This window comes from Lolium perenne, chromosome 5 (genome assembly GCF_019359855.2).
Source record: "Lolium perenne isolate Kyuss_39 chromosome 5, Kyuss_2.0, whole genome shotgun sequence".
Taxonomy (NCBI): Eukaryota; Viridiplantae; Streptophyta; class Magnoliopsida; order Poales; family Poaceae; genus Lolium; species Lolium perenne.
Window position 1 is genome coordinate 13,720,197 of NC_067248.2, and position 72,089 is coordinate 13,792,285.

Genomic DNA, 72,089 nt, shown 5'->3' on the forward strand with positions numbered 1-72,089 from the left:
AAGACAGAGTCGGCAAAGCGCGGTCATAACCACGTGAAGAGGCCGCGAAAGTCGATGTAGAGCGACATGCCGACGCAGACGGAGTCGACGAAGCGCAACCATAACCGCGGGAAGAAGCCGCGAAAGTCGATGTAGAGCGGCAGGCCAATATAGAGGAAGTCGGCGAAGCGCGGGCAGAGCCGCGTGAAGAGGCCGCAAAAGTCGATGTAGAGCGGCAGGCCGACATAGACGAAGTCGACGAAGCGCGGGCAGAGCCGCGTGAAGAGGCCGCAAAAGTCGATGTAGAGCGGCAGGCCGAGGGAGACAAAATCAGCGAAGCACGGCGAGAGCCGTGGGAAGAGGCCGCGAAAGTCGGTGAAGAGCGGCGAGCCGACGTAGACGGAGTCGGTGAAGTGCGGGCAGAGCCGCGTGAAGAGGCCGCAGAAGTCGATGTAGAGCGGCAGGCCGACATAGACGAAGTCGGCGAAGCGCGGGCAGAGCCGCGTGAAGAGGCCGCAAAAGGCGACGAAGAATAGCTAGCAGTCATGCACGGAGGCAGCGGACAAATACCAAGTACCGAAGGTGGGCCCAAAGAAGGGGCGGGATCAGCGGAAGACATAGCTCTCTTTCTTTTTTTGCTTTTTTTTTTTGCTTTTTTTTTTGCTTTTTGCTTTTTTTTCAGATTAAGTCAACTGCAGAGAAAACAGATCGGAGAAATCGGGCCAGAGAACACGGCACGATCGGCGGCCACACGCGGGGAGAGAAAACGAATGGGAGGGAGAGATCCGGCCAGGGAGCACGGCCACGAGCGGGATCGGGCCAGGGAGATCACGAGCACGGCCACGAGCGGCAGCCACACGCACGGGAGCAGGGGAATCGAGGCGGGAGCGGAGCGGGCGACCCAGAGCGGGGCGGGCGACCTCGCGCGGGGAATCTGAGGCGGGCGACCGGGAATCGAGGCGGGCTGGCAGGAGAATCAGCGGGAGAGACGGCCGGAGGAGAACCAGCGGGAGAGACGGCCGGCGGCCAAGGAGAGATAGCGGCGGCGGAACAAGCTGACACGCACGAACTAGAAGAAAAATAGGACCAAAATTTGCTCTGATACCATGTTAGAGGAATATGCGTGTTGTATTACCAGGGGGCCAAAGGCCACAATATATAGTACATGTACAGGTGCAAATATGCAGAAAACCCCCTAACATATGGGGAAACTACAATATACAGATATATACTCTAACATGGAAAAGCTCCCGCTTCCTAATCCACGCTCTAGATTCGAGAGACTGCTCCGTTCCTCCCGTCGGGCAGGATGAGGAAGGCAGCACCGCTCGCTGAAGATCGATGCATGGGTCCTGGGTGGCCCGGGATTGGGAAGACCCTCAGACGTGTCCTTACTCTGGCGGCCGCACCGCCGAGGCTGATTGTGTCGTCGTTCCTGTGGGCCTCCGGACCTAGCAACGGTCCGGTGAGCCTCCGCGAAACAGCAGGCAAACGACGATATTGATGTGTTACACTGGTGGAAAAAGGGGCTTTGGTCGCGGTTCGCAACTGCCATTAGTCGCGGTTGCGCAACCGCGACCAAAGTAGCGCGACTAAAGGCCCCCCCTTTAGTCGCGGTTCCTTACGAACCGCGACTAAAGGCCCGTCCACGTGGGCCGCAGGCGAGCGCCAGGGCGGAGGACCTTTAGTCGCGGTTCTTCTGGCCAACCGCGACTAAAGGCCTCCGCAGGGTTTAGGGTTTAGCCCCCCTCCCCCTAAATCTGGTTTCTTTTTAATTTGTATTGTTTTATTTCTTTTGGGTTTTAATTTTGAAGGAGTTTCACATATTGTACGGTACTGTATACATACATGCATATGAATGTACAATTTCAAACAAATTTGAAATTAGAACCAAAAAGAATTCAAGAGGAATATACAATATATATTCAATATCGGATGACCATATACAATATATATTCAATATCGGATGACCATATACAATTTTGAACAAGTTAGTTACAAATTCTGGTGCATATAAAGTTCTACGTCATCGTAATAGTGTTCTCCTCTAGGATCGATGACTTCCCTCGCCAACCATCCAGCTAGTTCCTCTTGAAGTGGTCGGAAGCGAGCTTCTGGACTAAGCGTCTTCCGGAGGTTATTCCTCAGGATGTTGTTCTCACACGTCTGGTCCCGCTCATTGCAGTATCTCCGGATCCTCTCACAAACATAGTATCCACATAGATTGGTCCCCGGTGGCTGAATATCCCCGATCGTCCGCACTGCCATTTTAAAATGTAGCTCTTTTTGAATTCACCGACCTTGGTATCTACGAACCGTCTCCAAACCCTACGAGGCAAAGAAAATTAAATAAACAAGAGAGTTATTAATTAGTTACTTGATATTAGGAAATGATGAACGAAATAGGCCGATCGATATAGAGCGCAAATGAATGAAAATAATTACTTTTGCATCATTTTTCTCATGTCGGCCCAAAGCGCCGGATCCATATTCAGAGAGTCGTGGACGAGAACCGAGGAGGTCTGATCTTGAATTACCATAAGAATCCAGTGGAACCTGCGGACACGATACATGCACGATCATGCATAACTCATCGATTAGCCACATACCATGCATGGAGTAAACAAAAGAGAATGTGCTCAAGACAGAAACACTCACCCAAAATGGTAAGGAAATAGAATATCACTTTTCTGTTGCTGTTTTCTAATAAACCGCCACAGTCATCCTCCACGTCGGCGGGGTGGTGTTCTAACACATGTGAATTAACGATGTGTGGGTCAATGAACCCAACATCATGGATGTTCCTTATTCGCATTTCCCGCTTCTTCATTCTCGCATAATAGCGTACACAACAAGATAGTTAGGACGGTGCAGGCAATGAACGAGATGGGGTAGAAATTAATAAATCACTTACGTAACGTAGCAGCGATGATAGATTTGTCGAGGTCGCGCAGATTGAACAGCCTGGAACAATTCACTCAGATGAATTTGTACCCAGTAATGTTTGAAGTGATGCTCATATCTAACTTCCGCATAGATATACTCTTTGGCGTTTTTATGTTTTATGTAACCCTTGTACCAATTTAGCAGACCTAGCATTTGTCGAGGTAGATCCCCTTCCTGCGCAGGCTCGACGAGAGGGCCATTCTTCACATATGTAAATACTACGTCCTTCATTGGCGCCTCATCAAGGCCTAGCGATTGCACGAAGAGTGATACCTAACTCGGCCGCTTGTTCTACGGCACTCGTTACGGTCAATCCATGTCTTTGCCGCAGCTGCTATGATATCGGGGCATCCGGATCGGCGGCTTGCACTATGAGCGGGGCGATCGATTGTTTACTTTGTTCCCGAGCTGGGCAACTTCTTTCCCCCTTTCTAATTTTGACTCGGCCTCATCCTTCAAGGCTTTCTTCTCCGCCAACTCTTTCCTGTTCTTGAACGCGAGTGCTTGCCTACGAAGTTCACGTAAATAGTCGTAACGCAGATTCTTCGCGGCTTGGGACGGTGTGTTCAAAAATGACTTAGCCCACTGCTTTTCCTTGTCAGAATATACTGGCTTGGGCTCGCCCTCTATTTTCTTCTTGACGCTCGCCTTCCATTTCTCTAAATCAGCAGCCGCGCCCGCCTCGACTTCCTCGGCACTACTTTCCCAAGGCCTCGTGGGGAGAGGCTTGATGATACCTCCGGTACCTTTGTTTTCTTAGGTACGTAAGGGTCCGGGTTAATAACCCAGGACTGCTTCGCTTCTTCGCCGGAGGTGGATTGGGGGCGGTACCGGTGTACTGATCACCCGCCGGACGAGGATCGGGGCGGCGGCGTCGGCGACGTGAATGAGGTGTATTAGGTGAAGCACCACCGCCACCGTCACCGCCACCGCCACCGTCACCGCCACCGCCACCGCCACCGTCACCGCCACCGCCACCACCACCACCGTACGGGGGTGGACTTGTTGGCGCCTCGCACAGAAACTTGATAAATTTCTTCTGCCATAGAATGAACTGGCGCTTGACATCTCCAAGTCTTTTCACCCCTTCAGGTGTAGCAATGTCAATGTCCAGGTTTTCAAACCCTTGGACTATCTCCTCCACCGTGACACGAGCATAGCCATCTTGAATGGGGTTGTTGTGGTGGAGTGCTCCAGGTGGCAAAGCACTGCCGATGGCTACCTTCATGGACATGTTCCCGATAGGATAATACAGATGACATGCTTTCATCTCCTTTATATCGTCCACGGGGTAGCGAGGAGGCTCCGGTGCAGTAATTTGGACCACCGGAGGCTCCGGTGCAGTAATTTCTATCGTCGGTGCACCAGCCGGTGAGGCCTCCGTGGAAGCCACGCTGCTTCTTCTCCGCTGCTGGCTTCCGAGATCCATTGGATGATCTTCGACATCTTTGCGCCCGAGCTGCATCTCTTTCGGCTACTAGTACACTCACGGTTTCCTTCAGCACATCCATTTCCGTTACCAACTTCGCCACAACATCTGCATCCCGATCCATCTTTCTCTTACGGCTTCTGTAACCGTACGGGTCATCGTTCTGGGGGAACCCTACTTTCCACGGAATGGGCCCCATGCCTCGTATACGTCCTCCGTGTTCAGGATTCCCGAGGGCTTTTGTCAGGGCGTCGTTCTCTCTGTTGAACCTGATCCTCCCTCTTGAGCCTCCCTCATTGCCTCAATAAGCTTTTTGGTGGGTGTAATTATTTTGCCCTGGTAAACACACTCCCCTGTCTCCGGGTTCAGCGATCCCCCATGCCCGTACCACCAGCTTTTGGCCCTTGGGTCCCATCCCTCCGTACCTGGACGGATTCCTCGCGCCCTCAGCTCGTTCTCCATCTTCTCCCACTTAGGCTGCCAAAAGCGATACCCTCCTGGCCCCATTTTATGATTGTACTCCTTCTTGGCCGCATTTTCCTTATTTTTTTTCGATAGTTCAAGGAACTGCTCCGATTTCTTTTGCTTCACAAATTCTGGCCAATCATGTTGCGCTTTCTCATATTGTCCTTTGAAATCCGGAGTCTTGCCCTGGTTGACAAAGTCATGGGCTAGATTTTGCTTGTATTTCCGGAATGCGTTGGCCATCCTAGAAAGAGCGAACTGTTTGACTAGCTTGCGCCTCTCCTTGTTTTCCGCAATCTTGTTACCCTCCTCATCGTATTTGCGGTATTCCGGAGGTAGAACGAAATGTTCCATAAGCTTGTTGAAGCAATCTTTTTTTTCTCTCTTATCGACAAAAGTGAAACCAACACGTGCCTTCTTTGGCTCATTCCACTCCTGGCGGGTGATCGAGACGTTGTCTCTAACAACGGCTCCGCATTGGCTGACAAACTTGGTGGCGTTCTTCTTTGGGCTCCAGCGGCCTGCCGGTTGCTTCGTCGACAACATCGATGGTGCATGTTTCTCCTGGTTTCATCGTCTTGGTTGCGCCACGCTTTGACGACGTACTCGATTTTTTCGACGATCCGGCCGAGGGCTAAAATAAGAAAGAGAGTCGCGCGCGTTAGTACACACACATTTATTCAAATCAGTTAGTTTGTATCACCAGACGCTCAATATGTATATATATATACCTCGGCGCCGGAGGTGGTTGCTACTTCCAATTGAAGATCGTCGTTTATCGACGTTTCTTCGGCATCATCTGCTTGCTGACGGCGCCCTTCATCTTCACACTCAAGGTTCAGATAAGAAGAGATATCATCTTCTTCTTCTCCGGTCGGCACATATGGAATATCGCCTTTTATGATGCCGAACATATGGTCTTCAGCGTCCGGATCATAGTTGTCCAGAATCGGGTCAGCTCTATCGTCCGCCATATGTCAGTCCTGAAAACATGTAGTCAAAACAAATTAATTAAGTGAAGAAGGGGGGCGGTGGCGGTGGCGAAAGGGCGGTGCCAAAAGGAGGGGGCGAGGAAAGGGTGGGAGAGGGTGTCGCGGTATATGCGGGGTCGCGGTGGCGAAAGGGGGGCGGCGGAAGGTAGGCGCGCGGTGGCGGTGGCGAAAGGGCGGCGGTGGCAAAAGCGCAGTGGCGGTGCCGTGTGTTCTCCTGTCCCCATTACCCCATCCCTGTTTCTTTGTGGCTGTGCGGTGGTGGGATTGGCCGACTAGTCCGTCGTTAGCTTATATATGCATGATGCAACCCACCGGACTTCTTTCGTGTCATGGGATTGCCCGTCTCCTCTAACATGTAATTCGTTTTTTGTTGGTTCATCAAACATGTTTATTTGGTTCACCCACTTTAGTTACATATTGTGATGAAACAACAAGTTCCATATTGTGATGAAACAACAAGTTTATTTGGTTCACCGGCCCACTTTAGTCAAATTTTAGTTTTTTAGTCAAATTTTAGTTTACAATTTTAATTAACAACAAGTTTATTTGGTTCACCGGCCCACTTTAGTCAAATTTTAGTTTTTTAGTCAAATTTTAGTTTACAATTTTAATTAACAACAAGTTTATTTGGTTCACAGTCCGGCCCACTTTATTCAAATTTTAGTTTTTTAGTCAAATTTTATTTTACAATTTTAATTAACAACAAGTTTATTTGGTTCACCGGCCCACTTTAGTCAAATTTTAGTTTTTTAGTCAAATTTTAGTTTACAATTTTAATTAACAACAAGTTAATTCGTTTAAGTCAATTTTTAGTTTTTTTTCCAAAATCTTTTGAAGTCAAATTTTAGTTTACAATTTTAGTTAGCAAAAACAAAAAAAAACAAAAAAAAATGAGATCGGGCCGGGCGCCGTACGTGTGTACTGGCGCGCCCCGCGCGCCTCTCTCTCTCCGCGCGGCGGTGGGCGCGCGGTTCGAGAGGCGGCGACGTGCAGAGGGTAATCTGCGAGCGGAGTGTCTGCGCGGCGGCGCGTGTGTGCAGCGCGCGTGTGCGGCCGAGAGAGTTCGCGCGGCGCGGCGAGTCGACGACGTACGTACGGGGGCGCCGGGCCGGGGGCAGCGAGGTCGCTCGAGGGCGGCGGCGGCTGCGGCCGTTGATGGCGGCGGGCCGGCGAGGGCGGCGACGTGCGCAGAGGGCGCGGGGGCAGCTCGACGGCGTCAGCCGAGCAGGCGAAGCGAGGGCGGCGACGTGCGAGAAGCTTCACGGATCGACGGAGAAGACGAAGATCGAACCGCCGTCCCGCGGAGCGCGGTATTTATACCGTCGGGGCTTTAGTCGCGGTTGGGGTTACCAACCGCGACTAAAGGGTACCCTTTAGTCGCGGTTGGTAACCCCAACCGCGACTAAAGCCTTTTTTCGCACCTTTTGCGGTTCCCGCGGAAACTGACCTTTAGTCGCGGTTGGCCTGGCCAACCGCGACTAAAGGCTTTTTTCGAAATTATTTCGTTTCAAAAATGTTGAGAGTACATATAATATATCAAAAAATTCATAAAAATAAAACTAATTCAATTCAAAATGTTAAAAATACAAATTATATATCAAAAAATTAAGAAAAATAAAACTAATTCATTTCAAAAATGTTTAGAATACATATAATATATCAAAAAATTCATAAAAATAAAACTAATTCAATTCAAAATTTTAAAAATACAAATAATACATCAATAAATTCAGAAAAATAAAACTAATTCAATTCAAAATGTTAAAAATACAAATTATATATCAAAAAATTAAGAAAAATAAAACTAATTCATTTCAAAAATGTTTACAATACATATAATATATCAAAAAATTCATAAAAATAAAACTAATTCAATTCAAAATTTTAAAAATACAAATAATACATCAATAAATTCAGAAAAATAAAACTAATTCAATTCAAAATGTTAAAAATACAAATTATACATCAAAAAATCAAAAAGTAAAACTAATTCAATTCAAATTCTTAAAAATACAAATAATATATCAAAAAATTAAGAAAAATAAAACTAATTCATTTCAAAAATGTTTACAATACATATAATATATCAAAAAATTCATAAAAATAAAACTAATTCAATTCAAAATTTTAAAAATACAAATAATACATCAATAAATTCAGAAAAATAAAACTAATTCAATTCAAAATTTTAAAAATACAAATAATACATCAATAAATTTAGAAAAATAAAACTAATTCAATTCAAAATGTTAAAAATACAAATTATATATCAAAAAATCAAAAAGTAAAACTAATTCAATTCAAATTCTTAAAAATACAAATAATATATCAAAAAAATCAGAAAAATTCTTCCCGCCACTTTCTTCCCGCCACTTTCTTCCCGCCTCTTTCTTCCCGCCACTTTCTTCCCGCCACTTTCTTTCCGCCTCTTTCTTCCCGCCACTTTCTTCCCGCCACTTTCTTCCCGCCTCCTGTCTTCCCGCTCCCATTTTTCCCGCCATTTGTCACTACATATAGGTAGCCCGGCTTGGCCAGCATTATCACATCTCTACAATCTCTCATCACTCTCTCATGGCTTCCACCGCACCCACTCTAACCTACCAGCAGGTGGAGGAGCTTTGCGCCTCGAACTACCCTTGCCCACCGGGCTACCGCGTCCCTTCCGGCTGGAGCCTAAGCGCCGGCGGCGTGCCGGTCCCTCCCGTCCCTCAGGGTACTGCGCGTCGGGCGGCCATCACGAACCACTACTACCTCGACCTCACGCCGGAGCAGCGGATGAATCCCCGCTGGCATCCCGATAACCAGCATACTTGGGACGCCTTCTTCATCAATCGGCGTGAGAGGGCGCTCGCCGAGTATGAGGAGGACGGTCTGCCTCCGGAAACTTCCACGAGGCCGGCCGTCGGCTATGGTGGTACGGCCGGACTCTGCAGAGCGTCATGGACTACATCACGGCCGGCGATATCCCCGCCTGCGCTACCCTCGATTCGAGCCACGAGCGCCGCCCGACGACAGCGACGACAAGCGGCGACGACGCCGGCAACTTAGAAGGCGACGACTACCAGTACAACGGCGGCGGCTATGAAGACTACGAGTATGCATATTATACGCCTAGGCAGGAGTATGACTAAATCACTCCAAATTTCATGTATGCAGGAGTATGACTTAGTCACTCCAAATTTCTTGTATGCAGGAGTATGACTTAGTCACTCCAAATTTCATGTATCATCAGTGCTATCTCGAGTCAATTGAATCATTCGAAAATGGACACCAAACACATCACGGGTAATATAATTCACATGATCCATTCAACAAAGTTTGGTACAATAAATTATTACACATCATTTCTTTCCTTGTGTCCCTGCTTGCTTACGATTGTGCCGTATCCATGGAGCATCCTCATCATTTAACTTAATGCTTGGGTCGGTGTTCACTTTGAAGGGCGGAATTTCAGCAAACATATTATAATCTTCTGACATGTCTGTCTTCTCCTCCACTCCCACGATGTTTCTTTTCCCTGAAAGAACAATGTGGCGCTTTGGATCATCGCATGATGTACTGATCGTTTTCTTATCTTTCCGTTTCCTCGGTTTGCTACTCATGTCCTTCACATAGAAAACCTGAGCGACATCTTTCGCTAGGACGAATGGTTCGTCAAGGTAACCAAGATTGTTGAAATCCACCATTGTCATTCCGTATTGCTGGTCCACCTTTACCCCACCTCCTGTTAGCTTGAACCATTTGCACCGGAACAAAGGGACCCTAAAGGAGGGTCCATAGTCAAGTTCCCATATCTCCTCTATGTAACCATAATATGTGACCTTTTGCCCATTCTCGGTTGCTTTGCATCAAAGCGGACACCACTGTTTTGGTTGGTGCTCTTTTTATCTTGGGCGATCGTGTAAAATGTATTCCCATTTATCTCGTACCCTTGGAAAGTCGTTATAGTCGAAGATGGTGTCTTGGCCAACATGTACAGCTGATCTACAACCTTATTGTCACTCATTAAATGTTTTCTCAACCAACTGCCGAAAGTCTCCATGTGGGCCTTCCTAATCCAGGATTCAGGCTTCCCAGGGTTGTCCGAGCGTAAAATATTCTTGTGTTTCTCAAAGTACGGAGCCACCAAGCTGGAATTGGTCAGAACTGTGTGGTGTGCTTCAGTCAGAGAATGGCCGTCCATACATATCATTGATTTCCTTCCGATCGTGCCTTTTCCACTTAGTCTCCCCTCGTGCCGCGATCGAGGAAGACCAATCGGCTTAAGGTCAGGAACAAAGTCAACACAAAACTCAATTACCTCCTCATTTCCATAGCCCTTGGCGATGCTTCCTTCCTGCCTAGCACGGTTACGAACATATTTCTTTAATACTCCCATGAACCTCTCGAAGGGGAACATATTGTGTAGAAATACAGACCGAGAATGGAAATCTCATCGACTAGGTGAACCAGGAGGTGCGTCATAATATTGAAGAAGGATGGCGGGAACACCAACTCGAAACCGACAAGACATTGGATCACATCGTTACGTAACCGTGGTAGAACTTCTGGATTGATTACCTTCTCGAGAGATTGCATTGAGGAATGCACATAGCTTCACAATGGCTACTCGAACATTTTCCGGCAGGAGCCCCCTCAAAGCAATCGGAAGCAATTGCGTCATAATCACGTGGCAGTCGTGAGACTTCAGGTTTTGGAACTTTTTCTCCGCCATGTTGATTATTCCCTTTATATTGGACGAGAATCCTGACGGGACCTTCATCCTGCTCAGGCATTCAAAAAAGATGACCTTCTCTTCTTTGGTCAGAGCGTAGCTGGCACGACCTTGAAACCGTTCCGGATGCCGGTCATCGTGGTCTTTCAAACTTTGCTGGTCCTGCCGTGCTTCCTTTGTATCATTTGACTTCCCATACACGCCCAAGAAGCTTAGGATGTTCACGCAAATATTCTTCGTAACGTGCATCACGTCGATTGCAGAGCGGACTTCTAGGACTTTCCAATATTCTAGCTCCCGGAATATAGATTTCTTCTTCCACATGGCTACGTGCCCGTCGGCTCCTTCGGAACTGATTGTCCGCCAGACCCTTTCCAAAGATGACTTTCAAACCCTTGACCATATCAAATACCTCAGCACCGGTGTGTTGCGAGGCTTCGGCCGGTGATCTGCCTTGCCGTTGTAATGCTTGCCTTTCTTTCTTCTTGGATGACCTTTCGGAAGAAATCGACGATGCCCAAGGTACACGTTCTTCTTACAATTTGGCAAATGTACACTTTCAGTCTCATGTAAGCGGTGCGTGCATGCATTGTATCCCTTATTTGACAGTCCCGAAAGGTTACTAAGAGCAGGCCAATCGTTGATGGTTACGAAAAGCAACGCTCGTAGGTCAAATTCCTCTTCTTTGTGCTCATCCCACACACGGACACCAGGTCTGCCCCACAGCTGTAAAAGTTCATCAACTAATGGCCTTAGGTACACATCGATGTCGTTGCCGGGTTGCTTCGGACCTTGGATGAGCACAGGCATCATAATGAACTTCCGCTTCATGCACAACCAAGGAGGAAGGTTGTAGATGCATAGAGTCACGGGCCAGGTACTATGGCTGGAGCTCTGCTCGACAAAAGGATTCATGCCATCCGTACTTAGACCAGAACTTATGTTCCTTGCGTCGGTACAAAATCTTTGAACTCTCTGTCGATCTTTCTCCATTGCGTTCCATCTGCGGGGTGTCTCAACTCCCCGTCCGACTTACGGTCCTCTTTGTGCCATCGCAACAACTTGGCATGCTCTTTGTTCCTGAACAGACGTTTCAACCGTGGTATTATAGGAGCATACCACATCACCTTGGCGGGAACCCTCTTCCTAGGTTTCTGGCCCTCAACATCGTCACCAGGGTCATCGCCTCTGATCTTATAACGCAATGCAGTGCATACCGGGCATTCATTCAAATTCTCGTATTCACCGCGGTAGAGGATGCAGTCGTTGATGCATGCATGTATCTTCAGAACCTCTAAACCTAGAGGGCAGACAACCTTCTTTGCTTCGTACGTAGTGGCGGGCAACTCGTTATTCTTTGGAAACATATTCTTCAACATTTTCAGCAAGTTTTCAAATGCCGAGTCAGCTACACCTGCCTGTGCCTTCCATCTCAGCAAATCCGATTGTGCAGCCCAGCTTTTTCAGACCATCATCGCATCCGGGGTACAGCGCCTTCCTGTGATCCTCTAACATGCGATCCAAATTCTCCCTCTCTTTTTCAGTTTCGCAGCGTCTCCGTGCATCAGCAATGGTCCGACCAAGATCATCAACGGGATCATCACGTGCCTCTTCTTCACCTTCCCCTTCACCTTCCCCTTCACCTTCAGCATCCTCCATGAAAGTATCACCGAAATGAGCAAGATAGCTTTCATCGATGAAATCATCCCCTTCTTCATCTTCTTCCATTATAACCCCTCTTTCTCCATGCTTGGTCCAACAATTATAGCTTGGCATGAAACCGTGCCGAAGCAGGTGCATGTGAACATCTCTTGAGGAAGAGTAACCATTCTGATTCTTACATTTAACAGATGGACAGATAACAAAACCCCCCTGCTTGTTCGCATTAGCCACTACGAGGAAATCTTTCAAACCCGCACTGAACTCGCCGGAGAGTCGGTTACCGTACATCCATTGTCGATTCATCTGCATTATTATAATATAAAATATATAATTAACCATCATATGCATTTGTTAAACTAACTAGCTACAAACAATATAAATTAAACAATGAACTACACACACATGCACATTTTATCAACGACACATCAAAGGTTCAAGTTGCTAACCGCGATCGAGGAGGAAAAAATAAATGAGAAAGCTCAAGTGTGGCTCCAACACTTCATATCATGTTTGTTTCATGCTCTTGGGGCATTTCATCAAACACCTTATGTGCATAAGAGGAACCAAAAGCAAACCTAACACCCACTTGTGAAGCTTGTGAAGAGAATGGCACCAAATGGCTAAGTGTTGGCTGCTGGGTGGGTATATATAGGGGAGGGGCTTTAGTCCCGGTTGGCCTGGCCAACCGCGACTAAAGGCCTTCGGGCACCTTTAGTCGCGGTTGGCCTGGCCAACCGCGACTAAAGACCCCCCACGTGCACCGGCTGGCCACCGAGCGCCCTGGGCCCAGGCCTTTGGTCGCGGTTCGCCACACGAACCGCGACTAAAGACCCCATTAGTCGCGGTTCCTTCACCGTCGCGACTTATGGGGCTTCCCGGAAGCCTGTTTTTCCACCAGTGTTAGTGTATTCAATTTCTTACGGAACCAACCTTCATTGTGCTATTATGGAAGTGGGGTTACACTTGTGCTTACTACGCCACACTAAAACAGTTGAACCTTGGGTTTACCTCCTTCACTTCTATTTACATTTTCCGAACCAATTTTTGCTACTTTTACAATGAAATTGTAACCGGGCACATCAAGTAATTAATAAATGATTTTTATTCTTGGATCGTCTTTCTTACAAGGTATAATTGTCCAAAAAAAAGGTGAAGAAATACTCGATGGAGGGGATGGATCTATTTAATTTGGTGAAACTCAAAGCTGAGCTATGTTTAGGAAGTTGCGCACGATTCAGTGTACATGATCAGTTTTATGTTTTTTTGATTCTGTTTCATCATGCCCTGATTGCTACAAAATGCATCTTGCTCATACTGAATTGGCAAGAGCACTTTAGGTTGTTTATAATTGTTGTACATGGAATTTTAATGGTTGATCCATGGTATATATTCATGCTCTTACTTTTTGAGAGTTCTAGAAAGGTTATGTACCCAATTTAAATACGAATACAATTTTCTCATTATTAAATGAATTCAGAGAACATTTGGGGATCATAGACTATAACTCTCACTTTTTATCCGGTCGAAATGATAAAGATCAAACTTAGCTTATTTTCCCTCCATGTTAGAATATATTATGTTGAATCTTGTATTGTTGACACTGATATGTATTAACATCAAACTCTATTATATATGAAATTGATGCTTTGAAATTGTTGACACTGATAGAATTCAGAATGGATGCAGGGACGTTGCCTCATATCGGTGGGACGTTGCCTGGATCGGATGGGAGGGACGGATCTCATCTACTTGGTGAACTCGATGGCCCACGTGGTGGCATAGATGTATGTGGACTTCACACCGGCGAATCCAGCTCCCCTGGCGAGGGCCTCGAACTCCCTCTCGTACCTCTCCCTGCCTCCGGGGCTGTGCGCGAGCATAATCATGTCGACGTGGAACACCCCCTGCGAGCTGGGCTTGGCCTCCGGGTTGACCGGCAGGATGCACTCGACGAGCACGACCTTGCCGTGCGCCGGCAGCGCGTCGTAGCAGTTCTTGAGCAGCGTGGCGCAGTGCTGGTCACTCCAGTCGTGGAGGATCCACTTCATGAGGATGGCGTCGCCCGAGGGCACCTCCTTGAACATGTCGCCGCCGACGTGGGTGACGCCCGGGAATGGTAGCGCCTCGGAGATTACGTGGGGGAGGTCGAAGTTGACCCCCTTGATGGAAGGGTAGTGGGCGGCGATGGCGGCCACAGTGGCGCCGACGCCGCCGGCGACGTCGACGAGGGTGCCGAGGCCCTGGAAGCCGTGGTAGAGCTCGAGGAGCTTCTTGGTGATGATGATGGAGTGGTTATTCATCGCTTGGTTGAAGACGCGGTTGAAGCGCGGGTCCGTGCCGTTGTACTCGAACGCCGACATGCCGTACACCTTGTTGAACGGGATGCCACCGTCAAGCACCGCGTCCTTGAGGTAGTACCTGAGGATTGATTGGGAGAACACATTTTATTCACAAGAAGTACTGTATATACCATCGTGTGAATTACGATTGGCATGAAAACATTATCTTGCTATCCAAGTAATGGGAGTTGGTGTGCAACCAGTACTAGCAGGCAATATTTCTGCATGTGTGCTCTTGTTGCCACTTGTGTTCCGCGCGCGACAGGCAACTAGATGCAATTGTCAGTTAGAGGTAACCTCGATCAGTTTCTACTCTGTCTACGGTGCACACGTACGGCAAAGCAGTGTCCAGAAATATTTTTAGCTAACTAACGCACGCCGAATAACGCTGAGGTCCTCTAGCTCCTACTATCACTGATTTAGAACTACGTACTATCATGTTAGTGATGCTCAATTTGGCAAAGAAGAAAGTCAGTTATGATGTACGCCAGCGACAGGAAATGGGCAAGGTAAGAAGAGGAACGATCTACAGAAACTAACTAACTCCACTGAGAGACTCACCAGCTCTCCATGAGGACCTTGTCCTGGTTCATGAGCGCGAGCGCCGCCATGGAGACGCCGTCCTCGTTGGGGGTGAGGAACTTGCACACGGGCGCGGCGCCGTAGCTCCGGGAGAGGCGGCCGTCCTTACCCTCCTCCACCAGGCATGTCACGACGTTGTACGACGCCAGCAGCCGGAGCATGCGGTCTACCATGTCCGGCGCTTCCGGGTTCGTCGCGGACGGGAGCTTGGCGGCGACCTCGGTCGGGGTCAGCGACTTGCCGCCGGCGGCCACCAGGATCTCCAGGAGGCCAAGCTCGATGGCGTTCTTCAGCGTCATCGGGAGGATCGACGAGGAGGCGAGCTGGAGGGCGAACATGCACGCCTCCTCGTCGGCGGACGCGGCCATGTCGGCGGCGGTGGAGCCCATCGATCTCTACGATGCTGGTGGGTGATTTTGGTGTGAGCGAGAGGTGTGCTTTGCTGGGAGGGTGAGCAGGGCTTATATATGCATGGGGCTTTCTCGCTTCACCAACCTGCTTGGCAGGAATTTTAGTCTTTTTTTTTTCTCCTTTTATTCTACCATACCTATTTAAACGGTGGCGTGGCGGCTAGGTTCTTGTTCTAGCTAGGTTCTCCTTTTATTCTACACACACCACGTGTTTTCTTGTTCTAGCTAGGGAACAGGTGGTTTCCTTTTTAAACGGTGGCGGCTAAGGTTCTTTTGCTGCGCGTTGCTGCGAAAAAAACGACAATTAAATTTTTACTTAAAAACGAGAAAACATTAACTATAATACCTAGTTAAATGCTCATGCGTTCCTACGAGACGTTAGTTTTGAATTTTTTTATCATAAACATAATACACATAAAAGTTCATATGCACTAAAAGTGATAACCATGTAATATTCCAACAAAAAATTAATTACTTAGTACGTCCTAATTTTTTTGGGTTTTTCTACATACGAATAAATCTGTAGCTAAAATATCTCTATTTGTAGTACGTAAGGTGACGACCGTACTGCCTTATATCATTGATTTGCCATATCCCGATTCTTCTACTTCTAGTTTTAAAGCCACCCCGAGGTTCAGCTAATTTTGTGTTGTTTGCGAGCGTTGTTTCTAACATAACTTATGTTATGTCTAGAAACAAACCCTCCAATACAATATAATTCAACACTATACTTTAAAACTTGGCATCTAAGAGTATGTCCACCGGCGGTCTTAATAGCGGTCCCGATAGTATTTTGGGGGCCGGTATCGAAAATTGGCTCGCACCGGCGTGCCCCAAAAAGCGCCGGTGCTTTTTCGAACCCAATAGAAACGCTGGCAACCCCGTGCCGGCCCCTCGCGGCATGACGGTTTTCATGGTTAGGGACACCTTGTCAGCGAGAAGACGCGACGGTTCGCATCGGAAGCGATGAGTGAAGGTTGGTCGTCGGTGTTAATAGCCTCCCACACGGAAACCGAAGCGGCAACGAGGGTGGCGATTGGCCACGCGGCGCCCACCCACCTTCCACATACACCTTCAATGCGTGTCTGCCGCCTCCCGTAAAACCCAACCGGCGTGCACTTCTCTTCTTCCCCGTCTTCCAACCCTAGCAGCCATTGTCGCAGACGCCGCGCAAAAAACACCGCTCCCACTTACCCCACCAATGCGATGTTGCACTACGACAAGGTCGGCGGCGTGTTCCGCTTGCTGCAACTTACCTACGACGAGGGCGGATGTACTGTACTGGCAGCGCATCCCCGTGCCAGTACAGTACAAGCTGCCGCACGGGCGGCACGTCTCCAACACCGGCTTCGTCGTGCCACCGCCGCCACCGGCAGAACCAAAGATGTGCGCCCTCATCAACAAGCGGGGGAAGCGTATGCGCGTCCCACGTTACTTCCCGCAGGCGGAGTGCATGGCGCCGGAGGCGCCGCCTCTGCAGAGCGCCGGCAAGGACGACGCCGTTCGGGAGCTCGCGCACCGGATTGTCAGCAGCCGACGACCGCGACGGGGCGAGGCGCGCGTCTTCGGCTCCAGCCTGTTGGACGACGGGGTCGGGCCAACACCGCCACCTCAAGGAGGAGGACGCCGCGGTCTCGCCACCACCTCCATCGGCGAAGGAGAAATGGTAGGAGAAGGAGGCGCAGGCGGTCCTCTGTGGTGGCGACGACCCGGAGGAGTTCCCCGGCCAAAACTTCATTGTCGGCCGCTCGATCGAGGAGGACTACCGGTAGATAACGATGGACTCGCGGCAGGCGGCGATGTGGTCCGCAAGGGACCACGGCGCCAACTTCATTGAACTCGCCGAACCTTTCGAGCCACCGGCGCCAAAGGAGGAGGAGGACGACGACGAAGACTGGTCCTTCGGGACATCCAACGACGATGGCGACAACGGCGAGGACCTCGTCTTCAGCGTCTTCGGTGCACGCCACCGCTAGATTTTTTTTTAGGTTTTTAGTTTAAATTTGAGTAGACTGTTCCCACACCGGCGCCCCTATACGGCAGTGCCGGCGTCCCTGCCGGTGCCTATGAGGGGCTCTAAAAGCGCAGTCATCAGCTAATTGGAATTGGTAGTTGGTAGAGGCAAGATTATGTAAACTGCCCCTGTGCTAAACAGACTATCGAATTTGTGCACTATGCATATGCAGGCGAACGCAGAACCGCCCTGTTGCCCATGCACACAAGCGGAGCGGCGGGTCGCCTCTAGTCTGGTCCGGGTCTGCCAAGAACTTGTCTGCCGCGCTCCCGAGCTTCCAGTCCGCGTGTATCTCCGTTACATTTCCAGTCCGCGTGTATCTCCAGTCTAGTAGTACTCCAAGTAGAATTCTTTTTTTCTTTCTTTTTGTTTCTGCCACATACGATACGTAGCAAAGCATGTCCGGTCCGTTTGTTCAAACCACGTGCGATGGGTCGTGTGTTGGATCACTTGTTTTTTTTATTTTGGCCCAGATAACGGGCTCGACTCTGGTGTCGTTTCGCGAACTTTAGGCCCAGAAAATAATAGGCCCATATGTGACACCAGGCAGTCACCTATTGCAATTTAATAGTAAAGATAAGTTTTTCATTTTATTTAAAATATGGGTTTTAGCTTGACACGCTACGTACTATGACTTGAACGCAAACAATACAATCACTACTTTTCTCTTCAAACTTGTAACATCGGCTTTGCTTTGCATGTCCCATGAAATACTGGAGTCCAATTAGATCGACTATGAAGATAAGGCAATTGATAATTCCTATTTCACCTTCATTTGCAAAGATCGATTTTGTGGAGAATCGTGCATATGGCTTTCATTATTTTCAAATTACTATTGTTTAGAATATATTTTGGAACCGGTTAAATGGGTGTGCTTTACTTTGGGTTATATGACATGTGAAAAATGATTTCATCTCTAAAAAATGAAAAAAACTCATGGTGGTCCAATCTCTATGCATTTTTTCCATGCATTTTGAGTGCAGCCTCATGGCAACGGTTGCACGGGATATATACAACCGGTGCGGTTGTCGGTTCGATGGAACATTAACATGTTGATACAAAGGACCTGCATGTTATTTCATATTTTTCATTTGCTAATTCATGTATTAGCATTATGCGATCCAAGATTTATATGAGTTGTTAAACAAATTCCAATAATGTAATAATAGGACGCATACATACCATTTTGATGTAGAATCTGGGGCTTCCCCTTGTCCAAAAAAAGATCATGTTGTCTCTGTCAAACTCAAAGTATTTTCCAGCAGAAAGTGACTACAACCGTTTCGATTTTCTTCCAACCAATGTAAGGATGACAGAAAGTTCACGCCGATGGTGATTGTGAAGTCGAGATCGAGCCAGGTGCAGCCTGTCGACCGAGCGAAGCTACGTATATGTATTTTCTGTCTGTACTTCAGGTGTTGTCACGGTAGTGGTTGTATTGCTGTTGCTAGGTCTAAAAGGTTGTAGCGGGACTTTTATTTCTTAGTTTTCTTTACTCTTTTTGGTTGTGTGCGTCCGTACTGCCATTAGGGTGGGGCGTTGTTGTAGAGGCTGTGTGTAATTGGTGTCTTTTGATATTAATATATTCCCTTAATCGAAAAAATATTCTCAGCTCGTGTTGGTAACTCGGCTGGGGTATCTACGTTGAAAAGTAGATCGCCTGACTTTTCACTGTAGTACATTGGAAGTTCGACCAGTACATCAAGCAAAACAAGTACATGTATAACAAACCATGGCTACCTCCTCATCGACGCTCATTCTCCTGCTGGCTGTGTCATTTGCCGCCGGCGCCAGCGCGACGTCCTTCAGCATCACCAACCAGTCACCACGGGAAAAACAGGGGCTGCTGTGAAGCAAATCATTGCCGTGAGCCCACGCACGGAAAATATTTCTTTGTCCTGTGCACCGAGCATAACTCACGGCAAAGAAAAGGCGCGCGATAACATCTGAAGGGAGCACACGGCAAAGAAATCACCACGGCAATGGCCCAACACACCGCACTGCAAAGATTCGGTGCACGGCAAAGGTGTTGGGCATTGCCGTGCTTCACCCTTTGTCGTGCACCCAGATGGGATGCACGGCAACGCAGCCTTTTTCATGTGTTTTGCCTTTGCCATGCCACATATGACATTTCATTTGTTTTTCTTTCTGTTTTATTTCATCTAATACTTATATTTATTTTTTAATTAGTTTTACTTTTTGATGACTATTTATTAGTGCTACTTAATACAATGTGTATATACACATACTATTTGCAATATAAAAGTACTATCCATCTTCATCCCCCCACATATATCAGGGTTTCGGAGCAATCCGCACTTCGGAAAATCTACTAAGTGTTATCACCCAAATGTGAGGAAGGTCACACCGGGGAGCTATTTTTACACCATTAAACCTTCCACCATAATTTCACACATATCATAGGTCCACATGCAAGATTTGGTGGGATTCCGGTGCTCCGACGGTTATTCTCCCCCTCCTCTCCCCAAAAACAGCGGTATGTGTGCCCCGGCGGGTCTACCCCCTAGATTTCTCCATGCGAGGTTCCACCAATGTACTTTTTCATTGTTTTAGGTTTGTTTAGGACATATACACATGAAAAACCAAGCATGGGACCCCTTTGTTACATAGTAGCCTCCGGCATACCCGCAGCTAGCCATTATCACATGATCCACCCTTTCTCGATTACTCGTTCTTCAAGACAATCTTCAAAAGTGGGCATATATACCAAGCTTCACCGTGTGGCCAGCGGCGAGGCCGGTGGGCGGCGGTAGGAAGCTCAACAGCGGCTGCAAAGCATACCAATATATTTGGTAAGAGATCTACAACCGAAGTGAAAAATACAAAATTCCATATCAACCGGTGCAAGTTTCATGAAACAAAGGAATCCATAATTTGAATATATCTCAATCAATTTGATTGAATGTATGTTAGTGTCATGATCCATGCACTGATGCAGATTTTGATCTAGAAATATACTAACATGAAAACAGCAGCTACTACTGGCAACACATATGTGTAGCATCTAATATAAGCCGTAAGTGCAGGAAGTACAAGGAACTCAAAATATCCACAAAGTTTTGTGTGAATGAAAAACAAATAGAACAAGAATAGCAGATTAAACATTGCACAAATTTAAACCTAGAAGTGATGTCTGACCATCATAATAGTATAATCATAAGCGGTCTTCCAGCCAATCATGTTCTTCAAATGTTGAGAGAAGGCCTATTTAAATTCTTCAAGCGAATCCACGAATAATGTGCATGGTTTAGCAGTATTGAAAGGGAGCACAGATTCTTCTTTTCAGAGTGAAGAGTGTAGATCATCACTTGGTGAGCAGCCCATCATAACAGGTCACCAACTATGATTTATGACGAAACCAACATGAACCCTAATATAGAAAGCTGAAGTACTTGTTTTTTTTATTTTGGTCCAGATAACGGGCTCGACTCTGGTGTCATTTCGTGAACTTTAGGCCCAAAAAATAATAGGCCCATATGTGACACCAGGCAGTCACCTATTGCAATTTAATAGTAAAGATAATTTTTTCATTTTATTTAAAATATGAGTTTTAGCTTGACACGCTACGTACTATGACTTGAACGCAAACAATACAATCACTACTTTTCTCTTCAAACTTGTAACATCGGCTTTGCTTTGCATGTCCCATGCAATACTGGAGTCCAATTAGATCGACTATGAAGATAAGGCAATTGATAATTCCTATTTCACCTTCATTTGCAAAGATCGATTTTGTGGAGAATCGTGCATATGGCTTTCATTATTTTCAAATTACTATTGTTTAGAATATATTTTGGAACCGGTTAAATGGGTGTGCTTTACTTTGGGTTATATGACATGTGAAAAATGATTTCATCTCTAAAAAATGAAAAAAAAAACTCATGGTGGTCCAATCTCTATGCATTATTTCCATGCATTTTGAGTGCAGCCTCATGGTAACGGTTGCACGGGATCGAAATATACAACCGGTGCGGTTGTCGGTTCGATGGAACATTAACATGTTGATACAAAGGCCCTGCATGTTATTTCATATTTTTCATTTGCTAATTCATGTATTAGCATTATGCGATCCAAGATTTATAAGAGTTGTTAAACAAATTCCAATAATGTAATAATAGGATGCATACATACCATTTTGATGTAGAATCTGGGGCTTCCCCTTTTCCAAAAAAAGATCATGTTGTCTCTGTCAAACTCAAAGTATTTTCCAGCACAAAGTGACTACAACCGTTTCGATTTTCTTCCAACCAATGTAAGGATGACAGAAAGTTCACACCGATGGAGATTGTGAAGTCGAGATCGAGCCAGGTGCAGCCTGTCGACCGAGCGAAGCTACGTATATGTATTTTCTGTCTGTATTTCAGGTGTTGTCACGGTAGTGGTTGTATTGCTGTTGCTAGGTCTAAAAGGTTGTAGCGGGACTTCTATTTCTTAGTTTTCTTTACTCTTTTTGGTTGTGTGCGTCCATACTGCGATTAGGGTGGGGCGTTGTTGTAGAGGCTGTGTGTAATTGGTGTCTTTTGATATTAATATATTCCCTTAATCGAAAAAATATTCTCAGCTCGTGTTGGTAACTCGGCTGGGGTATCTACGTTGAAAAGTAGATCGCCTGACTTTTCAATGTAGTACATTGCAAGTTCGACCAGTACATCAAGCAAAACAAGTACATGTATAACAAACCATGGCTACCTCCTCATCAACGCTCATTCTCCTGCTGGCTGTGTCATTTGCCGCCGGCGCCAGCACGACGTCCTTCAGCATCACCAACCAGTCACCACGGGAAAAACAGGGGCTGCTGTGAAGCAAATCATTGCCGTGAGCACACGCACGGAAAATATTTCTTTGTCCTGTGCACCAAGCATAACTCACGGCAAAGAAAAGGCGCGCGACAACATCTGAAGGGAGCACACGGCAAAGAAATCACCACGGCAATGGCCCAACACACCGCACTGCAAAGATTCGGTGCACGGCAAAGGTGTTGGGCATTGCCGTGCTTCACCCTTTGTCGTGCACCCAGATGGGATGCACGGCAATGCAGCATTTTTCGTGTGTTTTGCCTTTGCCATGCCACATATGACATTTCATTTGTTTTTCTTTCTGATTTATTTCATCTAATACTTATATTTATTTTTTAATTAGTTTTACTTTTTGATGACTATTTATTAGTGCTACTTAATACAATGTGTATATACACATACTATTTGCAATATAAAAGTACTATCCATCTTCATCCCCCCACATATATCAGGGTTTCGGAGCAATCCGCACTTCGGAAAATCTACTAAGTGTTATCACCCAAATGTGAGGAAGGTCACACCGGGGAGCTATTTTTACACCATTAAACCTTCCACCATAATTTCACACATATCATAGGTCCACATGCAAGATTTGGTGGGATTCCGGTGCTCCGACGGTCATTCTCCCCCTCCTCTCCCCAGAAACAGCGGTATGTGTGCCCCGGCGGGTCTATCCCCTAGATTTCTCCATGCGAGGTTCCACCAATGTACTTTTTCATTGTTTTAGGTTTGTTTAGGACATATACACATGAAAAACCAAGCATGGGACCCCTTTGGCACATGGTAGCCTCTGGCATACCCGCAGCTAGCCATTATCACATGATCCACCCTTTCTCGATTACTTGTTCTTCAAGACAATCTTCAAAAGTGGGCATATATACCAAGCTTCACCGTGTGGCCGGCGGCGAGGCCGGTGGGCGGCGGTAGGAAGCTCAACAGCGGCTGCAAAGCATACCAATTTGGTAAGAGATCTACAACCGAAGTGAAAAATACAAAATTCCATATCAACCGGTGCAAGTTTCATGAAACAAAGGAATCCATAATTTGAATATATCTCAATCAATTTGATTGAATGTATGTTAGTGTCATGGTCCATGCACTGATGCAGATTTTGATCTAGAAATATACTAACATGAAAACAGCAGCTACTACTGGCAACACATATGTGTAGCATCTAATATAAGCCGTAAGTGCAGGAAGTACAAGGAACTCAAAATATCCACAAAGTTTTGTGTGAATGAAAAACAAATAGAACAAGAATAGAAGATTAAACATTGCACAAATTTAAACCTAGAAGTGATGTCTGACCATCATAATAGTATAATCATAAGCGGTCTTCCAGCCAATCATGTTCTTCAAATGTTGAGAGAAGGCCTATTTAAATTCTTCAAGCGAATCCACGAATAATGTGCATGGTTTAGCAGTATTGAAAGGGAGCACAGATTCTTCTTTTCAGAGTGAAGAGTGTAGATCATCACTTGGTGAGCAGCCCATCATAACAGGTCACCAACTATGATTTATGACGAAACCAACATGAACCCTAATATAGAAAGCTGAAGTACTTCTCATAGGTTGATTGCTTGTGATTCTAATGAAACTCTCGATCCATGGATCGTGCACTTATAAGTTATGACAACAGAGACTAATGATTTAGTAATGTTTGAGAACCGCGACAGCCAGGTCTGTACAGTTAGTCTGTAGTTTGAAAAAATTGTTTGACGGACAAAGTGTGTCACGAGAAGTGTCAGTCAATTTCAGTGCTTCAAAGAAACTCATATATATCCTTGTGTTGCTAAAACTCCGCAGTCCAGTGCCCATGATGGAAAATTCAAGTTGAGTTAACCAGCAACCAAATAAAGGATGGCATCAATGAATACCTGAATCTCAGTCTGATGTAAAGGTTAAATCAAGGGGGGGCATCTAGCTGACTGGGCGTGGCTTCAAACAGAGGCAATACGGAAGGCTTCAGCTAGCTAGCCTTTTGACCGATTGGTCATACTCCAGTAACATTCAATTCAAGTGCTCAATGAGAAGAAAATCGAGTAGCTAGCCTCTGGACCGATGGGTCATACTCTAGTAACATTCAAGTGCTCAATGAGAAGCAAATCGAGTAGCTAGCCTTTTCTTGAAGTAATTCGTGAAGACGCCCAGCAATCCAAGTCAGGACAGCGGAGCTATCGACTGGAATGTTAGAGGAATATGCGTGTTGTATTACCAGGGGGCCAAAGGCCACAATATATAGTACATGTACAGGTGCAAATATGCAGAAAACCCCCTAACATATGGGGAAACTACAATATACAGATATATACTCTAACACCCCCCGCAAACTCATGGTGGATCCACAACACTGAGTTTGGAGAGTAAAAAGTCATGCTGCGCTCGAGTTTGTGCCTTTGTAAAGAAATCCGCCAACTGCAAATCTGAAGGCACATAATGAACCGCAACAACCTCATCCTGCACCTGAGCACGTGTATAAAAAGCATCAACACCAATATGCTTGGTCAGCTCATGCTTGACCGGATCACGTGCAATACTGATAGCACCTGTACTGTCAGACAAAAGTGGAGTGGGTGTCGTAACAGAGACCCCAAAATCTGCAAGCAACCACCGTAACCAGGTCACCTCAGCAATCAACAAAGCCATAGCCCGCAGCTCAGCCTCAACACTCGAATGAGAAATCGCTACCTGTTTCTTCATCTTCCAAGCAACAAGCGAACCACCAAGAAACACACAGTAAGTAGAAAGTGAACGACGATCCGTAGGATCACTCGCCCACGTAGCATCCGAGTAGCACTGGAGCTGGAGAGAGCTAGAACGAGGAAAGAAAAGGCGACGAGTGATCGTGCCACGAAGGTAACGAAGAACACGGAGGAGATGACTGTAGTGAACAGTGGTAGGAGCTGAGACAAACTGACTCAGAATATGAACAGGATAAGAAATATCAGGACGAGTGACAGCAAGATAAACAAGACTCCCAACAAGATGACGATAACGTGTGGGATCAGGAAGAGGATCACCATCAGTAGGACGAAGCTTAACATTAAGCTCCGTAGGAGTATCAACCGTACGCTCATCCCCAAGAGCAGCACGAGCAAGAAGATCCTGAATGTACTTCTCCTGAGAGATAGAAAAGCCATCAGAAGTGGAGGAAACCTCAATCCCAAGAAAATAGCGAAGAGGACCAAGATCAGTCATGAGAAACTGATCACGAAGACGAGCCTTTACAAAGGCAATATACTCAGGATCATCACCAGTAATGATCATATCATCAACATAGAGAAGGAGAAGGGTGCGTCCACGAGGAGAAGTGTGAACGAAAAGTGCTGGATCATGAAGACTAGGAGAGAAACCAGCAGCAGTCACCACAGAGGCAAAGCGCTCAAACCAGGCACGAGGGGCCTGTTTGAGACCATAGAGAGAACGTCGAAGACGACAAACCATCCCATCGGGAACAGAATACCCAGGAGGAGGCTGCATGTAAACCTCCTCACTCAACTCGCCATTAAGAAAAGCATTCTGAACATCATGAAGGGGTTCGTAGCATAGAAAACAAAAAAAATTCCTACCGCAAGACGAATAAATCCAAGATCCAATCTATGGAACACCCAAGATCTAATCTACAAGATCGGAGCAATGAGATTGATAAGATACTAACCCTTGAAGATTTCCAAAGCCTACGAGATCAGATCTCGTTGTTGGTGTAGCCGATCGTCCCCGGTGCTGCAATCCGGCAGCACTTCCGTACTCGGTCGCGCGTACGGTGTCGATGAAGCCCCTTCCTCTCCCCGTTCCAGCGGGCAGCGGAGGTGTGGTAGATCTCCACGGAATCCCAGCAGCACGACGGCGTGGTGGTGGTGGTGGAGGAGAAATTCCTGCAGGGCTTCGCCAAGCCTGCGCAGGAAGAAGGAGGAGGGAGAGAGGGGCGGCTAGGGCTTGGGGGGATCATGTGCTGCGCCCCAGCCCTCCCCTCCCTCTTATATAGGCGTGGGGGGGGCTGCCTTGGCCCCTCCTCCAAGCCTTTGGGTCGGCCAAAACAAGGGGGGGAACTTCCCCCCCCCAAGTTAAGTCCCTATTTTCAAGGGATTTGATCTTATCCACTTGGTACAGCCACATGGGCCTTGGGGGGCTGGTGTGCATGGCCCATGTGGGCCTATGCGACCCCTCCGGTCCATGTTGGTCGTCCGGGATAGGTGGGCCCCCTATGGTACCTCCGGAACCTTCTAGAACCTCCGGTACAATACCGAAAATTCCTGAACTTTTCCGGTAACCCTGAAAATGACTTCCCATATATGAATCTTATTCTCCGGACCATTCCGGACCTCCTCGTGATGTCCCGGGTCCCATCCGAGACTTCGAACAAACTTCGGTCTCCATCTCATATTCCGAATCTACTTATGCGACATCGAACCTTAAGCGCGTCACCCTACGGTTCGTGAACTATGTAGACATGGTCGAGACTCCTCTCCGAGCAATAACCAATAGCGGGATCTGGAGATCCATAATGGCTCCCACATATTCAACGATGACTTAGTGATCGATTGAACCATTTACATACGATACCGATTCCCTTTGTCACGCGATACTTTACTTGTCCGAGGTTCGATCATCGGTATCTCCATACCTTGTTCAACCTCGTTACCGACAAGTACTCTTTACTCGTACCGTGGTAGGTCATCTCTTATGATCCAATCATATGCTTGCAAGCTAATCAGACGACATTCCACCGAGAGGGCCCAGAGTATATCTATCCGTCATCAGGATGGACAAATCCCACTATTGATCCATATGCCTCAACTCATACTTTCCAAATACTTAATCCCATCTTTATAACCACCCATTTACGCAATGGCGTTTGATGTAATCAAAGTACCCTTCCGGTGTAAGTGATTTACATGATCTCATGGTCGAAGGACTTAGGCAACTATGTATCGAAAGCATATAGCAAATTTGAACTTAATGACTTGATCTTATGCTATGCTCATTTGGGTGTGTGTCCATTATATCATTCACCTAATGACATAACCCTGTTATTAATAACATCCAATGTTCATGGTCATGAAACCATGATCATCCATTAATCAACAAGCTAGTTATACAAGAGGCTTACTAGGGACTCCTTGTTGTTTACATAACACACATGTACCAATGTTTCGGTTGATACAATTATAGCATGGGATGTAAACATTTATCATGAACACTAAGATATAACAATAACTAATTTATTATTGCCTCTTGGGCATATCTCCAACACATCAAGCTGGGAGACAGACCAGCGGCGAACAGAGGCAACAGCAAGAAGGGTACGCACAGTAGTCATATGAGCCACAGGGGCAAAAGTCTCATCATAGTCACGGCCGTGCTCCTGCTGAAAACCACGAGCCACAAGACGCGCTTTATAGCGCTCAAGAGATCCATCAGAGCGAGTCTTAATTTTATAGACCCACTTACACGTGATGGGACGAACACCAGAAGGGGGAGAAACAAGATCCCAAGTGCCAGTGCGCTCAAGCGCAGCGATCTCCTCAGCCATGGCAAGCTGCCATTCAGGATGACGCTCGGCATCCCGATAAGAAGTCGGCTCGGAAACGACAGAGAGACCATACTGACTAGGAGAGTAACGAACTGGAGCACGACGCTGACGAACAGGCCGAGAAGGGGGAAGGTCATCTGCAGAAGACAAGTCATCAGAAGGAGAGGAAGAAGGGGCAGAATCAGAAGGAGCCGAAGCCGGAGAACGAGGAGTCCTAGGTGGACTAGACGAACGAGAGGATGGTGTCGAAGGGGGCGCATCAGAAGTAGGAGGGAGGGGAGGAGGGACAGCAGGGGGTGCATCCGGAAAAAGAAGAAAAGAGATATCATCCACCGGGTAAGTACCCGAGGTGGGGCGAGGATAGAAGGGACGCGTCTCATCAAATGTGACGTCACGAGAGATGCGCATCCGACGACCAACAGGGTCCCAACAGCGATAGCCCTTATGCTCATCACTGTATCCGAGAAAAACACACTCAACAGACTGAGCGGTCAGTTTGGTGCGTTCGCGAGGAGGCAGAAGGACATAGCAGACGCAACCAAATGAACGAAGAGTCGAGTAGTCTAGAGAAACACCAGAGAGACGCTCGAGAGGAATGCCACCCTGTAGAGCAGCAGAAGGCTGAATGTTAATAAGGTGGGCCGACGTAGCGACAGCCTCAGCCCAGAAATGTGGCGGAAGAGAAGAGGCAATCATCATAGCACGGGTGGTCTCAAGAAGATGACGATGCTTACACTCGGCGACGCCATTTTGAGCATGCGCGCCGGGACAAGAAAACTGAGCGAGGGTGCCCTCCTCAGCAAGGACACCACGAAGGTGCTGAGAGATATACTCACCAGCAGAATCAGCACGGAAAACGCGAATGGGTGAGGAATACTGAGTGCGGACCATGGCCGCAAAACGCTGATAAATAGAGAGCACCTCACTACGAGAGTGCATGAAAAACACCCAGGTGTACCGTGAAAAATCATCAATGAATAAGATATAGTATCGATGGCCCCCTTTCGAAGCGAAGGGAGCCGGACCCCAAACATCTGAATGGACTAAATCGAACGGTCGCTGAGAGACAGACACACTAGTAGGATAGGGAAGCTGAATCTGTTTGCCTAACCTACAACCCTGACAGTGTAACGACCCATCTCCAGAGACAGACCCCAGAAGGCCACGATGAACCAAAGACGACAGGCGAGAGTCACAAAGGTGACCAAGACGATGATGCCACTGCTGAAAAGAGCCGGTGATGAGGCAACAACCGGAGGAGAACCGCGAGATGAAGTGGCAGCGGAAGGAACACGAAGCCGCCTAACTCCCAAAGCCCCGGAGACTGACGGCTACGAGGGCCAGCTCCAACCAGGGCCTGTGTGCGACGATCCTGAACCGCACAAGACTCAGCATCAAGAATGACGCGACAACCAGAATCGGTGAGCTGGCTAGCAGAGAAAAGGTTCATCTGAAGGCGAGGAACATGAGAAACATCAGGGACAGAGAAAGAGGGAGTAGAAAGGGTGCCTGTACTAGAAACGGGAATAGAGGTACCATCAGCCGTGACAACACGAACAGGAGAAATAAGAGACCGAAGAGCAGACAGGATAGAAGACTCAGAGGTCATATGAAAGGAAGCTCCAGAATTCAGATACCACGGGGACGTACCTGACTGTGTAGAAAGTGGTGGTCGCGCAGTGCCGTAAGAGCCGATCCACGTAACCAGCAGCGCCCGGCGAGGAAGAGTCTGGAGTAGCGAGCAGACCACGAAGGCCCCTGAGAATGTCCTGATCAGAGAGTGCAACTGCAGAAGATCCTGAAGAGCCAGCCTGCTGACGATCCTGGAACTGCTGACGTAAACTGGGATCCCGCGTCCAGCAGGTGGAGGAAGTGTGGCCAACCTTGCCACAGTAGGTGCAATGAGGACGAGAGCGGAGAGTCGGACCGCGAGGCTGCTGACGTAAACTGGAATCCCAAGCATCAAGCAGGCAGTGAAGCTGCGCTATCTCATGCGCAGAGAGGGGCGCGACTGGAGAGGTCGAAGTACAGTCAGGTGCCGACGAGGAGCTATCATCCACACGCACAGAGGCCACCAAAGGGGGTGACGGAGAGCAACACGCCGATGAAGACAGAGTCGGCAAAGCGCGGTCATAACCACGTGAAGAGGCCGCGAAAGTCGATGTAGAGCGACATGCCGACGCAGACGGAGTCGACGAAGCGCAACCATAACCGCGGGAAGAAGCCGCGAAAGTCGATGTAGAGCGGCAGGCCAATATAGAGGAAGTCGGCGAAGCGCGGGCAGAGCCGCGTGAAGAGGCCGCAAAAGTCGATGTAGAGCGGTGATGTCTACGTTCCCCCTCCTTTCCTGTAGACAGTGTTGGGCCTCCAAGAGCAGAGGTTTGTAGAACAGCAGCAAGTTTTCCCTTAAGTGGATCACCCAAGGTTTATCGAACTCAGGGAGGAAGAGGTCAAAGATATCCCTCTCATGCAACCCTGCAACCACAAAGCAAGAAGTCTCTTGTGTCCCCAACACACCTAATAGGTGCACTAGTTCGGCAAAGAGATAGTGAAATACAGGTGGTATGAATATATATGAGCAGTAGCAACGGTGCCAGAAAATAGCTTGCTGGCGTGTAGTTGATGGTGGTAGTATTGCAGCAGTAGAAACGCAGTAAAACAGTAAACAAGCAGCGATAGCAGTATTTAGGAACAAGGCCTAGGGATTACACTTTCACTAGTGGACACTCTCAACATTGATCACATAACAGAATAGATAAATGCATACTCTACACTTTTGTTGGATGATGAACACATTGCGTAGGATTACACGAACCCTCAATGCCGGAGTTAACAAGCTCCACAATTAATGTTCATATTTTAGTAACCTTATAGTGTAAGATAGATCAACATAACCAAATAGATCACATCAATACCATCATAGTAATAGTTAACTTCACAATCTACAAGAGATCATGATCATAGCCTACGACAAGAACCACATAGTGCACACACTAGTCACCTTTACACCATGCAGGAGGAATAGAATACTTTAATAACATCACTAGAGTAGCACATAGATGAATTGTGATACAAAACTCATATGAATCTCAATCATGTAAAGCAGCTCATGAGATTATTGTATTGAGGTACATGGGAGAGAGATGAACCACATAGCTACAGCGAAGCCCTCAGCCTCGGGGATGGATTACTCCCTCCTCATCATGGAGGCAGCGATGGCGGTGAAGATGGCGGTGGAGACGGCGGTGGAGATGGTTCCGGGGGCAATTCCCCGTCCCGGCAGGGTGCCGGAACAGAGACTTCTGTCCCCCGAATTGGAGTTTCGCGATGTGGCGGCGTCCCTGGAGTCTTTCTGGAGTTTCGTCAAGCGGTGTCGAAGTTTTAGGTCACGACGGCTTAAATAGGCGAAGAGTCGGAGTCGGAGGGGCCACGGGCTGCCCAAACCATAGGGGGCGCGGCCCCCCCCCCTGGCCGCGCCGGGGTGTGGTTTGGTGGCCCTGTCCCCCTTCTCTGGCGGTTCTCGTGTGTTCTGGATGCTTCCGGTGAAAATAGGAACTTGGGCGTTGATTTCGTTCGATTCCGAGAATATTTCGTTACTAGGATTTCTGAAACCAAAAACAGCAGAAAACAGGAACTGGCACTTCGGCATCTTGTTAATAGGTTAGTTCCAGAAAATGCACGAATATGACATAAAGTGTGCATAAAACATGTTGGTATTGTCATAAAACAAGCATGGAACATCGGAAATTATAGATACGTTGGAGACGTATCAGCATCCCCAAGCTTAGTTCCTACTCGTCCTCGAGTAGGTAAACGATAAAAGATAATTTCTGAGGTGACATGCTACCAACATAATCTTAATCATACCATTGTAAAGCTTATGAGATGAATGCAGCGATTCGAAACAATGTAAATGCAATGAGTAAACAATTGAATCATATAGCAAAGACTTTTCATGAATAGTACTTTCAAGACAAGCATCAATAAGTCTTGCATAAGAGTTACTCATAAAGCAATAAATTCTTAGTAAAGGTATTGAAGCAACACAATGGAAGATTAAGTTTCAGCGGTTGCTTTCAACTTGTAACATGTATATCTCAGGGATAGTTGTCAATGGAAAGCAATATAACAAGTGCAATAAGCAAGTATATAAGAATCAATGCACAGTTCACACAAATGTTTGCTTCTTGAGGTGGAGAGAGATAGGTGAACTGACTCAACAATAAAAGTAAAAGAATGGTCCTTCAAAGAGGAAAGCATCGATTGCTATATTTGTGCTAGAGCTTTTATTTTGAAAACATGAAACAATTTTGTCAACGGTAGTAATAAAGCATATGTATCATGTAAATTATATCTTACAAGTTGCAAGCCTCATGCATAGTATACTAATAGTGCCCGCACCTTGTCCTAATTAGCTTGGACTACCGGATCATCACAATGCACATGTTTTAACCAAGTGTCACAAAGGGGTACCTCTATGCACTTTGTACAAAGGTCTAAGGAGAAGGCTCGCATTCGATTTCTCGCTATTGATTATTCTCAACTTAGACATCCATACCGGGACAACATAGACAACAGATAATGGACTCCTCTTTTATGCATAAGCATGTAACAACAATTAATTATTTTCTCATTTGAGATTGAGGATATATGTCCAAAACTGAAACTTCCACCATGGATCATGGCTTTAGTTAGCGGCCCAATGTTCTTCTCTAACAATATGCATGCTTAACCATAAGGTGGTAGATCGCTCTTACTTCAGACAAGACAAACATGCATAGCAACTCACATGAAATTCAACAAAGAGTAGTTGATGGCGTCCCCAGTGAACATGGTTATCGCACAACAAGCAACTTAATAAGAGATAAAGTGCATAATTACATATTCAATACCACAATAGTTTTTAAGCTATTTGTCCCATGAGCTATATATTGCAAAGGTGAATGATGGAATTTTAAAGGTAGCACTCAAGCAATTTAATTTGGAATGGCGAAAAATACCATGTAGTAGGTAGGTATGGTGGACACAAATGGCATAGTGTTGTTTGGCTCAAGGATTTGGATGCATGAGAAGTATTCCCTCTCGATACAAGGTTTAGGCTAGCAAGGTTGTTTGAAGCAAACACAAGCATGAACTAGTACAGCAAAACTCACATAAAAGACATATTACAAGCATTATAAAACTATACATCGTCTTCCTTGTTGTTTAAACATCTTACTAGAAAATATCTAGACTCTAGAGAAACCACTCATGCAAACCAAATTTTAACAAGCTCTATGTATTTCTTCACTAATAGGTGCAAAGTATATGATGCAAGAGCTTAAACAAGAGCACAACAATTGCCAAGTATCAAGTTATTCAAGACATCATACCAATTACTACATGTAGCATTTTCCAATTCCAACCATATAATAATTAACGAAGCAGTTTCAACCTTCGCCATGAATATTATGAGCTAAGAACACATGTGTTCATACGAACCAGCGGAGCGTGTCTCTCTCCCACACAAGCATTTATTCAAACAAAAACAAAAACAAGAAACATACAGACGCTCCAAGTAAAGTACATAAGATGTGACCGAATAAAAATATAGTTTCAAGAGAAGGAACCTGATAATTTGTCGATGAAGAAGGGGATGCCTTGGGCATCCCCAAGCATAGATGCTTGAGTCTTCTTGAAATATGCAGGGATGAACCACCGGGGCATCCCCAAGCTTAGACTTTTCACTCTTCTTGATCATAGTATATCATCCTCCTCTCTTGACCCTTGAAAACTTCCTCCACACCAAACTCGAAACAACTCATTAGAGGGTTAGTGCACAATAAAAAATTAACATGTTCAGAGGTGACACAATCATTCTTAACACTTCTGGACATTGCATAATGCTACTGGACATTAATGGATCAAAGAAATTCATCCAACATAGCAAAAGAGGCAATGCGAAATAAAAGGCAGAATCTGTCAAAACAGAACAGTCCGTAAAGACGAATTTTAAAATGGCACCAGACTTGCTCAAATGAAAATGCTCAAATTGAATGAAAGTTGCGTACATATCTGAGGATCACTCACGTAAATTGGCATAATTTTCTGAGTTACCTACAGAGAATTTTGCCCAGATTCGTGACAGCAAAGAAACTGAAACTGCGCAGTAATCCAAATCTAGTATGAACTTTTCTATCAACGACTTTACTTGGCACAACAAAACACAAAACTAAGATAAGGAGAGGTTGCTACAGTAGTAAACAACTTCCAAGACACAAATATAAAACAAAGTACTGTAGCAAAATAATACATGGGTTATCTCCCAAGAAGTTCTTTCTTTATAGCCATTAAGATGGGCTCAGCAGTTTTAATGGTGCACTTGCAAGAGATAGTATTTGAAGCAAAAGAGAGCTTCAAGAGGCAAATTCAAAACACATTTAAGTCTAACATGCTTCCTATGAAGAGGAATCTTGTACACAAATGAATTCATGAAGAACAAAGTGACAAGCATAAGAGGATAAAACACGAGTAACTTCAAGATTCTCAACATAAAGAGGGGAAACTTAATATTATTAAGATGCATATAACCATATTTCCCTCTCTCATAATAACTTTCAGTAGCATCATTTATGAAATCCACAATATACCCATCACTTAAAACATTCTTATCATGGTTCATATGCATAGAAATATCATTAATTTTGGCATAAGAAGAGTTATTCTCATTAATAGTAATTGGAGCAAGATTATTATCAAGAATTTGAACATGGTAAACAAGTTGCATATTAAAAGAATTGTTTTTGGTAATCCAATCATGACTATGACAAGTTTCATAAGGGTAGTTATAACCTATATCATAGCATTCTTTATAATAATCATCAAAGATCGGAGGCTCAGTGTCATCATAAGAAATAGAATAGTTATCTTTCACAGTCGGTTTATCTATGACCATACCATCATTGTTATTAGAAGGAGATGTATCAAGAACATAATGACCAGTAGCAAAAGGATTTTCAAACACCTCTTCCCCAAGCTTAGAGCTTTCTATATCATTTTGGGAGGAAGCATGGATAGCACTGACACTATGGCAATTATTATCATCATCATTTTCAGAATTAGTTTCCCAGAGATTTGCAATATCAAAAGTAGTATGCTCATTCAAATCATGATCACTAATGTATGTAGAGAGCATAGGAAGATCATCGTATTCAGATTCATTATCACAATAATCATTAGGAGCAACATACTTACGGTTACCTAGCGTTATCTCATTCACGCGGGGATACGCCGTTACCTCTTTCTTTTTATTCTCCTTCTTCTTCTTCTTCTTCTTCTTCTTCGTTCCCTTCTTCTTCTTCTTCTTCTCTTCCTTCTCCTCGTTCCCTTCTTTAGGAGGAAGAGGCTTGAAGGGTAGCTTGTCCGCATAACCTGATTTACTTTCAGAAACAATAGAAGAAACTTGGGAGGATCCCTCCTTTTCATTAATTAGTTGAAAACACACAGCGGTCCTATCATATTTTGGCAAGGTGTCATCTTCTAAAATATTTTGTATGTAAGTATTTGTATGGCTATTATCAATGCAATAAGAAAAACACCCATGCAGGACATCATCAATATCAAGATCACTCATATGTAACAAAGAGATTTTTCTCGACAGTTCTTCACACCCCAAAAATAAAGTAAGTTCATCATGTTGATTAGGAGTAATTTCATCATCACAATAAAAATTTGCAGCACTCATTGGGTTCAAAATATCATCGGAAGAGCATTGAAAATTAAAATGACCCACTTCATGGCAAACTTCACAAATAAAAGGATAGAGGGCACAAACTTTTTTACCAAGATCATCTAGAGCCCTAGACCACTTTCTAGTTTTTTCATTAATATGATGGATGCAATATTCATCTTTAACTTGATTAATTCCACAAGGCCTATGCATTCCACAAAAATTAACATGCTTATAGGAAATAGCATTCTTAGGAGTTTGAGCATGCTTATTGCAATAATTAACAACAATTTCATTCTTCATGCAAGCCTCTTTAAAAGGTTCATGATACTTATCAAAATTCTTCTTAGGCAATTCAAAATGAGAAGCAAAGGATTTATAAAGATTTGCAGCAACTTGAGAGTCAAGACCATAAGTAGCACTCATATTTCGAAATTTATCGGTATCCATAAAAGCTTCAATGCATTCATAATCATAATTTATACCTAACTCTTTACCTTTGTCGTTCTCCCATCCTTCAGCGTTGTCCTCAATCCGATCAAGAAGATCCCACCTAGCTTCAACCTCCTTGCTTGTGAAAGATCCCCCCGAACACGCGTCCAGATAGTCCTTGTGTTGTCCTGAAAGCCTCGCATAAAAATTATTAATAATAACATTACGGCGGAGCTCATGAATGGGATATTTGAGCATTAGTGATTTCAATCTCCCACACGCTTGAGAAATACTCTCTCCATCACGAGGATAAAAGTTATAAATATAATTCCTATCAATATGCACTTCATGAGGAGGATAAAATTTAGAATAAAAGAGAGATGCAATTTCCTCCCAACCAAGAGAATGTCTATTCTCCAACAATTTATACCAATGCGCCGCTTTACCAGACAGCGAAACGGAGAATAGCTTCTTCTTCACTTCATCCATAGAGATACCTGCACACTTGAATAACCCGCATAATTCGTGCAAAAACAGTAAATGATCTCTAGGATGGACAGTTCCATCCCCTTTATAGTGGTTATCCATAACACGTTCAATAATTTTCATAGGTATTTTATACGGAATACTTTCAGCAGGTGGATTTAAAATATCACAAGCATCATTAGAGTTATTGCATATGGGAGATAAGGCATTATCAGAACAAATTTTCTCCCCTAAAGATGGGAAGCTAAAAATATCACAAAAACTAGCTTCCCCAAGCTTAGACTTCTCCATAGCATTAGCAGTAATTGCATTCATACTAATAACATCGCTACTAGCATGCAAATAAGGTTCCATAGGTTTTTTAATTTTCGCATCAAACAATTCTAAATCAGGAAAAAGATTAAAAAGCTCACCAATTTTTTTGTTGTTTTCCATTATGCCTAACTAGTGTAAAACAAGAAACAAAAAGTTGCAATTGCAGGATCTAAAGGAAATAGCTTCGAGTACTTACAACGGCGTAAATAGCTTAGTAGCCGAGATCCGGAGTGTGAGTACCTTTTACCTTTCCTCCACGGCAACGGCGCCAGAAAATAGCTTGATGTCTACGTTCCCCCTCCTTTCCTGTAGACAGTGTTGGGCCTCCAAGAGCAGAGGTTTGTAGAACAGCAGCAAGTTTTCCCTTAAGTGGATCACCCAAGGTTTATCGAACTCAGGGAGGAAGAGGTCAAAGATATCCCTCTCATGCAACCCTGCAACCACAAAGCAAGAAGTCTCTTGTGTCCCCAACACACCTAATAGGTGCACTAGTTCGGCGAAGAGATAGTGAAATACAGGTGGTATGAATATATATGAGCAGTAGCAACGGTGCCAGAAAATAGCTTGCTGGCGTGTAGTTGATGGTGGTAGTATTGCAGCAGTAGAAACGCAGTAAAACAGTAAACAAGTAGCGATAGCAGTATTTAGGAACAAGGCCTAGGGATTACACTTTCACTAGTGGACACTCTCAACATTGATCACATAACAGAATAGATAAATGCATACTCTACACTTTTGTTGGATGATGAACACATTGCGTAGGATTACACGAACCCTCAATGCCGGAGTTAACAAGCTCCACAATTAATGTTCATATTTTAGTAACCTTATAGTGTAAGATAGATCAACATAACCAAATAGATCACATCAATACCATCATAGTAATAGTTAACTTCACAATCTACAAGAGATCATGATCATAGCCTACGACAAGAACCACATAGTGCACACACTAGTCACCTTTACACCATGCAGGAGGAATAGAATACTTTAATAACATCACTAGAGTAGCACATAGATGAATTGTGATACAAAACTCATATGAATCTCAATCATGTAAAGCAGCTCATGAGATTATTGTATTGAGGTACATGGGAGAGAGATGAACCACATAGCTACAGCGAAGCCCTCAGCCTCGGGGATGGATTACTCCCTCCTCATCATGGAGGCAGCGATGGCGGTGAAGATGGCAGTGGAGACGGCGGTGGAGATGGTTCCGGGGGCAATTCCCCGTCCCGGCAGGGTGCCGGAACAGAGACTTCTGTCCCCCGAATTGGAGTTTCGCGATGTGGCGGCGTCCCTGGAGTCTTTCTGGAGTTTCGTCAAGCGGTGTCGAAGTTTTAGGTCATGACGGCTTAAATAGGCGAAGAGTCGGAGTCGGAGGGGCCACGGGCTGCCCAAACCATAGGGGGGCGCGGCCCCCCCCCCCTGGCCGCGCCGGGGTGTGGTTTGGTGGCCCTGTCCCCCTTCTCTGGCGGTTCTCGTGTGTTCTGGATGCTTCCGGTGAAAATAGGAACTTGGGCGTTGATTTCGTCCGATTCCGAGAATATTTCGTTACTAGGATTTCTGAAACCAAAAACAGCAGAAAACAGGAACTGGCACTTCGGCATCTTGTTAATAGGTTAGTTCCAGAAAATGCACGAATACGACATAAAGTGTGCATAAAACATGTTGGTATTGTCATAAAACAAGCATGGAACATCGGAAATTATAGATACGTTGGAGACGTATCAAGCGGCAGGCCGACATAGACGAAGTCGGCGAAGCGCGGGCAGAGCCGCGTGAAGAGGCCGCAAAAGTCGATGTAGAGCGGCAGGCCGAGGGAGACAAAATCAGCGAAGCACGGCCAGAGCCGAGGGAAGAGGCCGCGAAAGTCGGTGAAGAGCGGCGAGCCGACGTAGACGGAGTCGGTGAAGTGCGGGCAGAGCCGCGTGAAGAGGCCGCAAAAGTCGATGTAGAGCGGCAGGCCGACATAGACGAAGTCGGCGAAGCGCGGGCAGAGCCGCGCGAAGAGGCCGCAAAAGGCGACGAAGAATAGATAGCAGTCATGCACGGAGGCAGCGGACAAATACCAAGTACCGAAGGTGGGCCCAAAGAAGGGGCGGGAACAGCGGAAGACATAGCTCTCTTTTTTTTTTGCTTTTTTTTTCCTTTTTGCTTTTTTTTCAGATTAAGTCAACTGCAGAGAAAACAGATCGGAGAAATCGGGCCAGAGAACACGGCACGATCGGCGGCCACACGCGGGGAGAGAAAACGAATGGGAGGGAGAGATCCGGCCAGGGAGCACGGCCACGAGCGGGATCGGGCCAGGGAGATCACGAGCACGGCCACGAGCGGCGGCCACACGCACGGGAGCAGGGGAATCGAGGCGGGAGCGGAGCGGGCGACCCAGAGCGGGGCGGGCGACCTCGCGCGGGGAATCTGAGGCGGGCGACCGGGAATCGAGGCGGGCTGGCAGGAGAATCAGCGGGAGAGACGGCCGGAGGAGAACCAGCGGGAGAGACGGCCGGCGGCCAAGGAGAGATAGCGGCGGCGGAACAAGCTGACACGCACGAACTAGAAGAAAAATAGGACCAAAATTTGCTCTGATACCATGTTAGAGGAATATGCGTGTTGTATTACCAGGGGGCCAAAGGCCACAATATATAGTACATGTACAGGTGCAAATATGCAGAAAACCCCCTAACATATGGGGAAACTACAATATACAGATATATACTCTAACATGGAAAAGCTCCCGCTTCCTAATCCACGCTCTAGATTCGAGAGACTGCTCGTTCCTCCCGTCGGGCAGGATGAGGAAGGCAGCACCGCTCGCTGAAGATCGATGCATGGGTCCTGGGTGGCCCGGGATTGGGAAGACCCTCAGACGTGTCCTTACTCTGGCGGCCGCACCGCCGAGGCTGATTGTGTCGTCGTTTCTGTGGGCCTCCGGACCTAGCAACGGTCCGGTGAGCCGCCGCGAAACAGCAGGCAAACTACGATATTGATGTGTTAGTGTATTCAATTTCTTACGGAACCAACCTTCATTGTGCTATTATGGAAGTGGGGTTACACTTGTGCTTACTACGCCACACTAAAACAGTTGAACCTAGGGTTTACCTCCTTCACTTCTATTTACATTTTCCGAACCAATTTTTGCTACTTTTACAATGAAATTGTAACCGGGCACATCAAGTAATTAATAAATGATTTTTATTCTTGGATCGTCTTTCTTACAAGGTATAATTGTCCAAAAAAAAGGTGAAGAAATACTCGATGGAGGGGATGGATCTATTTAATTTGGTGAAACTCAAAGCTGAGCTATGTTTAGGAAGTGTCGCACGATTCAGTGTACATGATCAGTTTTATGTTTTTTTGATTCTGTTTCATCATGCCCTGATTGCTACAAAATGCATCTTGCTCATACTGAATTGGCAAGAGCACTTTAGGTTGTTTATAATTGTTGTACATGGAATTTTAATGGTTGATCCATGGTATATATTCATGCTCTTACTTTTTGAGAGTTCTAGAAAGGTTATGTACCCAATTTAAATACGAATACAATTTTCTCATTATTAAATGAATTCAGAGAACATTTGGGGATCATAGACTATAACTCTCACTTTTTATCCGGTCGAAATGATAAAGATCAAACTTAGCTTATTTTCCCTCCATGTTAGAATATATTATGTTGAATCTTGTATTGTTGACACTGATATGTATTAACATCAAACTCTATTATATATGAAATTGATGCTTTGAAATTGTTGACACTGATAGAATTCAGAATGGATGCAGGGACGTTGCCTCATATCGGTGGGACGTTGCCTGGATCGGATGGAGGGACGGATCTCATCTACTTGGTGAACTCGATGGCCCACGTGGTGGCATAGATGTATGTGGACTTCACACCGGCGAATCCAGCTCCCCTGGCGAGGGCCTCGAACTCCCTCTCGTACCTCTCCCTGCCTCCGGGGCTGTGCGCGAGCATAATCATGTCGACGTGGAACACCCCCTGCGAGCTGGGCTTGGCCTCCGGGTTGACCGGCAGGATGCACTCGATGAGCACGACCTTGCCGTGCGCCGGCAGCGCGTCGTAGCAGTTCTTGAGCAGCGTGGCGCAGTGCTGGTCACTCCAGTCGTGGAGGATCCACTTCATGAGGATGGCGTCGCCCGAGGGTACCTCCTTGAACATGTCGCCGCCGACGTGGGTGACGCCCGGGAATGGTAGCGCCTCGGAGATTACGTGGGGGAGGTCGAAGTTGACCCCCTTGATGGAAGGGTAGTGGGCGGCGATGGCGGCCACAGTGGCGCCGACGCCACCGGCGACGTCGACGAGGGTGCCGAGGCCCTGGAAGCCGTGGTAGAGCTCGAGGAGCTTCTTGGTGATGATGATGGAGTGGTTATTCATCGCTTGGTTGAAGACGCGGTTGAAGCGCAGGTCCGTGCCGTTGTACTCGAACGCCGACATGCCGTACACCTTGTTGAACGGGATGCCACCGTCAAGCACCGCGTCCTTGAGGTAGTACCTGAGGATTGATTGGGAGAACACATTTTATTCACAAGAAGTACTGTATATACCATCGTGTGAATTACGATTGGCATGAACACATTATCTTGCTATCCAAGTAATGGGAGTTGGTGTGCAACCAGTACTAGCAGGCAATAATTCTGCATGTGTGCTCTTGTTGCCACTTGTGTTCCGCGCGCGACAGGCAACTAGATGCAATTGTCAATTAGAGGTAACCTCGATCAGTTTCTACTCTGTCTACGGTGCACACGTACGGCAAAGCAGTGTCCAGAAATATTTTTAGCTAACTAACGCACGCCGAATAACCCTGAGGTCCTCTAGCTCCTACTATCACTGATTTAGAACTACGTACTATCATGTTAGTGAAGCTCAATTTGGCAAAGAAGAAAGTCAGTTATGATGTACGCCAGCGACAGGAAATGGGCAAGGTAAGAAGAGGAACGATCTACAGAAACTAACTAACTCCACTGAGAGACTCACCAGCTCTCCATGAGGACCTTGTCCTGGTTCATGAGCGCGAGCGCCGCCATGGAGACGCCGTCCTCGTTGGGGGTGAGGAACTTGCACACGGGCGCGGCGCCGTAGCTCCGGGAGAGGCGGCCGTCCTTGCCCTCCTCCACCAGGCACGTCACGACGTTGTACGACGCCAGCAGCCGGAGCATGCGGTCTACCATGTCCGGCGCTTCCGGGTTCGTCGCGGACGGGAGCTTGGCGGCGACCTCGGTCGGGGTCAGCGACTTGCCGCCGGCGGCCACCAGGATCTCCAGGAGGCCAAGCTCGATGGCGTTCTTCAGCGTCATCGGGAGGATCGACGAGGAGGCGAGCTGGAGGGCGAACATGCACGCCTCCTCGTCGGCGGACGCGGCCATGTCGGCGGCGGTGGAGCCCATCGATCTCTACGATGCTGGTGGGTGATTTTGGTGTGAGCGAGAGGTGTGCTTTGCTGGGAGGGTGAGCAGGGCTTATATATGCATGGGGCTTTCTCGCTTCACCAACCTGCTTGGCAGGAATTTTAGTCTTTTTTTTTTTCTCCTTTTATTCTACCATACCTATTTAAACGGTGGCGTGGCGGCTAGGTTCTTGTTCTAGCTAGGTTCTCCTTTTATTCTACGGTTAATGCTGAACCTACGGACAAGTTCTTACGGAAATGATGTTACGCGCAGACGTGTGAATCTCTGGTTCGTGCTCGCGTTTTTTCCTCAACTGCCAACCTTCTTTGCTCCAATTGCACTGCTCCACGTTGTGTCCGTACGTGATTCTGTAAGATATCTGCGCGTAAGTGTAGAATTCACACCACGTGTTTTCTTGTTCTAGCTAGGGAGCAGGTGGTTTCCTTTTTAAACGGTGGCGGCTAAGGTTCTTTTGCTGCGCGTTGCTGCGAAAAAAACGACAATTAAATTTTTACTTAAAAACGAGAAAACATTAACTATAATACCTAGTTAAATGCTCATGCGTTGCTACGAGACGTTAGTTTTGAATCTTTTTATCATAAACATAATACACATAAAAGTTCATATGCACTAAAAGTGATAACCATGTAATATTCCAACAAAAAATTAATTACTTAGTACGTCCTAATTTTTTTGGGTTTTTCTAGATACGAATAAATCTGTAGCTAAAACTTCTCTATTTGTAGTACGTAAGGTGACGACCGTACTGCCTTATATCATTGATTTGCCATATCCCGATTCTTCTACTTCTAGTTTTAAAGCCACCCCGAGGTTCAGCTAATTTTGTGTTGTTTGCGAGCGTTGTTTCTAACATAACTTATGTTATGTCTAGAAACAAACCCTCCAATACAATATAATTCAACACTATACTTTAAAACTTGGCATCTAAGAGTATCTCCACCGGCGGTCTTAATAGCGGTCCCGATAGTATTTTGGGGGCCGGTATCGAAAATTGGCTCGCACCGGCGTGCCCCAAAAAGCGCCGGTGCTTTTTCGAACCCAATAGAAACGCCGGCAACCCCGTGCCGGCCCCTCGCGGCATGACGGTTTTCATGGTTAGGGACACCTTGTCAGCGAGAAGACGCGACGGTTCGCATCGGAAGCGATGAGTGAAGGTTGGTCGTCGGTGTTAATGGCCTCCCACACGGAAACCGAAGAGGCAACGAGGGTGGCGATTGGCCACGCGGCGCCCACCCACCTTCCACATACACCTTCAATGCGTGTCTGCCGCCTCCCGTAAAACCCAACCGGCGTGCACTTCTCTTCTTCCCCGTCTTCCAACCCTAGCAGCCATTGTCGCAGACGCCGCGCTAAAAACACCGCTCCCACTTACCCCACCAATGCGATGTTGCACTACGACAAGGTCGGCGGCGTGTTCCGCTCGCTGCAACTTACCTACGACGAGGGCGGATGTACTGTACTGGCAGCGCATCCCTGTGCCAGTACAGTACAAGCTGCCGCACGGGCGGCAAGTCTCCAACACCGGCTTCGTCGTGCCACCGCCGCCACTGGCAGAACCAAAGATGCGCGCCCTCATCAACAAGCGGGGGAAGCGTATGCGCGTCCCACGTTACTTCCCGCAGGCGGAGTGCATGGCGCCGGAGGCGCCGCCTCTGCAGAGCGCCGGCAAGGACGACGCCGTTCGGGAGCTCCCGCACCGGATTGTCAGCAGCCGACGACCGCGACGGGGCGAGGCGCGCGTCTTCGGCTCTAGCCTGTTGGACGACGGGGTCGGGCCAACACCGCCACCTCAAGGAGGAGGACGCCGCGGTCTCGCCACCACCTCCATCGGCGAAGGAGAAATGCTAGGAGAAGGAGGCGCAGGCGGTCCTCTGTGGTGGCGACGACCCGGAGGAGTTCCCCGGCCAAAACTTCATTGTCGGCCGCTCGATCGAGGAGGACTACCGGTAGATAACGATGGACTCGCGGCAGGCGGCGATGTGGTCCGCAAGGGACCACGGCGCCAACTTCATTGAACTCGCCGAACCTTTCGAGCCACCGGCGCCAAAGGAGGAGGAGGACGACGACGAAGACTGGTCCTTCGGGACATCCAACGACGATGGCGACAACGGCGAGGACCTCGTCTTCAGCGTCTTCGGTGCACGCCACCGCTAGATTTTTTTTAGGTTTTTAGTTTAAATTTGAGTAGACTGTTCCCACACCGGCGCCCCTATACGGCAGTGCCGGCGTCCCTGCCGGTGCCTATGAGGGGCTCTAAAAGCGCAGTCATCAGCTAATTGGAATTGGTAGTTGCTAGAGGCAAGATTATGTAAACTGCCCCTGTGCTAAACAGACTATCGAATTTGTGCACTATGCATATGCAGGCGAACGCAGAACCGCCCTGTTGCCCATGCACACGAGCGGAGCGGCGGGTCGCCTCTAGTCTGGTCCGGGTCTGCCAAGAACTTGTCTGCCGCGCTCCCGAGCTTCCAGTCCGCGTGTATCTCCGTTACATTTCCAGTCCGCGTGTATCTCCAGTCTAGTAGTACTCCAAGTAGAATTCTTTTTTTCTTTCTTTTTGTTTCTGCCACATACGATACGTAGCAAAGCATGTCCGGTCCGTTTGTTCAAACCACGTGCGATGGGTCGTGTGTTGGATCACTTGTTTTTTTTATTTTGGCCCAGATAACGGGCTCGACTCTGGTGTCGTTTCGCGAACTTTAGGCCTAGAAAATAATAGGCCCATATGTGACACCAGGCAGTCACCTATTGCAATTTAATAGTAAAGATAAGTTTTTCATTTTATTTAAAATATGGGTTTTAGCTTGACACGCTACGTACTATGACTTGAACGCAAACAATACAATCACTACTTTTCTCTTCAAACTTGTAACATCGGCTTTGCTTTGCATGTCCCATGAAATACTGGAGTCCAATTAGATCGACTATGAAGATAAGGCAATTGATAATTCCTATTTCACCTTCATTTGCAAAGATCGATTTTGTGGAGAATCGTGCATATGGCTTTCATTATTTTCAAATTACTATTGTTTAGAATATATTTTGGAACCGGTTAAATGGGTGTGCTTTACTTTGGGTTATATGACATGTGAAAAATGATTTCATCTCTAAAAAATGAAAAAAACTCATGGTGGTCCAATCTCTATGCATTTTTTCCATGCATTTTGAGTGCAGCCTCATGGCAACGGTTGCACGGGATATATACAACCGGTGCGGTTGTCGGTTCGATGGAACATTAACATGTTGATACAAAGGCCCTGCATGTTATTTCATATTTTTCTTTTGCTAATTCATGTATTAGCATTATGCGATCCAAGATTTATAAGAGTTGTTAAACAAATTCCAATAATGTAATAATAGGACGCATACATACCATTTTGATGTAGAATCTGGGGCTTCCCCTTTTCCAAAAAAAGATCATGTTGTCTCTGTCAAACTCAAAGTATTTTCCAGCACAAAGTGACTACAACCGTTTCGATTTTCTTCCAACCAATGTAAGGATGACAGAAAGTAAACGCCGATGGAGATTGTGAAGTCGAGATCGAGCCAGGTGCAGCCTGTCGACCGAGCGAAGCTACGTATATGTATTTTCTGTCTGTACTTCAGGTGTTGTCACGGTAGTGGTTGTATTGCTGTTGCTAGGTCTAAAAGGTTGTAGCGGGACTTTTATTTCTTAGTTTTCTTTACTCTTTTTGGTTGTGTGCGTCCGTACTGCCATTAGGGTGGGGCGTTGTTGTAGAGGCTGTGTGTAATTGGTGTCGTTTGATATTAATATATTCCCTTAATCGAAAAAATATTCTCAGCTCGTGTTGGTAACTCGGCTGGGGTATCTACGTTGAAAAGTAGATCGCCTGACTTTTCACTGTAGTACATTGCAAGTTCGACCAGTACATCAAGCAAAACAAGTACATGTATAACAAACCATGGCTACCTCCTCATCGACGCTCATTCTCCTGCTGGCTGTGTCATTTGCCGCCGGCGCCAGTGCGACGTCCTTCAGCATCACCAACCAGTCACCACGGGAAAAACAGGGGCTGCTGTGAAGGAAATCATTGCCGTGAGCCCACGCACGGAAAATATTTCTTTGTCCTGTGCACCGAGCATAACTCACGCCAAAGAAAAGGCGCGCGACAACATCTGAAGGGAGCACACGGCAAAGAAATCACCACGGCAATGGCCCAACACACCGCACTGCAAAGATTCGGTGCACGGCAAAGCTGTTGGGCATTGCCGTGCTTCACCCTTTGCCGTGCACCCAGATGGGATGCACGGCAACGCAGCCTTTTTCGTGTGTTTTGCCTTTGCCATGCCACATATGACATTTCATTTGTTTTTCTTTTTGTTTTATTTCATCTAATACTTATATTTATTTTTTAATTAGTTTTACTTTTTGATGACTATTTATTAGTGCTACTTAATACAATGTGTATATACACATACTATTTGCAATATAAAAGTACTATCCATCTTCATCCCCCCACATATATCAGGGTTTCGGAGCAATCCGCACTTCGGAAAATCTATCAAGTGTTATCGCCCAAATGTGAGGAAGGTCACACCGGGGAGCTATTTTTACACCATTAAACCTTCCACCATAATTTCACACATATCATAGGTCCACATGCAAGATTTGGTGGGATTCCGGTGCTCCGACGGTCATTCTCCCCCTCCTCTCCCCAAAAACAGCGGTATGTGTGCCCCGGCGGGTCTACCCCCTAGATTTCTCCATGCGAGGTTCCACCAATGTACTTTTTCATTGTTTTAGGTTTGTTTAGGACATATACACATGAAAAACCAAGCATGGGACCCCTTTGGCACATGGTAGCCTCCGGCATACCCGCAGCTAGCCATTATCACATGATCCACCCTTTCTCGATTACTTGTTCTTTAAGACAATCTTCAAAAGTGGGCATATATACCAAGCTTCACCGTGTGGCCGGCGGCGAGGCCGGTGGGCGGCGGTAGGAAGCTCAACAGCGGCTGCAAAGCATACTAATTTGGTAAGAGATCTACAACCGAAGTGAAAAATACAAAATTCCATATCAACCGGTGCAAGTTTCATGAAACAAAGGAATCCATAATTTGAATATATCTCAATCAATTTGATTGAATGTATGTTAGTGTCATGATCCATGCACTGATGCAGATTTTGATCTAGAAATATACTAACATGAAAACAGCAGCTACTACTGGCAACACATATGTGTAGCATCTAATATAAGCCGTAAGTGCAGGAAGTACAAGGAACTCAAAATATCCACAAAGTTTTGTGTGAATGAAAAACAAATAGAACAAGAATAGCAGATTAAACATTGCACAAATTTGAACCTAGAAGTGATGTCTGACCATCATAATAGTATAATCATAAGCGGTCTTCCAGCCAATCATGTTCTTCAAATGTTGAGAGAAGGCCTATTTAAATTCTTCAAGCGAATCCACGAATAATGTGCATGGTTTAGCAGTATTGAAAGGGAGCACAGATTCTTCTTTTCAGAGTGAAGAGTGTAGATCATCACTTGGTGAGCAGCCCATCATAACAGGTCACCAACTATGATTTATGACGGAACCAATATGAACCCTAATATAGAAAGCTGAAGTACTTCTCATAGGTTGATTGCTTGTGATTCTAATGAAACTCTCGGTCCATGGATCGTGCACTTATAAGTTATGACACCAGAGACTAATGATTTAGTAATGTTTGAGAACCACGATAGCCAGGTCTGTATTGTTAGTCTGTAGTTTGAAAAAATTGTTTGACGGACAAAGTGTGTCACGAGAAGTGTCAGTCAATTTCAGTGCTTCAAAGAAACTCATATATATCCTTGTGTTGCTAAAACTCCGCAGTCCAGTGCCCATGATGGAAAATTCAAGTTGAGTTAACCAGCAACCAAATAAAGGATGGCATCAATGAATACCTGAATCTCAGTCTGATGTAAAGGTTAAATCAAGGGGGGGGGGCATCTAGCTGACTGGGCGTGGCTTCAAACAGAGGCAATACGGAAGGCTTCAGCTAGCTAGCCTTTTGACCGATTGATCATACTCCAGTAACATTCAATTCAAGTGCTCAATGAGAAGAAAATCGAGTAGCTAGCCTCTGGACCGATGGGTCATACTCTAGTAACATTCAAGTGCTCAATGAGAAGCAAATCGAGTAGCTAGCCTTTTCTTGAAGTAATTCGTGAAGACACCCAGCAGTCCAAGTCAGGACAGCGGAGCTATCGACTGGAAAAGCTCCCGCTTCCTAATCCACGCTCTAGATTCGAGAGACTGCTCCGTTCCTCCCGTCGGGCAGGATGAGGAAGGCAGCACCGCTCGCTGAAGATCGATGCATGGGTCCTGGGTGGCCCGGGATTGGGAAGACCCTCAGACACGTCCTTACTCTGGCGGCCGCACCGCCGAGGCTGATTGTGTCGTCGTTCCTGTGGGCCTCCGGACCTAGCAACGGTCCGGTGAGCCGCCGCGAAACAGCAGGCAAACGACGATATTGATGTGTTAGTGTATTCAATTTCTTACGGAACCAACCTTCATTATGCTATTATGGAAGTGGGGTTACACTTGTGCTTACTACGCCACACTAAAACAGTTGAACCTAGGGTTTACCTCCTTCACTTCTATTTACATTTTCCGAAACCAATTTTTGCTACTTTTACAATGAAATTGTAACCGGGCACATCAAGTAATTAATAAATGATTTTGATTCTTGGATCGTCTTTCTTACAAGGTATAATTGTCCAAAAAAAAGGTGAAGACATACTCGATGGAGGGGATGGATCTATTAAATTTGGTGAAACTCAAAGCTGAGCTATGTTTAGGAAGTTGCGCACGATTCAGTGTACATGATCAGTTTTATGTTTTTTTGATTCTGTTTCATCATGCCCTGGTTGCTACAAAATGCATCTTGCTCATACTGAATTGGCAAGAGCACTTTAGGTTGTTTATAATTGTTGTACATGGAATTTTAATGGTTGATCCATGGTATATATTCATGCTCTTACTTTTTGAGAGTTCTAGAAAGGTTATGTACCCAATTTAAATACGAATACAATTTTCTCATTATTAAATGAATTCAGAGAACATTTGGGGATCATAGACTATAACTCTCACTTTTTATCCGGTCGAAATGATAAAGATCAAACTTACCTTATTTTCCCTCCATGTTAGAATATATTATGTTGAATCTTGTATTGTTGACACTGATATGTATTAACATCAAACTCTATTATATATGAAATTGATGCTTTGAAATTGTTGACACCGATAGAATACAGAATGGATGCAGGGACGTTGCCTCATATCGGTGGGACGTTGCCCGGATCGGATGGAGGGACGGATCTCATCTACTTGGTGAACTCGATGGCCCACGTGGTGGCATAGATGTATGTGGACTTCACACCGGCGAATCCAGCTCCCCTGGCGAGGGCCTCGAACTCCCTCTCGTACCTCTCCCTGCCTCCGGGGCTGTGCGCGAGCATAATCATGTCGACGTGGAACACCCCCTGCGAGCTGGGCTTGGCCTCCGGGTTGACCGGCAGGATGCACTCGACGAGCACGACCTTGCCGTGCGCCGGCAGCGCGTCGTAGCAGTTCTTGAGCAGCGTGGCGCAGTGCTGGTCACTCCAGTCGTGGAGGATCCACTTCATGAGGATGGCGTCGCCCGAGGGCACCTCCTTGAACATGTCGCCGCCGACGTGGGTGACGCCCGGGAATGGTAGCGCCTCGGAGATTACGTGGGGGAGGTCGAAGTTGACCCCCTTGATGGAAGGGTAGTGGGCGGCGATGGCGGCCACAGTGGCGCCGACGCCGCCGGCGACGTCGACGAGGGTGCCGAGGCCCTGGAAGCCGTGGTAGAGCTCGAGGAGCTTCTTGGTGATGATGATGGAGTGGTTATTCATCGCTTGGTTGAAGACGCGGTTGAAGCGCGGGTCCGTGCCGTTGTACTCGAACGCCGACATGCCGTACACCTTGTTGAACGGGATGCCACCGTCAAGCACCGCGTCCTTGAGGTAGTACCTGAGGATTGATTGGGAGAACACATTTTATTCACAAGAAGTACTGTATATACCATCGTGTGAATTACGATTGGCATGAAAACATTATCTTGCTATCCAAGTAATGGGAGTTGGTGTGCAACCAGTACTAGCAGGCAATAATTCTGCATGTGTGCTCTTGTTGCCACTTGTGTTCCGCGCGCGACAGGCAACTAGATGCAATTGTCAGTTAGAGGTAACCTCGATCAGTTTCTACTCTGTCTACGGTGCACACGTACGGCAAAGCAGTGTCCAGAAATATTTTTAGCTAACTAACGCACGCCGAATAACGCTGAGGTCCTCTAGCTCCTACTATCACTGATTTAGAACTACGTACTATCATGTTAGTGAAGCTCAATTTGGCAAAGAAGAAAGTCAGTTATGATGTACGCCAGCGACAGGAAATGGGCAAGGTAAGAAGAGGAACGATCTACAGAAACTAACTAACTCCACTGAGAGACTCACCAGCTCTCCATGAGGACCTTGTCCTGGTTCATGAGCGCGAGCGCCGCCATGGAGACGCCGTCCTCGTTGGGGGTGAGGAACTTGCACACGGGCGGGGCGCCGTAGCTCCGGGAGAGGCGGCCGTCCTTGCCCTCCTCCACCAGGCACGTCACGACGTTGTACGACGCCAGCAGCCGGAGCATGCGGTCTACCATGTCCGGCGCTTCCGGGTTCGCCGCGGACGGGAGCTTGGCGGCGACCTCGGTCGGGGTCAGCGACTTGCCGCCAGCGGCCACCAGGATCTCCAGGAGGCCAAGCTCGATGGCGTTCTTCAGCGTCATCGGGAGGATCGACGAGGAGGCGAGCTGGAGGGCGAACATGCACGCCTCCTCGTCGGCGGACGCGGCCATGTCGGCGGCGGTGGAGCCCATCGATCTCTACGATGCTGGTGATGGTGCTGGTGGGTGATTTTGGTGTGAGCGAGAGGTGTGCTTTGCTGGGAGGGTGAGCAGGGCTTATATATGCATGGGGCTTTCTCGCTTCACCAACCTTGGCAGGAATTTTAGTCTTTTTTTTTTCTCCTTTTATTCTACTACAGACACCACGTGTTTTCTTGTTCTAGCTAGGGAACAGGTGGTTTCCTTTTTAAACGGTGGCGGCTAGGTTCGTTTGGAGATATAAGTTTTCATTTTTATTTATAATATGGGTTTTATGTTGACAAGCTACTATGACTTGAACGCAAACAATACAATCACTACTTTTCTCTTCAAACTGTAACATCGGCTTTGCTTTGCATGTCCATGAAATACTGGAGTCCAATTAGTCTATCAAGATAAGGCAATTGACAATTCTATTTCATGTTCATTTGCAAAGATCGATTTTGTGGAGAATCGTGCATATTGTCTTTCATTATTTTCAAACTACTATTATTTAGAATTAGAAAGGTGGCCCTCGCAAATGCGAGCCAGGGCACCATCTTTAGTATGACAATATTTATTATTTATTTTTAAATGCTGATTTTCCCTTCTATTATCTTACAAAATACACAACATATCTGATATGGAGATATTTCAAAGTTAAATTGTTTGAAATTATGTATATGATTATATTAATAAGAAATAAAGCACAAAATTACAAATCATTTGAACGAAAATAAACTTATGATATCGTTGCTCAAAAAATAATATCTCATGATATTGATTCTTTATTTATTATTATTTTGATACTTTGATTGTCACAGTAGAGGGGAAGTGACTTCATGATCTTCCATCATTACTTTGATATTTTCAAAATTATTAATGAAAGTACTTCGCACATTCAAAAGTAGATTATATTTAGATTTTGAACAATTGCAACTGTGCATACTATAATTATGAATCTTTGTAAAGTTATTTTGAGTGCTAGACCTAGTGCATACTTTTTATTGAACAAATGAGAAATCTTTGAATTAGCAGTCCAAATAATGTATATAATATAGAGCCATGGTAGAGTGGCCGAGAGGTATCATCCTTCACATCTCCGTCCGGCTCGGCCACCGCCACAACGCCTCTGTGGCCGCCGAGACCTGCGCCACCGGCAAGTCCTCTGCCATTAGCGTGCTCTACGACGCCATGCTAACCCTCGCATCAATTGGATGTTGCAACTGCAAAACGCGTGCTTCGCATGGGTCCTGTTCCAGTAGTACGTGGGCCACCGAGCAGGTCGCGCAGGATCCCATCAGCGCGGCGCTCGCCTTCCTCACGAAGGTGGCGGCCGACACGAAGCTAACAGCAGGTCTAACAGACCCCGTAAAAGGGGCAAACCCGTATAATAACCGCCGATTTGAGGGTTTCGGTTCTACCCGACCATCTAGCACGCCCCGTAAAAACGCCTCCCGCATCGTTTTTTGCTGTTTTCGATTACGGGGCGGGTCGTCGCCCCCTACTTGTGCGGGGTGGGAGCGGGGATAGTGGGCGAAACCAGTATCCCAATTCTGAAAGCGCGCGCGGACATTTCAGTTCCCCCCACCCATTTTCCCCCGCGCGCCGCCGTCGGAATCCGTCAGATCCGCGCCCCTCCGCCGTCCGCCGAGCCGCGCCGAGCTGCGTCGACGCCCGCCGCACCTCCGCCGCACCCCCGCCGAAGTTCCGCGTCCCTCCACGCGCGTCGCCGCCCTCCCGCCGTGGTCTTCTCCGCCGTTTTTCGCCGGTGAGTATTCCGCCGCGTTCTTCTTCGTTACCGCCGGAGGATGTGCACATGGCGGATTTGGACGCGACGTCGACCGATTGGTCCTCGTCGGATTCCAACGATTCGGACATCGACGAGTTACTCAACGACGACGAGACGGAGATGATGATGCTCCTGTTCGGCTTGAAGCAAACGGAGGACCGCATGAAGCTGCTGGATCAGCGGAAAGGATCCGTGATGGGGCGTATGTGCATTCCGCGGAACCGCGCGCTCGGCCACGAACAGCTGATGCAAGATTATTTCGCCGAGGTACCGACCTATCCTCCCCGCCTCTTCCGCGCGCTCGGATTGAAGCTTTTCTTGCAGCTCATCGAGGCATTGAAAATGCCGAGACTCATCACCAGCTCACCCAAGATCTGACTGATCACCATTGGCAGTTGCATGGCCAATGATTTATTACATCCATTTCCCATTGTTGTATGTGTGAAACATTCATTTCCTATTGTTGTATGTGTGAAACATTTGTTATTTGTTTAGTTCTTCCATTAGAACATTTGTTGACATTTCCGAAAAACATTATTGTAATAATTATGACGATTATTGTGTGATGTAAAACATTTATTTTATGTGAATGGTGTGTTGGTTCTAATATGCAATTTATCAAAAAAACCCTGTTTTGAGGGGTTGAAAACCCGGACGAGCTAGCAGGCCCGTATCCCCACCCCGTAAAACAGAATATTCTGTTTTACGGGGTAGGGATACGGGGTCTGCTAGCTCGTCCGAGTTTTCGGCCAGCGAAAAGTGAATACAGGGCCCTCTACTCGCGTTTTAAGGGGCGAAAAATACGGGGCCTGTTAGACATGCTCTAAGAGAACCCCTGACAATGTGTAAGCACGGGTGCTCTGGCCTTCTGGCACGCTCTTGGCGTGATACATGACTGGTCCGAGAAACACTTGCTGAATTACCACGAGACGTACCACGTACGGAAAGTGTGGCATCGGTGGCACCGGCACCACCGCCATGGATAGCGCTCTTTGTCTCTGTCGTAGAACTCGTCGGCGAGCCTGCTTTGCAGGGACTGGCGCGGGCAACGGGGCAAGCCACTCGACGAGGTGCGGCACGGCACGTCTTGACCGAGCCCAGTGCGTGCGCCGGCGTGTGCACCGTCGCACCCATTTCCTGGAGTGCACACACGCCACCTGCGCCGGCGCGGCCCAGCACTTGCGTTGCCGCCGCCACCGCCGCCGCTTCGCACCAGCCTGACCGGCTGACCCCCTCTTTCCCCATCTTTGCAATTGCAACTGCCACGCCACACCACACTAGTGGAAAACAGGGCTTCCGTGGGAGCCTTTTGTCGCGGGCGCGCCTGCACCCGCGACAAATGGCCTGGCCACGTCGCCCCGAAACCATGTGGAGCGCGCGGAGGCTTTTGTCGCGGCCTTTTGTCGCGGGCCGTATTACGACCCGCGACAAAAGGGGTAGGAGCGACGTGGCCACCCCTTTTGTCGCGGGTCGTAATACGGCCCGCGACAAAATGTCCCCCCTATATATATATATAGAAGCAGCCAGCCACCCCCACCTCATTTTTTCCTTGGTGATGAAGGTGGAGGTGTATGCTAGCTCATTTTTTCTACATGTGCACAAGAGGTGTTTGATGGAATGCTTGTGAGAGGGATGCCACTTGGTTTTATTTGATAAGATTTCTCCTCTTTTTGATCCAAAAAGGTTAGCAACTATTTTCTCGACTATATATATATGCATAGTCCGTACAATATTAATTTTAGCAAGGTGATTGCATCTGATACATATATAATTGTGCTTATGATGCAGATGAGTCATCCATGGATGTACGGTAACCGATGTGCTCCCGCTTTCAGAGAGGGCGTGAATTCTTTCCTGCTTGTGGCCGAGGCCAACAAGTCGAAGCAAGGTTTTATGTGCTGTCCATGTCTAAAATGTAAGAACGAGAAGGATTACTCTTGCTCAAGAGATATTAAGAGCCACCTGCTTCGGTTTGGGTTCATGTCCAGTTATAATGTTTGGACCAAGCACGGAGAAGAAGGGGTTATGATGGAAGACGGCGATGAGGAAGAAGATAATGATGAGAAGTATTATCGATCTATGTTCTCTGAATGCTTTGATACCGCAATGGACGACAATGAAGAAGAAGGAGGTGAAGAACAGGCATCGATGATCCCGTTGATGATGATCTTCGTCGGGCCATTTCGATGCAAGAAGAGACTGTGACACGGATAAGGAGAGGTTGCGGTTCGACAAGATGTTAGAGGACCACCACAAATTGTTGTACCCAAAGTTGTGAAGATGGGCATAGAAAGCTGGGTTGCATATTGGGATTGCTGAACTGGAAGGCAAGAGGTCGGTGTGACTGACTCGGGATTTGAGAAATTGATGATAATATTAAAGAAGTCGTTTCCAAGAAATAATGAATTGCCCGTCAAGACATATGAAGCAAAGAAGCTTGTCTGCCCTCTAGGATTAGATGTGCGTAAGATACATGCATGCATTAATGACTGTATCCTCTACCGCGGTGAGAAGTACGAGAATTTGAATAAATGCCCGATATGTGGTGCATTGCGGTATAAGATCAGAAAAGATGACCCTGGTGATGTTGAGGGAAGCAGCCACCCAGAAGAGGGTTCCTGCGAAGGTGATGTGGTATGCTCCAATAATACCACGGTTGAAACGTTTGTTCAGAAACAAAGAGCATGCCAAGTTGTTGCGATGGCACATGGAAGAACGTAAGAAAGACGCGATGTTGAGGCACCCCGCTGATGGTCGGCAGTGGAGAAACATCGGGAGAGAGTTTCCGGATTTTGCAGGTGAGGCAAGGAACTTATACTTTGGTCTAAGTACAGATGGCATGAATCCTTTTGGGGAGCAGAGCTGCAACACAAGACCTGGCCCGTGACTCTATGTATCTACAACCTTCCTCCTTGGTTGTGCATGAAGCGGAAGTTCATTATGATGCCAGTGCTTATCCAAGGCCCAAAGCAACCGGGCAATGACATTGATGTGTACCTAAGGCCATTAGTCGATGAACTTTTGGAGTTGTGGGCCAAACCAGGTGTACGTGTGTGGGATGAGCACACGGAGCAAGAATTTGACCTACGAGCGTTGCTATTCGTAACCATCAATGATTGGCCTACTCTCAGTAACATTTCAGGACAGACGAACAAAGGATACAATGCATGCACACACTGTTTAGATGAGACTGAAAGTAAATATTTGGGAAAAAGCAGAAAAGTTGTGTACCCGTTCAATCGTCGTTTCCTTCCGCGCAAGCATCCCTTAAGGAAAAAAGGCAAGCATTTCGATGGCGAGGCAGACCGCCGTCCGAAGCCTGTCCCCGTAGTGGTGCCGATATATTTGACATGGTCAAGGATTTAAATGTTATCTTTGGAAAGGGTCCAGGCAGTCGACCTGTTCCGAAAGACGATGACGGACATGCGCCCATGTGGAAGAAGAAATCTATTTTCTGGGAGCTAGAATATTGGAAAGTCCTGGAAGTCCGCTCTGCAATCGACGTGATGCACCTGACCAAGAATCTTTGTATGAATATTCTAGGTTTTCTGGGCTTGTATGGAAAGACAAAAGATACACCAGAAGCACGGGAGGACCAGGAACTTCATAAAGGACGAAACGGCAATCATCCAGGGCAGTTTGTAGGGCCTGCCAGCTACGCTCTTACCAAACAAGAGAAGGAGATCTTTTTTGAAGCCCTATTCAGTATCAAGGTTCCGTCTGGTTTCTCGTCGAATATAAAGGGGATAGTAAATATGAAGGAGAAAAAATTCCAGAACCTGAAGTCCCATGACTGTCGCGTGCTTATGACACAATTGCTTCCGATTGCATTGAGGGGACTTCTACCAGAAAATGTTCGACTAGCCATTGTGAAGATATGTGCATTCCTGAACGCAATTTCTCAGAAGGTAATGGATCCAGAAACTTTGTCAGGATTACAGGAAGATGTGGTCCAATGTCTTGTCAGCTTCGAGTTGTTGTTCCCACCATCCTTCTTCAATATTATGACGCACCTCCTCGTTCACCTAGTTGAAGAGATTAGAATTCTCGGTCCTGTATTTCTACACAATATGTTCCCCTTCGAGAGGTTCATGGGAGTCTTAAAGAAATATGTTCATAACCGAGCTAGGCCGGAAGGAAGTATCTCAAAGGGCTACGGAACTGAGGAGGTCATTGAGTTTTGTGTTGACTTTCTTCCTGACCTTAAGCCGATTGGTGTTCCTGAATCTCGGTATGAGGGGAGGCTGACTGGAAAAGGCACACTAGGAAGGAAAGCAACGGTGTGGAGGGACAAGATTTCTTTCAATCAAGCGCACTACAGTTCTATACAATTCCAGCTTGGTGGCTCAGTACATCGAGAAACATAAGAATGTTTTACGAGAAATAAACCCGGGCCAGCCCGAGTCCTTGATTACACGTCAACACATGAATACCTTCGGCAGTTGGTTGCAAAGACATCTCATTAATGACCCATCTGCGGTGGAGCAGCTGTACTTGTTGGCCAGGTTACCATCTTCAAACATATGTACATTCCAAGGGTACGAGATAAATGGGAATACATTTTACACGATCGACCAAGATAAAAAGAGCACCAACCAAAACAGCGGTGTCCGCTTTGATGCAACCGACGAGAATGGGCAGACCACCACATATTATGGATACATAGAGGAGATATGGGAACTTGACTATGGTCCCACTTTTAAGGTCCCTTTGTTTCGGTGCAAATGGGTGAAGCTCAGCGCTATACATATTGACGATAAGTACGGTATGATAACGGTGGATCCCAACAATCTTGCGTACACAGACGAGCCTTTTGTCCTAGCCAGCGAGGTGGCTCAAGTTTTCTACGTGAAGGACATGTCTAGCAAATCAAGAAAAAGAAATCAACAAAAGAATACATCAATCGAGGAGCCAAAGCGCCACATAGTTCTTTCGGGGAAAAGAAACATCGTGGGAGTGGATGACAAGACAGACATGTCAGAAGATTATAATAAGTTTAAAGAAATTCCGCCCTTCACGGTGAAAATTGACCCAAGCATCTTGCTAAATGATGAAGATTCTCCATGGCTACGGCGTGAAGATCACAACACTAGATGGCGATGTAATAATGTATTCTTCATATATAGTTCCCAAGACAATCTCTACATTTATGTAATAAAGAAGATGAAACAGTGCTTGGCCTGTACAACTGCTAGGCAAGGCGTATCGATGCTCCTTTTATAGGCACGGCACCGCTTCTACTTTGTCTTATTCCTTCGCGCTACATGCTTTATCTCATCGAGCAGTGCGTCCACCCACGCGTCCTTATCCTGCCGACACCTTTAGTCGCGGTTGCAGCCACCAACCGTGACAAAAGGTTACCGACACATCCTTATCCTGCCGACAGCTTTAGTCGCGGTTGCAGCCACCAACCGTGACAAAAGGTTACCGACACATCCTTATTATCCTGCCGACATCTTTAGTCGCGGTTGCAGCCACCAACCGTGACAAAAGGCCCTCCTAGATAAGCCTCCCCGCCTTTTGTCGCGGTTTGAGCCTCCACCCGGGATGAAAGTTTCGCGCTCCACTTCGTTCCCGCCTATTTTCTTCCCGCATTCCCGCCATTTTTCCACTATATATATGTAGGCTTGGACTCTCATATCTGCAAACCTCATCACTCTCTCCCATGGCTTCCATCGTATGTCTAACACCCCGGGAGGCGGAGGCGCTTTGCGCCTCGAACTACCCCTGCCCGCCCGGCTACCGCGTCCCGACCGGCTGGTTGCTGAGCGTCGGAGGCGTACCGGTCCCTCCTATCCCTGTAGGTGTGCCACGCGAGATGGCCATCACGAACCACTACTATTTCGAGCTCACGCCTCGAGCAGCGGAGGAATCCCGGTGGCATCCCGACTACAGCCCGACTTGGGACAGCTTCTTCATCAATCGGCGTGAGAGGGCGGTTGCCGTGTACGAGGAGGACGGCCCGCCTCCTTCGAACTTCAACGAGGCCGGCCGTCGGATGTGGTGGCGCGGCCGGACTCTCCAGAGCGTCCTGGCCTATCGTGGCCCCCGCCTGCGCTACCCTCAATCCCAGCCCACGCGTGGTCATCCGCCGAGGTTCGACAACCGCGACCCCGATGCTAGCGACGATGACGTCGGCGACTTTGATGACTACAGTGGCGACGTGTATAGGACTAGGCACGACTATGATTGAATGGCTCCAACATTCGAATCTGGCCATGTATCTTATTTTTCAGTTGAGCTCTGTACTTTAATTTCAGTTCAATCGTAATAAATTTCGTGTCAACCACTTTATTGAACAAAAACAACCGACAACGACTTTATAAACTAAATTTAAACTAATAGAACCGACAACGACTTTATTGAAATTACAATAAAATAGATAAATTACTAGTCTAGTCTCTACTGCCGTCGGAGGTTGTCTCCGTCCAAAGGTCATCCCACCGAGGGTCGTTTCGGTCCAAGTTGTATTCGAGTTCTCGAGCTCGAAGGCGGCGACGGCCCGACGGTGGCGCCTGTTGGACCTGCGTTGTGCCCTAAGGTTAGCAAAGAACGCGTCGGGGGACCGCGCCCTCCACCGGCGCATCAATCGCTCGTCGCGCTCGGCGATGGCGATCTGCGCCGCACTGGCGATGCCGGTGACGGTCCTCGTCGGTGATGAGGCACGGCGGTGGCGCGAGGAACTCCGCCTCCTCTAGCGATTCAACATCCGGGAAGTTTATGTCGTGCCCTGGCCGCCGAAAGCGCCACGCCGCCGCGTCGTAAGCGCGCGCCGCCTCTTCCTGCGTGTTGTACGTGCCGAGGGTGAGGCGGAAGCCACCGGCGCGTATCTCGGCGGTGAACCTACCGCTCGGATGCACTCGAACGCCACGGAAACCGGACGCCCCTCGACGACATGGAGGCATCCCGGAGATGAATGAGCGGAGGCGGTGGCGACGTGTGGTTGCGCCCGCACTCGTCGCTCTATATAGCGCACGCGGGGCATGGCACGTGTCTGCGGTGGCTACACGTCGCACGCCGGCGTCGGCGGGGTGAGGCACGTGGCAGCGGTGGCTACACGTCGCACGCCGGCGTCGGCGGGCGAGGCACGTGTCAGCGGTGGCTAAACGTCGCACGCCGGCGTCGGGCGGGTGAGCCACGTGTCGCCGGTGGCTACACGTCGCACGCCGCGTCGGCGGGGCGAGGCACGTGTCAGCATTTATATATGCGAGATGCAAATAGTTCTATGGATGTCATATTCATGTTCATTGGATTTTTCTGATCAATTTTCATATATAACACTTTTCTTTTTGAGTTACCATTTAAAAGTTATTGAAATAATAGTTTTTATTTAAAAAAAACAGAAAAAAAGAAAAACAAAAAACAGAAAAAAACAGAAAAACAAAAACGGTCCAGGCCTGATCCGCGTCCAACGGCTCCAGGCCGTTGGATTCAAACGGCCGGAGCCGTTGGATGCGCTTCACGCGGATCGGCCGCCTCCCCCTCCCACCCCTTTTGTCGCGGGTCGAGCCACGGCCCGCGATAAAGACCCCCTTTGTCGCGGGTGGGGGTTTGACCCGCGACAAAGGGGTCTTTTGTCGCGGGTCAAGCCCCCACCCGCGACAAAAGGCCCTAGGTATAAATACCTACCGCCGCGGGTGGAGCCCCCACCCGCGACACCGGAGGCCATTTTCCTTAGCAGAAATCGCGCCGTCAGGCTGCCGAAATCCACCGCCGCCGCCGCCGGCCATCTTCCTCGCCTCCGGCCGCCGCCTGCCACTTCTGAGCCGCCTCTTCGCCGCCCCCGCCCTCTGCGCCACCTCCGCCACTCTGCGCCGCCTCTGCGCGCGCGGCCGCGCCTCTGCGCGCCACCTCCTACGAGATCTCGCGCGCGCCACCTCCGGCCGCCGCCTCCTCTGGGACACCCCGGCCGCCGCCGCCCTCTGCGCCACCCTCGAGAAGCAGGTAGCCGCCACCCTCCGCCGCCCCGCGCGGCCGCCGGTGCCGGCCGGCCATGCCCCGGCCTTTTTTTCGTTAAGTTTTTTCATTAAGTTTTTTAATTAAGTTAGTTAGTTTAGTTTAGTTAGTATTAGTATTTAGTTTTAATTAGTATTAGTTAGTTAGTATTAGTATTAGTATTTAGATTAAATTTAGTATTAGTTAGTTAGTTTAAATTTTTGTAGATAGTTAATTCAAATTTCGTAGTTACTTAGTTTAAATTTTGTATTAATTCAAATCTTGTAGTTAGTTAGATTAAATTTTGTATTAATTTAAATTTTATATTAGTTAGCTTGTAAACAACCGACGCAAACACTCTCGCGAACAACACTCGCCGACACCCCTCTCCATCTCGCGAACACTAGCCGACACCCCTCTCCCTCTCGCGAAAACCATCGATGCCGCAACTCCCCTCTTCTCTCCCTTCTCGCGAACAACACTCGCCGACACCCCTCTCCATCTCGCGAACACTAGCCGACACCCCTCTCCCTCTCGCGAAAACCATCGACGCCGCAACTCCCTCTTCTCTCCTTCTCGCGAACAACCGACGCCGACACCCTCTCTCTCTCTCTCTCGCAAACACGCGTCGCCGACACTCCTCTCTCCTCTCTCGCAAACACGCGTCGCCGACACCCTCTCCCTCTCGCAAACACGCGTCGCCGACACCATCTCCCTCTCGCAAACACGCGTCGCCGACACACTCTCCCTCTCGCAAACACGCGTCGCCGACACCCTCTCCCTCTCGCAAACACGCGTCGCCGACACCCTCTCCCTCTCGCAAACACGTGTCGCCGATTAGGGTTAGGGTTTGGTTTGTGTTTGATTAGGGTTAGGGTTTGGTTTGTGTTTGAACATTTACTTATCGATTTAATTCTTTTGCAGAAACAATGGATCAATTCGAACGGGACTTGGAACAGGAAGACATATTCGCGGACATAATCCGCGATGGTACAGAAGCCGACCGAGCCGGCTCCGGTGATGGAGAAGCCGACGGCTCCGGTCATGGAGAACCCGACGGCTCCGGTGACGGAGAAGCCGACGGCTCGGTGACGGAGAAGCCGACGGCTCCGGTGACGGAGAAGCCGACGACGGCTCCGGTGACGAGGTATTAATGGATTTCTATATGTACATATGTATTGAGGCATTAGTATAGAGGCATTAATGCAATTCTATATGTATTCTCTTAGGCCTCCGAAGATAAGATAGAGAAACGAGGCCCGGCAAAGAAGTTGACCAAGAAAGACCACTTCACAATTGAAGCTATATCACCGGAAGGCCAACCGGTGGTACCCGAGAATGTCGGAGTGAAGTTCAAAAATCAGTGCGGAGTTGTGGTTAGAGATCGTGTCCCGATCATGTCGAGAGAATGGAACAAGACAGAAGAATCTGTCCGAAAATCAGGTTGCCGATAGGTACAAAGACACACTTTTCAGAGACCTGATGGCACATTTCACTTTGCCGATTTGGGATCGGAGTCCGAGAATGCTAAGCAGCGAGAGCTAGTGAAGAAATGGGCTCTTAAGAAGATGGGGGAACTTTTCCGGGCGTATAAGAACCGGTTATGGAAAAATTATAAGAAAGACAAGAAGCCTCCATTATTCGAGAACTACCTAGCGAAGCAGGAGCATAATCGGGAAGAATTTGTGAGGTACAAAGAATCGAGGAGGCTGTGAACTTACAATAAAAACAAGAAGAATGCAAGCGAGAAGAAATATCACCATCATACGGGGCGAGGGGGCTACGGAAGAGCCATGCCTAAGTGGGATGCACAAGAGGCTGAGATGGAGCTGAACGGGATCACTCCGGAACCCACGCGAGAAGGATGGGACATAAGGGCTCGAAATTGGTTCCTCGCGCATGGCTGTGAGTATGACATGAAGACAGGAACATTGTTGAAAGTGACACCAGGTTAGGGTACCCAGGCAAAAATGGATTGAAGTGACGACAGATATAAAGGCGGGAAAACTAAAGTTTGCTCCCGATAGAGAGAATGACTTGCTGTCGCTTGTCCTCGGTAATCCTGAGAAGGGAGGACGAACAAGAGGCTTCGGCCCTAGTGTTCCGTGGTCGCTTGGGTTTCCGGCCGACGCGGAGACTTATAGAAGCCGAGCGAGAGCTAAACAACGCCACTGGAGGTGCAGAATGACCGGATGGCCGAGTTCCAACGCCGACTTGACCAGCAGCAGCGGGAGCTTCAGCAGCAGCAGCGGGAGATAAATGAACTAAAAGGACAACGCCCGCGGATAATACCGCTGAAATATCTCAGCAACGAGACAGAAGCGTGGCCGACTCGGAGGCCCCTCCTACACGGATGATGATAGATGCCGGTCTGGCGACCCCTTGGATGGAATCAAGGAGACAACACCTTGTGATCTCCATGAGGTGTTCGGGAAGGTTTCGTTAAGGTGGCGGTCGGCTATGTCTTACCGGCATTTGGACCTGAAGGTGAGCGGCAACATGGCATGGCAATCCGATTCCAGCTGGCTATGCTCGTGTCGGGGTGGATTCGGTTGTCCCGCAGCTGGGAGACATTGGAGCTCCATATCCCTGGAGGTGATGGGGGGCTTACACTCGTAGAGGTGCCGGGAGAAATCATTCTCTCGGGAAAAGAAGAACATCAGGCTGCCAGGCTGGGTAGCACCTAGTACCGGTCGTCCCAAAGCAGGTCACCATCACCTCCTCCAGGTGATCGCAGGCCACCATCACCTCCTCCTACCGATCACATGTCGCCACCATAACCCCGTGGGTACGACGTCGACCACGACATCGGTAGTCCATCTCCATCTCCAGCGCCGCCGCCTCCGCCCACTAAGACTCGGAATGCACCCAGCCGGAAGCGTTTCAAGAGTCCTATCCCCAAGAGGTCGCCCCTCCCAAAAGTACCAAAGGTTCCTCCCCCCCGTCCTTGGGATCTTACCGTCGAGGAAAATGCGGCTGTTGCGAAACACAACTATGATCATTTCCATAAGCCAAAACCTCCAGCGCGAGCCATACACAGAGAAGCAAATAGAATATGCTACTAGTTTTCTCAACACACCATCGCAGTATGAGTTACACGAGAAGAAGGATGACTATACACGCACTCTTGCGAAGGTAATTGACCAAAAGAAGGATGAAAAGGATAAGGAGAAGGACATTGTCAGCACGAGCAAATCATCGCCTAGAAGTGCAGATGAGAAAAGGTCAAGTTCAACAAGTGCACCCCTCAAGGCCAAGCAAACGACAAAAGGCAAAAAGAGAAAGGAAGTTCCCCTCCTCGGTGCTCAGCCCAAACAATCGATCCCAAGACTCAAAGTGCTTAATGTTCCCAAGCTGTACCGGGAACATCATGGTGGTATCGATATGGAAGAAGCTGCAAGGCTAGCGGCTGCTTGTTCGATTACCGTGGAGGAATTGCTTGTCTGCAGCAGATGCTGACATACCCACCGCTGATATAGCTCCTAAATTTGTCTACGGGGCCGACTTGGTCAGAGAGCAGCTGCATAAACTGCCAACACATATGCGGAATTTGCATCGGTGGTACCTTGATGCATGCAAGGAGAAAAAATGTACATCGTGGCGAGTATACCATGGGAATATTACTACCGAAAGGAGGAGATCCATATTGAGATGAATGAACTCGCAGTTATTCAATCTAGAAGCCCTCGACAAATCTCTCATGAGTTGCTATTGCTTGTAAGTTGTTAACTACATATAAGTTCATTTTCATTCAGTTCATGTTCGTTTTCATTGCATATATATACTCATTATATCTTATGGGTTCTCTTTTGCAGATCAAGATCGGTGAGTGCAAAAGTAATAATATTATCAATGTTGGGTTTGTTGACCCAGATAAAATACATGTTGAAACGGTGAAGCATAAACGCGAAGAAACGGGGAAACCTACTAAGGTTTTTGGGGCAGCAATATTTCTGTGATTCAATATTGTTTCCTTACAACTACGAGTGAGAGTCTTAATGATCTTTTATATATGCACATTCAATTTTTCTTACTCGATGTTAAGTGTAATTTCGACGTATATGCATAACATGTGCAGCTTCCACTCGGATTCTACTAGACATTCAACCCGATAAGGGAATAGTTGAAGTAAAAGACCCACTGAGTAGAGGCACGGACGGGTTCCAGGACTTGCGTGTTGCTCCAAGTGTAATTTCCTTCATCGCCGCGCTTTATCTTTCGTGAGATATCAATTAATTATCCACTCATTCAATCATTCTTTTGCATGGCAGGGCTTGGCAAGCTTTGAAGAATGTTCATAAGGAGATTACCTTTGCAAAGAAGCTAACATTTAATCCTGTACCGTGCCTACTGACAGCCACAAGGGACGAATCTATGTGGATACTACGTTTGCGAGTCCATTCGCATGTTAACCACCGAGAAGCGTAATGTAAATAAATTCGACGTAAGCAATAACATTCACAACTTTATTTATTATCATCAATATTTCGTTATCAAGACTGATATAGTCATACTCATCTCATTTTCGTATATAGGTCGACTTCATGCGGGACAGACTCCAACCAAAGGAACACGCACTAGGAATCGCGGAGGAACTGGCGGGACTTTTGGTTAGAGAAGTCATAAACAACAAAGGCTTGTTTAGTCCAGATAGTTGTTCTACCTCCAAATAGACGGTCGTTAGTACCGTTTGTCGATCGTGAGCTCCATGTATATATGTAGGGAACCTACGAATATGTGTAAGGGGAATCGACTTCTGCTTCCAATATTTGTTTGATCGATCTATATATATATATAATGAATGAATGTGTACAACTTCTAGTAGCGTACAAATATATGCAACTTTTATTTTCGGACGAAAAAAATGAAATAACAAAGGTCGGTGGCGGGGGGAGGGGTGCTGCACCCTCAAACCCTAAAGCGAAAGCGTTGTGCGCGCGCCACGTAGAGGGCCTTTTGTCGCGGGTGGTAATACCGCCCGCGACAAAAGGGCTCGTGCCTCGCGCGCCGCGCTGCCACGTGGTGGACCTTATGTCGCGGGTCGTAAGTGACCCGGGATAAAAGGCCACCCTTTTATCGCGCCTTGCTTGTCGCGGCTGGCCGCCCGCGACAAAAGGCCCTAACCACCCGGATCAAAAGGCCTGTTTTCCACTAGTGCCACCAGCGTGAGACTCAGCTCCACACCGCCCATATTATTCGATGCCACCAATCACCGGCGTTGCTGGGCTCAGGGTTTGCCTCCAGCTGCACGCTCTAGTCCACAAGGAGGATAAAGTTCGCGGACGCCACACACTTGCTGTAACATGTAGCTACAATATGATCCAATAGAAGAAAAAAAATGTCACTTTGGCCGCAAATGCATCGGAACAGCTTGACCGAGAACAAGCCGTGCATGCAATTATTAGCACTGTTCGCCAGAGAATCCATGGACGTCATTAATCCATGCATGCACTGTTCGCCAGAGAATCCATGCATGAAATTTTGCTGGAGATGGTCGCCGTGGTGGGCTTGGCCGGCGCGCACGCGCGAGCCTCTCCCAGGCGTCGTCGTTCCCTCCAACAGGAGGCGGTAATCGTGAGGACAGTGACCAAATAGTGTAGGGTTTTTCCCAAAAAAAAACGCACGTACGGCTGGTCAACAAAGTGCCATGTCATCAAATACGTATACCGTAACCAGTGACCATAGATGAGCCGGCGAAGCGTCTTTCATGACCGTAAATTGCACTTTCTGGAATACAATGATGAAACTGAATTATATACAGACAAGTTCAATGATTATCCATGCATTTTACTCTATCTTCTTAGAGAATCTCTATAAATAGGAACGCATGGATTGGGGACTGCGGTGCAGGGGTGCGACTCCGGGAGGAGCAGCGATACAGGGGCGGTGACGAAGGCCGAGTTCTCCGTGCACAGGGGCTGGATAAGGGGTTCAACTTGCTGCTGGAGTTGTCGCGCCAGCTCTGGCGGCGACATGCTCAGGTGCCGGGAGGCCGGGTGCCACGTCGCGTACCCGCACCAGAAGCATTATCAGCATGTGCAGCGCCGCCCATGGGAGCCGGCTCCAAGTCATCTTCTGCGCTTGAGCGGCGAAACAATGGCGTATCTACCATCTAGGTACCACGCGTGCGTGTAGTATTGCTGTGTACAACCTCGCCGTTCTGTCTGTATACTCCCACTAGTTGGACACGTACGTATGTATGTATGCACGTGGGAGATTCCAATAAAACTGCCATGTTTCTTCCTTCAATGCAAAAACATGAGTGCAAGATGTACTCGAAGTCTTTGCATTTTGACCAGCCATATTTTTGCGCCGACGTTACAAATGTTTCATATTATTTCGCGGTGTATACCCTGCACACTAAAGGGCAGACGGACGGACATTACAAATACTAGGAAAATTGCCCGTGCGTTGCACCGGGAGAAAAGCTTAAGACTGCACTTTATTTCCGCCAAACCGCCATAATACTGGGTCATGGGTAATTTTTGGAGCTGACCGGTAACATCACACTTGGTTTGTCGTTTTAGTTTAGATATATTGAAATGTATCTAGATATGTTTTAATTATAGATATGTTTATACCTAAAAAAATTAAGACAGAGAAAGTACTTGGGAGGCCTTTTTGTCGTTTTATTTTCCCTTCCGTTCACCCGCAAGAATCTCAACCATATCTATGGAGCAATCTCTTTTCTACTCCTTTCAATTACGCACCATGCAAAGCCCACAATTTTGTGGCGATTTCCGAGCCCACGATTTCTTTCCGCTGTGCCCACGATTTCTTTCAGCTGTGCTGCGATTCCCAAGTCGTTGGTTGGCAGACACTTGCTAATGTATATAAGCAGGTAAATCTTGGTGTTACAAAGCAAGGTGGGACTAAATGTACCTATATTTTGTAAAAATAAAGGGTAAACCCCAATGGATGAGCCAGCCAAGAGGCCTGGCCGTGCAAGCCTAGCGGAGGCCCAGCTAGGAGTCAACGCAGCCCCACTCAACATTATCTGCTCGCAAGATCCCAGTCACGAGCACACTGTATTCATGAAGGAGATGGCGGGGCTGCCGCCAGCCGAGCGGTGTGCAAGGGGTGGGCGCGCCGCTGGCCACGCGGGATGCATGAGTAGTCTCACCGCATCAGCGAGCAGTATCTGCTGAGCCCCTTGCTGAAGCTGCCGACGCCGCCCTCCGACCTGCCCGCACGAGCTCCGGCGAGACATCACGCCCCGCAGCACGCGCTCCCGAATGTCAGGGAGGCAGCAGATCGAGCCTCGATCTGGAGACTTTGACCAAGACAGTAGTCGCGGTCGCCGCCGAGCAACACCAGTAGGCCTCCCGGCGACAATCCGCCCTCTCCTACATCCGTTAGCTCCGGCAGCGCCCCGCAGAGCCCTGCATCACGCGGATCTGGGCAGCGGCCAATCGTTCCTTGGTCGCGCGGATCCCGGTAGCGCCCCACCCTCTCCTTCAACGCGCGGATCCAGGCAGTCGATAAGGCGGGGGTGGTCGCCAACGGCGGGTCTTCTCGGCCTCTGACCGCGGGCGCGGGCGTATCTTGGCGGCCGCAGAGCGGATAAGGCGAAGACGGTCGCCGGCAGGGGCGCAGCTTGGCGGCCTGGCTTCATCCCGCAACCCGCCTCAACTCAGCTACCCCCTAGCCTCCGCCAAGCGTTCTACAGAATAGAATGCACGGTGGGTTCTTTCGGGATGGGGAAAAAATAACACGAACCGTTATGTAATGGCATTGTACAGTATTATGCGATTTGGTGGGAGGGTAAATCGGTCCAATGAAAAGTTGGACGAAAATTTTGGCAGAAACCTTAGCTCCTTTATTATTAGGTATAGATTTGGTCTGGTTAGCTTTGGCTCAAAACCAAACACACCTTGCACACTGAGTTAATGGACAAACATCTTGATGGCTAGGACCTCTTTTACGGGCTTCAAGCCGGCCTGTAAGCGTGACAATTGTACATTGATTTCTAATGGCCCATGAATAAGGCCCGGCCTAACTAAAAGGCCCGGCCTAACTAACTCTCAGACCTATCCACTTCTGTTCGCTTTACCACCTCCGCCCTTCACCCACATTATCTTCCGCCGCCCGCCGCCATCAGCCTTCGCTTGGTTCCAGCCAAGACGGGAGCTCCCTTGGTCCTCTCCCAAGATAGCTAGGGCTTGCGGCATGGAACTGCCACGGCAAGCAGCGAGGGCCATGCTTTTGAAGAGGGCGATAGCGAGCAGCGCCTTTACCGTAGCCGCTCGCTGTCGCCCACTTCAAAATCATGCCCCGGCTGGCAATCAGGTGGGCACGCCCATCTTTCGTACACACGGCAGGCAGGTATACTCATCGGCGCCGTCTTCTTCTGCGGAGACATCCAGCTCTTAATTTCCTTCTCCGGCCGTCTTCTTCTGCGGAGACATCCAGCTCTTAATTTCCTTCTCAAATTCATTGTTTGCTTGCCACTTCTTTTTGTGATTTGCTTCTTGTCTTGGATCTAATACATATGCTGAATCAGTTAGTTGCACTACGATTGACATGCTTCTCGACAAGGAAAGTCGATTGCCTAATAATCTCTATGCAGTATTATATGACGCCACTTCAGGAGGAGCTCCAAGCTTCTATTCTTGCATACAAATGGTTCTTTCTCTGCGAGCTAACACATGCCTGTGTATTTTCCAGATATATACTGTGCCCATCTCATGTTGTAAGTTTGGAAACCGTTTCTTAGCCTGTTGGTTAACTTATTAGTAGAACATTAGCAGGGCATCTGCAGAATCCTTGCTAAACGTTGTACCTGTTACAGTAGAATGTAAAGTCCTGAGTCATTTGAGAGGTACCCAAGCTCTCATGATCTCGATTCATGTCAAATATTCTTCATGTTCTCATTCCTTTCATATAACTAAACTAATAGTAAAAAATAGAGGTGATCATAGTTTGTTTAGTGGATCGTAATCATCTTGTCTTTGATAATACTTCCGGCATAGACGATATGGTGTTGGAATATTATGAAGCCTTTTTTTCCATTGGTACAGGTGGGAAGTTTGGAATAACAAAATAGCGGCGGAGCTCTCCGAAGCTTGCCATTTTCTTGTTATTGATAGTCTATATTGTCTTGACAATATTTCTGGATATAGACTATATGGTGTTTGAATATTTTTTTTTTGAAGGCTAAACAATTTCATTCATTCATCGTGGAGTACAAAGACGTTTACAATCAGTAGCCATGGCCTCTTCCACACAATCTGGGAAGTTTCTGCTCCAACAAGAATCTAACCCAAGAGACATAGTATATCTAGCTATTACATGTGCTACATTGTTTTGATTTCTTTTTTCATGCCCAACTCCATTGTGTCGTGTTTGATGCATACATATTGAAATCATGTAGAAGACTTTTGAGATTAGACAGATGTTGTTCTTTGCTCTGGATAACCTGTGTAATAGTGGAGCGATCAGATTCGAAAATCACAGGCTTGTCACACCATTGGGCAGCTAGACAGGCTCCTCTCCGCAGCCGAGCTTGCACTCAAGGCGTCACAACAGCTTTGAAGATACTTGCCAGCAGCAAGCACGGCTTGACCCGTACGGTCCCAAATGACGATTCCAACCGAAGCTTGCCTGTTTCAGCGATGTAAGAGCCATCAACATTAACCTTGAGCCATCCCTAATCCGGTGGCTTCCATTTCTCAAGGCCTGTCTTCATTTTCATTGTTTCCTTCTTTGGTTTACGGTTGGTGGTTCCCCAGTGGCTTCTTCCCTTTTGGGTCTAATGACGTGTTTTCAGAGGTAACACACAGGTTAGCATCTAGATAGTTTACATAATTTTGCCTGGTGCATTTCTTTTTTGTCTTGTCCAGAAGAACCAACTGCCAGCCCTCACCTGTTTTAATCATATCTTCTTCCGTGAGCAGGAGAAGTTTGATGATAGCCTGGTGTTTATGAAGCCATTTTGTTTTACCATTCGTACCGGTGAGAAGTTTGGAACTTTATGATTTTGGATTTGAGTAGGGGATGGCAAAGCAATACAAAACAAGTGTGATTAGTTTCAGGTGGGGAGCTTTGGTGCATGCAGCAGGGAGTAGAAGGTACATGACACATATGCCAACAATGATGGGTACATGGTATGTGTCCGACAAGGGTTTTTCCATTCAACATTACCCTCCAGGCAATTATACCAAGTTAAATTTCGAGTTATGTAGATACCAAAACTATTGTAGAGCTAAATAACTTGCCAAATTGTTGAGTGCAACTTATAGGCTTTGAAATAATTTACTTGGAAGGGTGATTAGAACCACAATTTTGGAAAAAGTTATTAATGAGAACAGCACTTTATTTATTCTCCTTGTGTACAAGTTAAGTCTGAACATGGATGCAAAAGAACTTTTAAAGTTTGAAGTTGCCGTTTTCATCTTTGCTAGTACAAAAAGTTCTTCTCTTTGGGTCTAGGTTCTTGGCATTCTGTCCTATCATAGTGGTACCGATGTGTGCCATATCTCCCCCTACCACCCAGTATGTATTCTATGTTCCATGTCCCTAGATATTTGGAGCTACTACTTGTACACTTGTGGTCGCTTTTTGTTTCAAAGGTTCAAGAGATTTCGCAAGGAGATTTGGTTAAATTGGATCTTTATGTCTTAATAATTAGAAGCATAAAAACGTTGACCAACCTGGGAAGATTCCCTCCCTTGGTTTCTTCTGTTTGGGTCTAGGTTCTTGGCATTCCGTCCTATCATAGTGGTAGAGTAAGTAAACCAAAATCTAATAAGTCTTTATTCTCTGAATTGAGGCAGCATATACTATGATTCACCCATTATGGTAATAGTACTGTCTTCACTATTTTCTTTTCATGTTTCCCTTCTGATTTATCATTTCTCAAAAAATTCTCTTTTTTGTTACTCATAACATGAAATGAGCATGAACATAAAAGTTATACATGGTAGAGTAAGTAAACCAAAATCTAAGTCACCAAATGTGTTCTTTTATTTAAAGTTTCATTGTGATTGTGTGAACAAATAGCTCGGTGTCACTCGAGTCCAGCAATTCGAGATGCATGCTGTATGAGAGTGTTATCCGAAGATAAGCTTCAGTTACGGGCAGTTACGGTGAGAAGAAAAATTGGAAGCGCTAACTCATTGACTCGTAGTTATTGGAGCTTGCTGCTTGCCAAGCATTAGTTGATACTTGTGATTTCTGAAGCCTTTTTCATTGTGCAGGTACAAGAGCCTCAGAGGAAAACAAATTCA

The 72,089-nt window shown here is 47.2% G+C and overlaps 3 protein-coding genes across 3 annotated transcripts; all 3 read right to left on the reverse strand.

Annotated features, from left to right (window-relative positions):
• Window positions 1–13,795: 13,795 nt before the first annotated feature.
• On the reverse strand, window positions 13,796–15,534 carry LOC127298943 (flavone O-methyltransferase 1-like). The gene is made up of 2 exons (XM_051328812.2): window positions 15,088–15,534; window positions 13,796–14,605 (listed from the first exon to the last, which is right to left on the reverse strand). The coding sequence occupies exons 1-2, from the start codon at window positions 15,495–15,497 to the stop codon at window positions 13,933–13,935; spliced, it is 1,083 nt and encodes a 360-aa protein (XP_051184772.1). The 5' UTR covers window positions 15,498–15,534; the 3' UTR covers window positions 13,796–13,932.
• A 24,989-nt stretch (window positions 15,535–40,523) lies between these two features.
• On the reverse strand, window positions 40,524–42,263 carry LOC127298942 (flavone O-methyltransferase 1-like). The gene is made up of 2 exons (XM_051328810.2): window positions 41,817–42,263; window positions 40,524–41,334 (listed from the first exon to the last, which is right to left on the reverse strand). Exons 1-2 carry the CDS (start codon window positions 42,224–42,226, stop codon window positions 40,662–40,664), a joined length of 1,083 nt encoding a protein of 360 aa, XP_051184770.1. The 5' UTR covers window positions 42,227–42,263; the 3' UTR covers window positions 40,524–40,661.
• Window positions 42,264–49,446: 7,183 nt separating this feature from the next.
• LOC127298944 (flavone O-methyltransferase 1-like) lies at window positions 49,447–51,187 on the reverse strand. The gene is made up of 2 exons (XM_051328813.1): window positions 50,740–51,187; window positions 49,447–50,257 (listed from the first exon to the last, which is right to left on the reverse strand). The coding sequence occupies exons 1-2, from the start codon at window positions 51,147–51,149 to the stop codon at window positions 49,585–49,587; spliced, it is 1,083 nt and encodes a 360-aa protein (XP_051184773.1). The 5' UTR covers window positions 51,150–51,187; the 3' UTR covers window positions 49,447–49,584.
• Between the last annotated feature and the right edge of the window lie 20,902 nt (window positions 51,188–72,089).

Bases quoted from the DNA above. Each gene is read 5' to 3' on its own strand.
- LOC127298943 (XM_051328812.2), bottom strand. From the start codon at position 15,497: ATGGGCTCCACCGCCGCCGACATGGCCGCGTCCGCCGACGAGGAGGCG. The intron at 14,606-15,087 runs GTGAGTCTCTCA...ATCAATCCTCAG, and splicing joins AAGGTCCTCATGGAGAGCTG to GTACTACCTCAAGGACGCGG.
- LOC127298942 (XM_051328810.2), bottom strand. From the start codon at position 42,226: ATGGGCTCCACCGCCGCCGACATGGCCGCGTCCGCCGACGAGGAGGCG. The intron at 41,335-41,816 runs GTGAGTCTCTCA...ATCAATCCTCAG, and splicing joins AAGGTCCTCATGGAGAGCTG to GTACTACCTCAAGGACGCGG.
- LOC127298944 (XM_051328813.1), bottom strand. From the start codon at position 51,149: ATGGGCTCCACCGCCGCCGACATGGCCGCGTCCGCCGACGAGGAGGCG. The intron at 50,258-50,739 runs GTGAGTCTCTCA...ATCAATCCTCAG, and splicing joins AAGGTCCTCATGGAGAGCTG to GTACTACCTCAAGGACGCGG.